This window comes from Mauremys mutica, chromosome 1, assembly GCF_020497125.1.
Source record: "Mauremys mutica isolate MM-2020 ecotype Southern chromosome 1, ASM2049712v1, whole genome shotgun sequence".
In the NCBI taxonomy this organism is placed as follows: domain Eukaryota; kingdom Metazoa; phylum Chordata; order Testudines; family Geoemydidae; genus Mauremys; species Mauremys mutica.
The window spans coordinates 137,385,036-137,454,752 of NC_059072.1; the positions used below are offsets into that span (position 1 = coordinate 137,385,036).

Sequence of the window (69,717 nt, forward strand, 5' to 3'; positions counted from 1 at the left end):
GGGAAGAGGGGGGCAGCTGAAATCGTGCTATTTCTGGATGTCATCCACTCATCTGCAGCTAATTTTAGACTTCAGTAGTAAGGGGAGCAGGGCTGGGGCTTTTTTCCCCTCCAATTGCTTTTGCTGCTGTAATCACGTAGGCTTAATGGGACTCCTCCCACTCCTCTGCCCCTACCTCTCCCCCCCAAAACTCCCACCTCCTCTCCTCTCCCTGCAGCTGCTGCAAAAGGCAATGGGATCCAGGCCAGGCAGCTGGGAGCAGAACATGTCAATAGGCATGTCTGCACAGGCATGCCTTTGTGAATGTATAGCTGTAAGTGTTTCTGAGTCTGTATATATTTATGTATGTGTGAGAGTAATTTCCAGCTCACTAGAGTTGCTTGCCACCATCCTGTGTCTTGCTGTGCCCATGCCCCCTGCACCTACGAGAAAGAGCTCCTTTAGTGCCTTTTAAGACAGACACGTGATTTCTAGCCACATAGGAAACCACAGGCTCATTCGTTTTCCTTCCCAAAAATATATTTTTCTAGTGAATTTCTGACTAACTTGTAGAGGAGAGAGAAGTCACATATTGCACGTTCCCAGTGATGAGCTGCCAAAATATTAACAACCGGTTCCCTCCTCCCCCCCCCAGGGGGGGGGTCGTGCCCCATCCAACCCCTCATGTTCCTTGACACACACACCCCGGGACCCCTGACCCCCCCCTTCCCTGTCCCCTGACTGCCCCTTGCCGCCCCACCCAACCCCTCCTCTCATTCTCGATGGCCCCCCAGGACCCCTACCCCATCCAGGCTCTATCCAAGATGCCCTCCCTGCTCCCCTTACCTTGCTGCCTGGAGATGGGGGCCCAGCTGGGCTGGGGCCCGGACGCCGGGGCAGGAGCCGAGCCCCCGCTGCGCCCCGCCGCCCCGGCCGGACCCCGGACCAGCAGGAGCCCCCGCCTCGCTGCGCCGCACCCCGCCGCGCCGCCCGGACCGGCAGGAGGCCCTGCCCTGCCCCGCCGCGCGCTGCCCGGACCCCGGACCCCGCGGCGGCAGGAGGCCCCGCCCCGCCGCGCTGCGCTGCCCGGACCCCAGACCCCGGGGCGGCAGGAGCCCCCCACCGCGGAGCCCGGGGCAGGAGCCGAGCCGTGGAGCCGCACTTCCCCTCCCCAGCTTACCTGCCTGCCTGCCTGCCGCTTGTTCAGGCTTCCCGCGAACATCTGATTCGCGGGAAGCAGGGCAGGGGGAGGAGAAACGGGGCGGAGCAGGAGAGCTTGGAGCTTTTGTTAAATTTAGCAGCCCTTATAGAACTGGTTGTCCTGGAACAACCGGTTCTAAAATGGCTGCTAAATTTAACAACCGGATCGCGCGAACCGGCTCAAGCTCACCACTGCACGTTCCCCACTGGCACCCGGCCTTGTGCTGGAGTGCCCGACCTTCAGGGCAGTCAGAGGAGAATTCACTTCTTATGGACCTGGACTCCGGGCCTCTTCTCTGCTCTCCTCCCCACAGCTCCCCTATTGGAACCCCTGGAATTGGTATCTTTGTATTGCAGTGAAGCCCCAGTCCAGATCAGGAACCCGGAGAAACAGTCCCTTATTAAAAGTTATTCCCTAGTATTGATCATTCTCTCTGTGGCTCCACTGCTTTTTTAAATGAACATAATTTGCCAGGTTGTTATCATCCAATGTCCAAGGAGAGAAGAAACAACTGATGTGTAAGCATAAACCCCCACCACAAACAGCTCTCCCAACGCCCCTCCCTTGTGCCCTGCAGTCCCCATGCTATTCCAAACATAGATTCCACACACAGCTTCACCAAAGCCCCTCAATCCTTTCCAGCAGTTCCCCTGCTACTCTTATCCTGAGGACTGAATTATGGAGTGCAATCCCTGCCATGAGTTACCTATTGCCTATGCCTGTCATAACATATCACGCTCATCTCTGTGATACCCTCTCATGCCACCTTTTATACTGCTGATTTCCCCTTCCTCAGATGCGTTATCTGCAGCTCTCCCTTTCCATCAGCCACTCTGTGCAACTCATATGCCTTTCACTGCCTGTCACCAACTGGAATTTAGCCTGATCAGCAGACCCATAACTAGGCATTTTAGAGCCTGGGACAAGCAAGCCTATTTGTGCCGATTACCGTTTTTTTTTCTGTTGTTTTTTACAGAAACCATATGTTTTTTACAGAAACCATATTTCTGTAAAGTGGATATGTGGTGACGGACCCAGAGGCCCGCAGGGAATCTAGGGACTTGTGGGAGACCTCAACGCTCAAGCCGGTAGGAAGCGACCTGAGGGGTGTGTGACAGACTGGTACCTTGCCCCCGGCAAGACTCAGCGTGTTGCAGTGGGACCCCCCCCGCTGAGCCAGAGGCAAGGTCCTATGCCTCGGTTAGGGCCACTAGGCTGTATTGCCCTGCAACCCGGAGCGATTCTATGGACTCTGGCCACTACGCCATATTACCCGGTAACCAGAGACACCAACCCTCACACACCCCTTACCACCATCAAACAAATGGCCTAGTGGAGAAGTTTAATGGAACTTTGGGGGCCATGATACATCAATTCATGAATGACCAACTCCAATGATTGGGACCTAGTGTTGCAGCAGTTGCTCTTTGCCTACAGGGTTGTACCACATCCCAGTTTGGGATTTTCACCCTTTGAACTCGTTTATGGCCACAAAGTTAAGGGGCCATTACAGTTGGTGAAACAGCAATGGGAGGGGGTTATATCTTCTCCAGGAACTAACATTTTGAACTTTGTAACCAACCTGCAAAACACCCTCAAAGACTCTCTAGCCCTTGCTCAAGAAAACCTATAGGATGCTCAACAAGAGCAAAAGGCCTGGTATGACAAACGTGCCAAAGAGTGTTCCTTCAGAGTAGGGGACCAGGTCGTGGTCTTGAAGGTGCTCCAGGCCCATAAGATGGAAGCATCATGGGAAGGGCCATTTATGGTCCAAGAGCACCTGGGAGCTGTTAACTATCTCATAGCATCCCAAACCTCAAACCTAAAGCCTAAAGTGTACCATGTTAATTCTCTAAAGCCCTTCTACTCCAGAGAGTTAAAGGTTCTTCAGTTTACAGCCCAGGGAGAAGATGACGCTGAGTGGCTGAAGGTGTCTACTATAAAGAAAAATGTAACGGTGGCACGGAAGAGGTGAACCTCTCCATGACCCTTGGACGTATGCAGTGACAGCAGATCAAGAAGCTGTGCACTAGTTTTGCACCAATATTCTCAGCCATCCCAGGACGGACCGAACAGGCACACCACTCCATTAACACAGGTAATGCTCGCCCAATTAGAGCCCAACCTTACTGGGTAGCTCCTCAAGCCAAAACTGCTATAAAATGGGAGATCCAGGACATGTACAGATGCGTGTAATCTGGCCCTCTGAAAGTGCATGGGCATCTCCAGTGGTTCTAGTTCCCAAACCAGATGGGGAAATACGCTTTTGTATGGACTACCATAAGCTAAATGCTGTAACTCACCCAGACAACTATCCAAGGCCATGCACAGATGAGCTATTGAAGAAACTGGGATATGCCCAGTTCATCTCTACCTTAGACTTAACCAAGAGGAACTGGCAAGTACTGCTAGATGAATCCGCCAAGGAAAGGTCAGTCTTCATCACCCATAAGGTGCTGTATGAATGTAATGTGCTCCCTTTACCCACCACCTTTCAGAAACTTGTAGCTGGATTGGGAGAATCTGCAGTCGCCTATCTTGACAATGTGATTCATGGGCAGAACACCTAGGGTATCTCTGGAAAGTCTTCAAGCACATAAGGGAGGCAGGACTAACTGTTAAGGCTAAAAAATGTCAAATAGGCCTAAACAGAGTGACGTACCTTGGAAACCAGGTGGGTCAAGGAACTATCAACCCCCTACAGGCCAAAGTAAATGCTATCCAAAAGTGGCCTGTCCCAAGGTCAAAGAAACAGGTCCAATCCTTCTTAGGCTTGGCTGGATATTACAGGCGATTTGTACTGCACTACAGCCAAATCGCTGCCCCACTGACAGACCTGACCAGAAAGACACAGCCAAATGCAGTTCAGTGGACTGATGAGTGTCAGAAGGCCTTTAAACAGCTTAAAGAGACACTCATGTCTGACCTTGTGCTAAGGGCCCCAGACTTTGACAAACTTTTCCTAGTAACCACAGATGTGTCCGAGCATGGTGTGAGAGCAGTCTTAATGCAGGAAGGACCAGATCAAAAATTCCATCCTGTCATGTTTCTCAGGAAAAAACTGTCTGAGAGAGAAAGCCACTGGTCAATCACCAAAAAGGAATGTTACGCCATTGTGTATGCTCTGGAAAAGCTACGCCCATACGTTTGGGAACGGCGTTTCCACCTGCCAACTGACCATGCCGCCTTAAAGTGGCTTCATACCGTCAAAAAAAAACAAAACAAAAAAACCCCCAAAAAAACCCCTTCTTCGGTGGAGTTTAGCTCTCCAAAATTTTAATTTTAAAATACAACACATTTCAGGGGCTTCTAACAAAGTGGCTGAGGCTCTCTCCCATGAAAGTTTCACAGAATCAGCTGATTAAAATTGTCCTTGAAATATAAAAAAATCTTGTTAATTTTTATATAATCAGTAGTATGTCTAGAGGTGCAGGTATCTTATTAACTCTGTTTTCCAAAAAGAAATCACAGTCGGTGTGGAACAGGCTGTCCAGCGCCGTCTGTGATTTGGGGTGTGTGTCATAAATATATACAGGGCAGCTATACTGAATTGCCTTACCTGTAAGAGGTTAATCAGTTCAGTTAACCTAGCTGGCACCTGACCAGAAGGACCAGTGGGGAAAGAAGATACTTTCAAATCTGGGGGAGCGGAGGTTTTGTTTGTGCTCTCTTTGTTTGTTCCCTCTCTGGATGGAGAGAGGGATCAGGCAGGAAAAACATCTCCTGAAAACATACCTGAAATGGGCATCTAAGATTACAAACATTGTAAGTAAGGCAAGAAAATGCATTAGATCATTTTTTGTTTTAGCTTGTAAATTTTCCCTATGCTAAGAGGTAATTTCATTCCTGTTTTGTAACTGGGAAGCAGAGTCAGAGGGGAATCCTTTGTGTTTTAAATCTTCTTATTTACCCTGTAAAGTTACCTTCCATCCTGATTTTGCAGGTGTAATTCTTTTACTTTTTTTTTTTTAATAAAATTCTTCTTTTAGGAACCTAATTAATTTTCAGTGTCCTAAAAACTAAGGGGTTTGGTCTGTGCTCACATTGTAACCAATTGGTTAGTATATTATTCTCAAGCCTCCCCAGAAAAGGGGGTGAAGAGGGTTGGAGGAATATTTTGGGGAAACAGGGACCCTTTTTCCTGAATTTTTGTCTAAATCACTTGGTGGTGGCAGCAATACCATCCAAGGACAAGGAAAGGATTTGTGCCTTGGGGAAGTTTTGACCTAAGCTGGTAAAAATAAGCATAGGGTGTCTTTCATGCAGGTCCCCACATCTGTACCCCAGAGTTCAGAGTTGGGAGGGAACCCTGACAGTGGTTTTAGTCCAAAAAATGGTTCTCTGTGGGGGAGGCTCCACATTTATCCTCACACACAATTTCCAGCTCACACTGATATATTGTACAAGACTCAAGTCTTTTCTCCTAACTCACCAGCATCACAAAGCTCACCTTAGATTTGAAAACCTGTGCCATGAGCACTGGGAATAATGAGAGTGGGGCCACAACCAAACACTCTATAGTTTGGAGATGCTCTACACAACTCCAAATTTCACAGCTAACCCCTATCTCCATATTGGGCTGATCACAATCCCAAGATCTCCATATCTTCATGTTCTGCCATACCCTGCCTCCCTCCTCCCACCCACTCCCATGTAAGTGCTGGGAAATCCACAATCTAAACCTAGATTTAGATAGAAAATCTGCATCTTCAAACCCAGCTCTACCAGTAAAAATATTTCTGCCATAGGAACTTAACTGGCAAGTCCATCAGTCCATGAGGCAGAATCAGTTCTGGCTTGCAAATCCCATTTCTTAATGGGCTCTTCAGGGCAAACAGGAGTAATAATTAGACATAAGCCTAAAATACAAAGTGGGAATCCACAATCCCCAAAGACATGTGGAAAGCAGACTCACCATTTTGATTAGGGAGTCGGGGCAAAATTATGATCCAGATCCAAATACCTCTACAAGTCAGACGTGTTTGGACCTGCAGTTTGGGTATGAGCCTAAGTGACATCACTACACTGGCAAGAAATTTTTAGGCCTAAGAGACACAGGGAGTTAGGGTTATAGATATAGGGAATAAGGATGGAAAAGGCACTTTTCTATGTCCGCACTACTACATGTAGTGGGCAATAGATCTATCTGTCAATCTGTTCTCATCACTCTGTTATCTAAGCCCCTTGCATATATTATACATCCATTTCTGCATTACTGTCACATTTCCAATTCAGTAGGTGCTACCCCATATGATGAAGCTGTCTCTGCAATCTCTCTCCTTCCTCACCTCCATGTTACTCAGAAAATCTCTTCCTCCCTCAGCTCATTTCCTAGAATTTGAGTAAAACCTTTCTCACGTTTCTATTTTGTCTGAAGAACAAATTCTTCAGTGAGTTGGACAGGGACAAATGAGATGGTTATGTGGCACATTTGCCTCAGGCTATGATTTTGTGCCTTAATTTTGTTCAGGTCAACAACAGAGCATTGTGAGAGAAAGAGAGTGTGCGCAGGGGTCTCCGCTTTCCCTGCAAAATATAGTAACTTCCATTGTTGAGGGAGGACACGGAAAGAGTGGAAAAGGGGAAGAAGGACAATAGAATGACACAACATGAGGAGAGGGGAAAGATCCTGGTATCCAGACAACATGTTGATTAGAGACAGAGAGAGTGACAGAGCAGAGAAGCAGAAGAGAAGGGGAAGAGAGAATAATAGGTAAAAGGAAGAAAGAACAAAGGAAGGGAAGGACAGAGAATGTGGAAGAAAGATAAGGAAAAAACAAAAATAAGAGAGTGAGCAGGAGGCAGCGGAGGAAAAGGACAAACAAAGGAGGATTGGAGGTGGAATTGGAGAGGAGTGGAGGAGTGATAATAGAGGAGAGAAAGACATGCAGAGAAAGAAGATGGAAGTGAAAGAAGAATGAGAGTGAAAAGGATGCAGATAGAGTGAAACAGAGGGAGAGAGCTCCTCAGTTTACAGATGAAGGGAGTCAGCAGGATCCCTAACTCCAAAGAGGATTACCACTGCACTGATGCAGCATGTTCCTGTGATGAAGTAAGGGAGCACCCAGCAACATGTCAACAGGCATGAGGTCTGCAGAGCCAATGCACAGGGCTGGCCAGGAAACCGCAGTCAAAGTGAGGCCGTTCTCAGAATGATGATGCTGGCTGCTTTCTGAATGCCACTCCCTGCTACGAGAGAGACGTGACATTGCCCAGAAGGTCATCTGAGGTCCTTCCTCTCCCCCTTCAATTCTTTAGGCCTCTTCTTCTTTGATTGCCCTAATTGGAAAAGGCTCCTTCTCAACATCTAGGGCACAAGCCTAATTTTTCCTGATTGATGTTGTCAGGGCAACCAGGCCTAGTAGCAAAAAGAGAAGGGGAGGCCTGGAAGCAGCAACCATGTGTTACAGACTGATCTCTCTCTCTCTCTCTCTCTGTCTCTCTCTCTCCTGCTTCAAACCCTCTCTCTCCCTCCCGCCCCATTTATTTGCCTCCAGCAATCCATCTATCTAATCTAGCTATCTATCACTCATAAAAAGTACTGCAGCATGCTCCAGGATTGGTCCACACCACTCCATCTCCCAATAGCAATGCTGTAATGTTTGGTTGTGATTACTGGAGAATACTGTCGTGTTATTTATATGAGGGATCCCTCTCTCTGGTATAGGTGTGTGTTTTTTGCTCTATTTCTGCTATAGCCTCTCTTTGCTTCTTTCCATATCCTTTTCTATTTGTCCCTGCCTCTTTCTTTCCCTCTTTTAATTTAAAGCGATAAGTGAAGCCCCTGTGAGTTGAAGGTGCTGATCAGCAGGGCAGTAACCAGGGCGAGGCGAGCAGGGCAGCCTTCCCAAGGCACAGAGCCACAGGGGTGGAAAAACAGGGCGAGCAGTGACGCCAGGTGGGGCTGGCCCAAGTGGCCTGGCATCACTGCTTACCCAATGTCACATTTTCACCACATATCCACAGCTACTTGCTGAAGTGGAACCTCAATTATGGGGAGTGGCTGGAGAGGGGCTTTGACCTGGTCTTGGAGTTTTCCCACTCTTTGGCACACCTTACAAGACCGGACATAGATAGAAACATCCTTGTCCATTCCCTCCCAGTGGAATGACCTCCCCAAACGGTCTTTGGTTCCGTGAACCCCAGCATGGCCACTAGGATGATCGTGGGATAAGCTTAAGAGATTTACCCAGTACTTAGTTGAACTAACAGTTGTCTTTGAGAATGTCAGTCCTTCTGGTGCCCACCAGAAAGAGTTTCCTTGTATAAAAGTCCTTTTTCTACAACAAACCGGGATCGATTTAAAGAGTTGAGAGGCGGTGGGTTGCTCCGTGCTACCATCCAAGCTCCCTGGAGGCTTTTATCTGCTCCTGCTCTGCTTGGAACTGTTCCCTTGATGCTGGAGGCATCAGTTCCTCACTGGATTTTGGACTTGGGCTTGGTCCCTCTGGAAATGATGTAGGCGATGGGGTTGTTTCCATTGTCTGTGAACTGCTTTCCACGGGTGCACTAGGTTGTATTTCAGGCTATGGCTGAGCCTCTTGCGCATGTTTAGCTGCTGCTGCCAGTATAGGCTCGGTGGTGCCCTCTGATGTTGGAGTTGCAGAGGGGGTTCCAAGTGCTGGATTCAATGCTGGCAATGGTTTTGGTGTTCGTTGCTTTGCCAGTTCCAGTTCTGGGACTGGTTCTGTCTGGGTCTCTGAGATGGGATCCACTATGGCTGTTGCATGGGGTCCGGTCCACTACCTCAGTCTGGGTCTCTGGTAACACAGACAGGGCCCTTGTAGAAAGCTCAGTAACAGGGATAGATGTTGCTTAGCCTGGCTGCGGGTGACCATTCCCACCCTCTTGGCTAGCTTCACATGGTTGGCTAAGTCTTCTCCCAGCAGCATGGGAATGGGATAACCATCATAGACTGCACAAATCCACATTCCTGACCAGCCATTGTACTGGACAGGCAACTTGGCTGTAGGAAAGTCAAAAGAGTTTGACTTGAAGGGTTGAATCGTCACTTGGGCCTCTGGGTTGGTGAATCTGGGGTCCATTAAGGATTGGTGGATAGCTGACACCTGTGCTCCAGTGTCCCTTCACGCTATAACCTTCTTCCCGCCCACACTCAGAGTTTCCCTTTGCTCTGACGGTATCTGGGAGGCATCTGGGCCTGAGGACCTTTGGTGTGACCCCGGTGCAATGAGCTCTAATCTGTTGGGGTTCTTGGGGCAGTTGGTCTTTACATGCCACAGCTCATTACATTTAAAACATCGCCCAGACGACTGGTCCCTGGGGCAAGGTAAGTTGTTGGAGAATGGTGCGGTGGGACAATAAGGTGTCTGGGATTTTCCTTGGGGTGTAGGTGGGGCCTTGGGCTGCCCCCAGTTGTATGGTGTGGTCCCTTCTGGTATCTGCCCAAACGGCAACCAGGGTTGTTCCTCTCTGCTACCTCCATCCATTTTGTTCCAATTTGCCCCACCTCTCTGATGGTCTGGGACTGCTCATACTGATCAGCATAAGAAGCAAGACTTTCTGCTGACAGGGGCGGCTCCAGGCACCAGCGTGCCTGGGGCGGCAAGCCTCGGGGGGTGCTCTGCTGGTCGCCGCGAGGGCAGCAGGCAGGTTGCCTTCGGCGGCATGCCTGCGGAGGGTCCGCTGGTCCCACGGCTTCGGCGGACCTCCTGCAGGCGCGCCGCTGAATCTGCAGGACCGGGGACCTCCCGCAGGCAAGCCGCTGAAGGCAGCCTCCCTGCTGTGCTTGGAGCGGCAAAATACCTAGAGCCGCCCCTGTCTGCTGAGTCCATTTTCTTATTCCATAAACACTGTTTTACATCATCATTGGTCATAGTCAGGAATTGCTTCTGTACAACCAAATCACACATTCCTTTAGAGCTAGTTACATCCCTTCCTTTGACCTATTTATCTAACAGATCCTTCGTCTGGTTTACATAAGCCACATTATTTAGTCCAGCCCCTCTCTTAAGGGCTCTAAATTTTACTCTGTAAGTTTCAGGTGTAATTTGAATTTTTTTCAAAAACAAATTTACCATAGTCAGAAGCATCCTCAATAGACATCTTGTTGAATATGTGCAGAGCTCTTCCAGTCAATTTTGCTACCAATATGGTCATCTTTTGGTCTTCAGGAATTGCATGGAGGGTGCACAGTCTCTCAAAGGTAATGAAATATTCAGCAATATCACTGGATTTATCATACTGTGGACATAGTCATTCCCGGTTTTGGATTTTTGGGGAAGCGGAGCCAGCTGCTGAAGAGTTCCATCTTTGCAACTCCATAACAGCCAGTTCATGCTTCTGGGCTGCAATTTGGGCCTCAATCTGGGCCTGTATTTCTTTGTCTTTTAACTCCAAGGCTCTTTTATGCGCAGCCTCCTCCCTGGCTGCCTCTGCCTCCATAGCTCTCTTGTGGGCAGCCTCCTCCCTGGCTGTTTCTGCCTCCATAGCCCTTCTGTGTGACGTTGCCTCTGCTTCTTTGAGATTCAACTGAAATTCCCAGTTCTTTGCCTTCTCTTCTGCTTCTAGTCTGGCCAGTTCTAGTTTGGTAGCTGCCTCACTGGTGGTCATATTTGCTAACCTTCCTGTCCTTACTGCAGCCTAGCCCAAGAGCTAGGGGGAAAAAAACAGTTTGTGAATTCCCCTGCTGTAACTTAACTACTCTGCCCTCGGGCAAAAGAAAAAAACCTCCAGCTGCTCTCAGCTAAAAAGTGTCCTAAGGGGGAAAAAAAACAACCAACCAAACAAACAAACAAAAAAACCCACCTCCCTGGTTTTCAAGCAGCCAAAAGGAAAAACTGTGCCCTTTAAAAATCCTGAGGTCTGTGCTACTAGTTCAAAATGATCCCACTGTGCCGCACCATGTCAGGGTCCCCCCTCCATTCTGAACTCTGGGGTACAGATGTGGGGACCTGCATGAAAGACCCCCTAAGCTTATTTTTACCAGCTTAGATTAAAACTTCCCCAAGGCACAAATCCTTTCCTTGTCCTTTGACGGTATTGCTGCCTCTACCAAGTGATTTAGACAAAAATTCAGGAAAAAGGGCCACTTGGAATCCCTGTTTCCCCCAAATATTCCCCCAAGTCCCTTCACCCCCTTTCCTGGGGAGGCTTGAGAATAATATACTAACCAATTGGTTACAATGTGAGCACAGACCAAACCCCTTAGTTTTTAGGACACTGAAAATTAATTAGGTTCCTAAAAGAAGAATTTTATTAAAAAAAAAAGTAAAGATTCACACCTGCAAAGTCATAACTTTACAGGGTAAATAAAAAGATTTAAAACACAGAGGATTCCCCTCTGACTCTGCTTCCCAGTTACAAAACAGGAATGAAATTACCTCTTAGCATAGGGAAAATTTACAAGCTAAAACAAAAGATAATCTAACGCATTTCCTTGCCTTACTTACAATTTTTGTAATCTTAGATGCTCATTTCAGGTATGTTTTCAGGAGATGTTTTTCCTGCCTGATCCCTCTCTCCATCCAGAGAGGGCACAAACAAAGAGCACAAAGAAAACTCTCTGCCTCCCCAGGTTTGAAAGTATCTTCTTTCCCCACTGGTCCTTCTGGTCAGGTGCCAACTAGGTTAATTGAGCTGATTAACCCCTTACCGGTAACGCAATTCAGTACAGCTGCCCTGTGTATATTTATGACAACCAAATTCTAAATCCAACGTATACACACTAGAGATGGGCCGCAAGCAAACCCCAGATTTGAACACACCAGAACTATGGGAAAGTTCAAATTCTGATCCAAACTTTGCATTGTGGACCTGTATTTCATCCACAGAGACTTTGATGCATTAACTGCATCGACACCTGTGCTAGTGACCATGGCAAGAGAGTTACTTAAATGGAATTAAAACTGAATCATTTAAAATCAGATAGGAAAAAGCAATGGAAAACCATTAAACAACCTTTCTGGCAATGAGGAAATAAGTCATGGGCTACTGTTCTGCCTCCCCAACTCTGAATGTTTGCTACATTCTCAAATTGAAACATTTGAAGGTTCTGAACTAGATAGTGAACTTTATTGGTTTTCGGTGTTTTTGTTACATAGAATCATAGAAGATTAGGTTTAGAAGAGACTTCAGGAGGTCATCTAGTCCAACCCTCTGCTCAAAGTAAGACCAACACCAACTAAATCATCCCAGCCAGGGCTTTGTCAAGCTGGGTCTTAAAAACCTCTAAGGATGGAGATTCCACCACCGCCCTAGGTAACGCATTCCAGTGCTTCACCACCCTCCTAGTGAAATAGTGTTTCCTAATATCCAACCTAGACCTCACCCACTGCAACTTGAGACCATTGCTTCTTGTTTTGTCATCTGCCACCACTGAGAACAGCCCAGCTCCATCTTCTTTGGAACCCCCCTTCAGGTAGTTGAAGGCTGCTATCAAATCCCCCCTTGCTCTTCTCTTCTGCAGACTAAAAAAGACAAGTTCCTTCAGCCTCTCCTCATAAGTCATCTGCCCCAGCCCCCTGATCATTTTTGTTTCCCCCTGCTGGACTCTCTCCAATTTGTCCATATTCTTTCTGAAGAGGGGGGCCCCAACTGGACACAATACTCCAGATGTGGCCTCACCAGTGCCAAATAGTGGGGAATAATCACTTCCCTCAATCTGCTGGCAATGCTCCTACTAATGCAGCCCAATATGCCGTTAGCCTTCTTGGCAACAAGGGCACACTGCTGACTCATATCCAGCTTCTCATTCACTGTAATCCCCAGGTCCTTTTCTGCAGAACTGCTGCTTAGCCCAGGGGTCAGCAACCTTTCAGAAGTGGTGTACCGAGTCTTCATTTATTCATTCTAATTTAAGGTTTCACTTGCCAGTAATACATTTTAATGTTTTTAGAAGATCTCTTTCTATAAGTCTATAATATATAACTAAACTATTGTATGTAAAGTAAATGAGATTTTTTAAAATGCTTAAGAAGCTTCATTTAAAATTAAATTAAAATGCAGAGCCCCCCGAACTGGTGGCCAGGATCCGGGCAATGAGAGTGCCACTGAAAATCAGCTTGCGTGCTGCCTTCAGCACACGTGCCATAAGTTGCCTATCCTTGGCTTAGCCAGTCAGTCCCCAGCCTGTAGTTGTTCATGGGATTCTTCCTTCCTAACTGCAGGACTCTGCACTTGTCCTTGTTGAACCTCATCAGATTTCTTTTGGCTCCATCCTCGAATTTGTCTAGGTCACTCTGGACCCTATCTCTACCTTCCAGTGTATCTACCTCTCCCCCCAGCTTAGTGTTATCTGCGAACTTTCTGAGGGTGCAATCTATTCCAATGTCCAGATCATTAATAAAGATGTTGAACATATTTTATTCTGGCTGAGATTGAAAGCCTACGTCTCCATCACTCTCCAATGAAAGCATGGCAGCCATTTTGTTATAGTTTGGTTTATGGAGGGGCTGCCAGAAGCATGGAGGGAAAGCCTCTCTGCATGGTTGGAAGGGCCGGAATTGTAACTAGTCATTTTAGTGCCCAGGGTAAGTAAGCATATTTGCATCCCCTAGAAGCAATGTTTGGGGGCACACAACACCTCCCCCAGATTTCTGTCTTTCATTAAGCTAGGGTTACCAACTTTCTAATTGCAAAAACCTGAACATCTTTGCCCTGCCACTTCCCCGAGGCCCCTCCCTTGCCCACCACTTCTCTGAGGCCCCGCCCCCACCCACACAAGCCCCCCTCCCTCCGTTGCTTGCTCTCCCCCACCATCACTCACTTTCACTGGGCTGGGGCAGGGGGTTGGAGTGGAGGAGGAGGTGAGGGCTCCAGGGTGGGGCCAGAAATGAGGGATTCAGGGTGTAGGAGGGGGCTCTGGGCTGGGGCAGGGAGTTGGGGTGTGGGAGGAGGTGAGGGATGGGGATGTGGGCTCTGGGGTGGGCCTGGGGTTGAGGGGTTTGGGGTATGGGAGGGGGCTCAGGGCTGGGGCAGGGAGTTGGGGTGTGGGAGGAGGTGAGGGCTGGGGATGTGGGCTCTGGGGTGGGCCTGGGGTTGAGGGGTTTGGGGTATGGGAGGGGGCTCAGGGCTGGGGCAGGGGGTTGGAGTGTGGGAGGGGGTGCAGGGTGCGGGATCCGGGAGGTGGCTCAGGGCTGGGACAGGGGGTTGGGTGTGGATGCGGGATCTGGGAGGGAGTTAGGGTATGGGGGGGGGGGGTTCTGACCTGGGGCGGGGGGTTGAGGTGCAGGCTCCGGCCAGGTGGCTCTTACCTGAGGCAGCTCTCGGTCGTCGGTGCAGTGGGGCTAAGGCAGGCTTCCTGCCTGCCCTGGCTCTGCATATGCTCCCATGCTCTCAAGTGGCTGCCATGTCTGGCCCCTAGGTGGACTCATGGCCAGGTGGCTCTGTACAATATGCGCTATCCGTGCCCACAGGTGCCGTCCCTGCACCTCCCATTGGCCATGGTTCCCGGCCAATGGGAGCTGTGGAGCTGATGCTGGAGGCGGGGGGCAGTGCACGGAGCTTCTCTGACTGTCCTTGCACCTAGAGGCTGCAGGGATATGCCATCCGCTTCTGGGAGACGCGTGGAGCCAGGGCAGGCAGGAAGCCTGCCTGAGCCCCACTGAGCCACTGACCGGACTTTTAATGGCCCAGTCAGCAGTGCTGACTGGAGCTGTCAGGGTCCCTTTTCGACCGGGTGTTCTGGTCGAAAACTGGACGCTTGGCAACCATACATTAAGCACAGAGGTTTTAGGGCACACCCCAAAGTTTGAAAACTGTCACCTCCTGCTAGAAGCCAGTGGATCAGAAGCTCGTGAGAGCCACCCAGGCCACTCAGGCACCTGACTCTCTATGCGATGGGAGCCAGGAAGCCCAGCTGCCATGAGATGCTCCCCATGGCACTCATTCCCTGCTATGGAGCAGCAGCAGAGCCAGGAGCACCAGGGCAATGCCATTCCTATTGCAGATCCTCAGTTTATACAGCAGAATCAGGCCTCAGCCTCTGCCCACAGGGTCTCTGGCTTCAGATGGAGAGTGGGGTGTTGCGTCAAAAAAAACCACTCTCCAAATCCTATGCAGCTTTTGGGGTCTGTGTTTCCCTTCCACATGTCTTGATGGGGGAAGGTCCATAGGGCCACAGTTACTGAGCACCTCTCTCTTATATTCTATCTATCTATCTATCTATCTATCTATCTATCTATCTATCTATCTATCTATCTATCTGCCAGCTCTGAACACAGTACACATTAATTATATAGAGAGTCTTTTACACAAATCGTTATTATTTTATTGCTATATATTTGCATAGCAACAATAGCCTGGTACATACCCATCTCCATAATCATGTCCTTTCCAAAATGCTGTCTGGAATTAAACAATACAAGCCATCAGAATTGGAACGGATGGGAAACCCCATTAGAAGCCCTCCTGAGTGATGTTTTCAGGGTTTGTAGTATCTGTGAAACATAAAAAGGGCTCTGCTCAGACTCACACACAAGAAATGCCTTTTAAGGGGAGAAGGAAAATGCCTTATCTAAATTTCCAGTGATGAAACATTGAAGTCACAAAACTGTGCAGGGTCACAAGACTGTTTTTTTTTCTTATTACGGGACCTGGGCGGGGTCTTGTCTTGCTCAGTCCCTCCGTAATATCCGCACCTCCCAGCAGAAGCCATAAATAGATTGCTCTAAGGCAGCTCCTCAGCAGAGAGATACCACAAATTGCACAGAGCAAAATATTACAGAAACAGTTCCAGATATTCTGTTGCGTGGGAAGTAAATACACGACATCTGAGAAATCTTCAACGACTTCATTAAGAAGGGGGCAGTGGGTGTGCAGTGTCTTGACATTCTGAGGCATTTGCCAAGGACCATGGAGAGCAAAAAGGTAACTACAGCAGATCTTTTTCTCCTTGCCTTTATATTTTTAGTCTGCTTAGAAATGGTTTTGTTGTTCAGTGCGTGCCTTGGTTTGAACATGGCTGCGTGGGTTCATCCAGCATTTATACATTCTGGGTTAGCGCTACCCAATTTATCTGACTTGTGAAACCCTTGGCCTGGCTTGCTGAAAATGTTTTGAATCGTTGGGCATCCCTTGGCAGGAGGTGTCTTTATAGATAACATCACGGTGTTTGATTATTTTTACCATCTCTTTTACTATTTTATTGTGCCTTTTGAGCAGATGAAAGCTCTGTAATCAAACACTGAATGTGCATGAGGGTGAGCCTTTGCTATAATTATTTAAGAATGACTCTGAGAAAGTGGCAGCCACAGGGGATGCACAGTAGTGGGAGGGGAAGATGTTTATGTAGGGTTGTTGCAAGTCATGGCATTTGTTTGGGTACATTTTTGTGGTGGTGGTTTTTCAAAATATTGCTTTCCTTGTCATGTTTTATTTGGCATGAGATCTATTGTGCTGGATGAATGAGAGCCATTTGTCTTTAGGTTGACCAAAATGACAATGAGTTCATGATAAGAAAAGGACAATTCCTCTTAAAGGTTTTTGAAGGCCACTTTTAAAGGAAAAATTAGTAGACTTCAGATTTCAATCAAGAGAAATGGCAGGTTCACTCCCCCTCACGACACTCAGCTACAGAGCCATTGTGGGCAGCATTTTTGATGGGCATCCATGTGTGTTGTGTGCATTAATCTGTGAACTAATTAATTGCGTGTGTTTGAGAGCATCAAGGATAAAAGGCGGGCAATGGTGGCTGGGGAAGAGACAGTGAGGGAGGGAGAGGGGCAGCATATAACTGACTGATGCTGGCGCTCATTGAAGGATATCTGGGGGTTACTGCTCTCGTAGGGATATTCAAGTAGCCATCAGTTTATAAAACCAAGCCTTTCTTTCCCTTTTTTCTGGGAGAAGAGTAAAGTGTGAGGGCGTGAGGGAGGGAGCTCCGAACAAGCATCCCAGTCAAGGTCATTTAGAGGAGAGTAAAGAAGCTGCCCCAGATGAGATCAATGAGTGCTACTGTTCTGGGTTTCCATCCAGTGAAAAGAGAGAAAACTGGTCTCTCCTGATAATATACATTCGGTCAGATACCATTGTCACCCATTGTGAGTGGGGAGGGGGTATGGGTGGTGTTTTGAATTCCCTGCCAGCATCTAAGTTTCAACCCTGTCAGTGTGGTTTGTGTAGATCCCACCTTGGTATTTCTGAGCTCCGTGGATATGCTGCTGGTTGGAGAGAATATACATTAGATCATAGTCCTACTCACTGCAAGGTTGGATGGTTGGATGGGGTGAGACCATGTCATGTATACTTGAGTGTGAGACTGGCTGTGTAATACAAAGAAATAGATTAGAAAAGGCAGGAAGAATGGAACGTGGTATAGAACATATGTATACCATATATACTATGTGTGTGTGTATACTATGTAAGCAAAGTATGCCTATGTTCTATCATGCCCTAGTGGGTCCTGTGGAGCTGGAGACCAGGCCTGGACATTGAGTAAGCCATGGCAATACAGGATGCTCTTTTGGTTAAGGCACTGAACTGAAAAATGGGAGATCTGGGTTTTGTTTCCAGACGCATTGTGACCTGGGGCACTTAGTCTCTCTGTACCTCAGTTTCTCATCTTCAACGTGGAGGGAATAATAATCATTCTTACCTCATAGAGAAGTTGTGAGGATAAATCCATCAATATCTGTGAGATATTTGGGTGCTAGCCTGTGCCACTTGAAAGCCTCTGCATGCAACAAACTTCTAGGTGGCACTAATCTAGGCCTTTTCAGAACTCATTGACCCCAAGGGAATGAGAGAGCAGAGCTAAATCTGAGTCTTCTACATGACAGCACAGAGGGAACCAGGTCTGACCTTGTAGCACTCCCAGTCTCTGCTGGCCCCAGGCGAGGGTATTAGAAATTGGGAAACTGGTCTCCACAGTATTCCCAGTCCTCACTGGCCTTAGAGAGTGAAAACTAGGGCTGGGAATGCACATTGTTAACACCTTTGGAAGAGCTCCCAGCCCCTAGTGAATGAGAAACCAGGATAATAGGGTATTAAGGATGGAACTTCTGAAGTGTTGCCAATTCAAAGCATTCAAAAATTATGAGACCGCATCCCAAAATTGTGAGATTTTAAAACTATGATAAATGTTGCACACTTTTTATTTGGCTTTTGGTTTCTGAGCCCTTAGAGTTCAAATGGGTCATATTTTCCAGCTTTGGTCATCAGCCAGGGCTAGAAACATATTTTTTACTTTAATGAAAACTGAGATTCTGATATAATCACTTGACTCCAGGAGCTGGGGCCTTAAGAAATACATGAAATATTGAGAGCCTTGCAAAAAAAATCACAAGAGTTGGCAGTACTGCCTTCTACCCTACCATACAGAGTTCTAACACCATCTGCCTTTGGTTCAGGAAGTAAAATCTCAGGATGGGGAAAGAAATCCAGGTCTCCTGTATGGCAGTGCAGAGAGCTAATCCCTCAAGGCACTAGATCTGGCCTCCGCTGTAATAAAGGTATTAATGCTAGGAGTACTGAGACATGTTTATTTAGTGGCCCCAGCCACATGACATGGGAAATGTTTACAAAACATGCCAGGGGTCAGAATCTACTTCTAAATGAAGCATATCAAAAATAACAGCCACTAGCTAGTACAGCCAATTAAGAAATGCAAATAGAAGATGGAGACCAGGGTGTATAACTGGAACCTCTGACAGGCGAGATAACCATCCTGCCCCTAATTCAATATCTGTCAATAACTGTGAACCTCAGTGGGTCTCTGAACTTCTTGTTCTCAGAACAGTTCCTCCTGCAATGGCTTGTTGAGCTGCTGATGTGGCTCCACCACTTCATGTTTGCTGCACCTGTTTTCCATTGTCAATGACTGGGTGAGCATAGGACCATTCTCAGTGGCATTCTGGGTATCCTCAAAACATGCAGCACCAGTGTCCTGCTTGGATTTGTTGAGATGTTTTCTGTTCCTACAGTAGGACTGGTTCTTGAAATGTCTGTGCCATATGATCCTTTTGTGAATAGTTTGCCGTTACCTTGGCAGGTTCCTAGCCAATTTTATTTTATTTCTGACCCCATGCAATCAGGGTGTGATACACATGGGTGCCCTGTCACATGACAGGGCTGAGTATACGTGTGCTCCCATGATTAGCATTATATCCAGTATTCCCGGCTCATGTTGGCCCAGGGGAATGAAAGATTGAGACTGGGGATGGAACCCTATTTTCCTGAGTGACGCATAGGGGGCACTAGAACTGGCTTCTGAGGAGCTCTTAGCTGGGATTGTTTGTGTTAAACAGAAAAACAATTTGTGTGGAAAATGTGAAAAAAATTATTTAAATGAATGCTTTTTCCCTCTCTCTCTCTTCAGAAAATTACTTGTCCCCTTCTCAGTGCCGTTTCCATTGCGGCCATTGGATCGCTCCAGTTTGGGTACAACACAGGTGTCATCAATGCACCTGAGAAGGTGAGAGAGAGCCCTCTGGGTTTCAAGGTATCTGGGTGGTCTCATCTCTTCCATAGAGCTCATTCTGCCTCAGAAGATGGTGCTGAGGATCAGCTTAGGGGCAGGGGGAGAGGGAAGGTGATTGAGGAGCTAGTGCATGAATGATGTCTCTCCTATTTGAAGTGCAAAGGAGGAGAGGGGACCATCCTTTTATTGCAGGGGAAGAGGGTCACCTTTACATTGTGGTGAGGAGAGATGGAGTAAAGAGGGTCATTGTTCCACTTCAGGTACAGGGGGGATAAAGAGAGAGGGGTCAGTTTGCCATTTCAGGCAGGTAGGGAGTGATGTGGTCCAACCATTTATGAGGTACTGTGGAAGTGGGAGTGTGGATGGGGTCTCTGTCCCACCTAGATATCCAGAGGGAGAATTATGAAGGGACGCCATCTTGTTTGGGGCAGTTGGAAGCCTTGTCCCTGCATGATTTGGATGTAAATAGAGGGAAGGCATGAAAGTGGGGTATCCCTGTCTTCCAAAGTACACAGGAATATGGGAGTGAAGTTGCTCCCTTCATTTTGGGGGTGCAGAGGGAGGCAGGAGTGGAGTTTGTGCCTCCATTGTGCAGTAAAGGGGAAAGGAGAGGAAAGCCAAACTGGAACATTGGCATAGAGGAGACATTAGAACCAGGAAAGGGGAGGGCCCTGGAGAGTTTGGGGAGAATCTATAACCCTCCTGCCAATCTAGTTTTCTATGCAGATTCCACCCCTTTAAAAGAATTTACTTTGGGGAATATCCCCACCAAAATGATGTGTCCCTGCTGCCAGTCTGCCATCCTCCAAACCACAGACACCTTCTCAGCCTCCCTTATAAATTGGGATGAAGCACACTGGCAAGAGTGGGGGCTGTTCTGAGTCACAGAACAGCCCTTTCAGGGGTTGGAGGGGACAGCCAAGAGCTGAGAGAGGGCTGCATGGGATTATAGTTTCCCCTGTTGATTCTGGGATTCATCTCTCAGGCTTTCATCTATCTATCTATCTATCTACCTATCTATCTATCTATCTATCTATCTATCTATCTATCTCCATACACCACATCTATCTATCTATCTAATCAAGTTTCATATTAAGCTCAAAGTGGGGGCTTAGTGGGGAATGTCACTGTCTGGGGAAATTCCGACCAAGTAATCTGCAAATTACACCACCAAGAAAAAAAAAATGAAAAATGTAGGTTTTTTTTTCTTGTAAACCAGATGAGCTAAATCCCATGCAAAAAAGTGAGTCATGTCTACCACATCCACCCTGTCTCCCGGAATACTGAAGTCATAACCAGAAAAGGGAGGGGAGAAGTGGGTGTGTGGTCAAACTAGCGCCTTGCTGCCACCTGCTGGGAGTACAGGATGTGAAACTCGGGCCCTGCAACACTTTGTAATCAGACAGGGTATCTATCTGAAAATTAGCAACCGGAAAAGTTCTCTTGCCTCCCATCTCATCCATCTTAGAAAGCAACGCAGGATAGTTCCCTGCAGTGCTTCAGGATTTTATTCAGTCCCTTGGGGAAACTATTTCACAGTCTCATATACCCCTCACCGCTGGGGAATGTTTCCTGATACCAGAAATGTTCTGATTTGTGAGAGAACTTTTCCCTTTGCTCATTTTAGTCCCATTGCTGCTATTTCTCCTCACTCAGACCTACTGTCCCTCTGAAGCACTCTCCTTGCTGTCTACATCCTTCCGCTACTTACAGAGAGTTAGCCTTATCTCCTTAATCATCTCTTGCCCAATCTCATCAGACTAAGTAAATCAGTCTCTCCATCCTCTTAATCATGTCCTACTGCTCTTCTCTGAGCTTCTCTCCCTCTGAAACATTGGGTTCCTCTTCAGTTCTCCTGACCCACTTTAGCTTCTCTACTTCCAAATGTCTGAGGTCTCTCCCCACCCCCCTGACTTTGTGACAAAAGAACCTCCTGATCTCATACAGAGCTCCCCCTCTCCCACAGTACATTATATTTGATTGTAACCCCTCTCTCCTCCCATTTCTGGGGGATGTTTTCTCCCATGCAGATTATTCAGGCATTCTTCAATCAAACATTGGAGTTGCGGAGAGGAATCCCAACCTCCTCTGAGCTTCTGACCTCGCTGTGGTCCCTCTCCGTCGCCATCTTCTCCGTGGGAGGGATGATCGGCTCCTTCTCTGTTGGACTTTTCGTCAACCGATTTGGAAGGTACATTGGGAAGGGGGTCTAAGCCACCATGGAGTTTGTCTCTCAATTATGGGATATTGGAAGGATTAGGAGAAATTATTTCTCTCCAAAAAATTGGACCAATGGAACAGAGGAGGAGGGTAGGCTGGGGAGAAGGGACTGATTCCTGCAAGGGCAAGACAGTGGGAGAGAGAGAGGAAAAGAAGCAGACAAAGGGAGTGAGGCACAAAGGGAAGGCTGAGTGGGGAAGCGTGCCCCAGGGAAGGGGGATCTGGCTGGGCATATTACTTCTGCAAGTTCCTCCCTATCACAGCCCATCAATAACCCCTGGCTTATGCTAATGTCTCTCTCCTGGGCAGGCGGAACTCCATGCTACTGGTGAACATCCTGGCGGTTGTGGGTGGCATCCTGATGGGCTTCTCCAAGATGGCAAAAGCAGTAGAGATGCTGATCCTTGGCCGCTTTATCATTGGCCTCTTTTGTGGCCTCAGCACTGGCTTTGTGCCCATGTACATTAGCGAGATCTCACCCACCGCCCTGCGTGGCGCCTTTGGCACCCTCAACCAGTTGGGCATCGTTGTGGGCATCTTGGTGGCACAGGTAAGCCTGATACTGACTTTCTCAATGGCTGGTGGGGAGGGCACTGAAGGTTTTAGGGGCTAACAGGCTGCTCCACGGGTATCGTTAGAGGGGGATGAGGCCTCATGGACCATTCTGTAGTCACCATGGGGAGGAATGGGTGGGTTGAATAGCTAGCTGACCATACTACTGTAATTCTTGAGGGGGAGAAAGGGTAAAGACTTAATTTTCAACACAGGGGAATATCTCGTAATATTTCTTTCTCTTCCTGTTCGCTGGATTAGATTTTCGGCTTGAAGGAAATCATGGGGAGTGAGAGCCTCTGGCCACTGCTTTTGGGGTTCACTGTCATCCCAGCCATCCTACAGTGTGCTGCTCTGCCCTTCTGCCCTGAGAGTCCCCGTTTCCTGCTGATCAACAAGATGGAGGAAGAGAAAGCACAAGCAGGTGCATGGACACTTCTAAATGACATCACAGGACAGCTACTGGCCAGCCCAGTCACCACAGTCCTTCCAGCGTGCACTGAATATAGGGGAATGGAAGACTAGGAGTGATATGAGAACCTGGATCTCCTGCATGATAGTGTAGACAGCTGATCCCCAGAGGTCACCAGACCTGCCCTCCACAGTACCTCCAGCCTGCAACAGGTCCAGGCTGTGTGAGAGACTGTAACTGATCCAGGATCTCCTGCATGGCAATACAAAATCACAGAATCATAGAAATGTAAGAGTGGAAGGGACCTAGAGACATTATCAAGTCCACCCATCTGTGCTGCGGCAGGGCCAAATATACCTAGACCATCCCTGACAGGTGTTATCCCAACTTGTTTTTAAAAACCTCCAGTGATGAGGATTCCACAACCTCCCCTGGAAGCATATTCCAGGGCTTAACTACCCTTATAGTTAGAAAGATTTTCCTAATAGTTAACCTATAGCTCCCTTGCTGCAGATTAAGCCCATTACTTCTTGTCCTACCTTCTTACTTAGTCCCTATGAGGCATCAGGCTTGCCCTTCAGGGTGTTCCCAGCACATTCCTGATAAGAGTAAGAAGCCCAGAATTAACATGACCTAGTGCAGAATGATAAGGGCCTAGGACAACAGGTTTGGCCTCTGCAACCCTATCAGCCCCTCCCAATCTTTGGAAAATAAAGTGATTGAGACTAGGAAAAGAGGTCTTCCTCATGATATACTGGACTCAGCCTCTGCTGTGCTCCTAAGTAGCCCCAAGGGATAGCTCAGTGGTTTGAGCATTGGCCTGCTAAACCCAGGGTTGTGAGTTCAATCCTTGAGGCAGCCACTTAGGGATCTGGGGCAAAAATTGGTCCTGCTAGTGAAGGCAGGGGGCTGGACTCAATGACCTTTCAAGGTCCCTTCCAGCTCTAGGAGATTGGTATATCTCCAATTATTACCTTTAACAGGAGCAGGAATCAACTATAGGTCTCCAGCTCAGAGGCACAGATCACTAGGCCTGACATCTACTGTGCTTTTAACACATTTAGCTCCAGGTTGAATAGGAGGCCAGGACCAGGAATAGAGCCTCAGTCAGTCCCACATAGCCAGGCAGAATACTAACGTCTAGGGGGTCCAGTCTTCACAGCATTCGCTCCCCCCACGGAGAGTTGGAGACTAGGGCTGGGAGTGGAACTCAAGCCTCTCGTTGGCTGGGGCATGTAAATTGATGACATCTCATGTATTCTATGTGTGGTTCCCCCCTGTAGTTCTCCAGAAGCTCCGTGGTACACAGGATGTGGCCCAAGACATCCAAGAGATGAAAGAGGAAAGCACCAAGATGTCCCTGGAGAAGAAAGCAACAGTGCCGGAGCTCTTCCGCTCACCTAATTACCGCCAGGCCATCATCATTGCCATTGTACTCCAGCTCTCCCAGCAGCTCTCGGGCATCAATGCTGTAAGTCAGCTTCCTGTTTCACTTCTTGGGCTCAATTCTCTTGCTGCTTTGTATGAGTGTCTCCTATTGACTTCAGTGAGAGTCAGCCAGATACAACAGCAAGTGGAGCTCCTGGGCTCCACTTCCTGTCTTCAGTTGAGGTCAATTTTTGTGATACTCCCTGCCAAAAAGAGCCCCCTGAAATATTCAGCCACCTTATGACCTCATCAGGCACTGAAGGCATGTTATAGCTCACCCCTGGAAGCAGGTCACTTGGAGTCAAGGGAGATCCATAAAACCTTCAGTGACCGCAGGAACTCACCAGGATCCGATTGTGTTTTGTAGCCCAGCTCTAGAAAGGGGCTGCTCAGCACATCAAAGGAGATGTGTAGCTAGGAATTAGCATGACCACCTCCATTTCAAGGATAACTATATGAACAACAGGGAACAAAGATTATTTCAAAGGGACACTTCCCTACAGTGTTTGTTTTTCCCAGGGAAAATTGTTATACCTGTGTATGACGATATATGGTCCTTGCATGATCATGGATTGAAATATATACCTTTTTGTCCGAGCTCTTATTGGACACATGGAGAGATAGGCATGAAAATAAGGGGCATCCCTTCAGGTGCAGGAACTTGTAACCATATCCAATTGCTTCTTCTGCTCCCAGGTGTTTTATTACTCCACGGGGATTTTCGAAAAAGCTGGTGTCAAGCAGCCTGTCTATGCCACCATTGGTGCTGGTGTGGTTAACACAGTCTTCACTGTTGTATCGGTAAGTAGCGTTGCGGAGAGCGGTTGGTGAGATGATGGCTAGTGTTGATCTGCATGGAGGGAGATTTTGGGGGAAAATAGTTGAAATTAGTTATCCTGGAGCCATTTTTTTTCTCTTCAGCCAAATTGTGGCTGAGATTTGCAGAAAGGAGAGGGGAGGCACAAAGGGAAGTGTGAAAGAGCAGGAGAGGAGAGCAAGGGAGAAGAAGGGAACGTGAGCATACTAGAAGAAGGAAAGAGGGAGAGAGGGTGAGATAGAAGGGTGTAGAAGAGATGTGGACCAGGGTAAAAAAGTCAGAGGAAGAACTGGGTGAAAGGGTAGGTAGAGACATAGTATCCTATGTCCCCATCCATTTAGGCTGCCACTGACCACATGAGCACTGGAGAGGTGGAGGTATACAGCAGATAAACCCCTTGGGGATGGGGGTGCAGAGCTTGTCATGATGTGGAGCCAGCACCTTTGGCTGTTACTTTCTAATCTAATGTTTTTCTCTCCTGCCACTTTTGCAGCTGTTCCTGGTGGAGCGTGCAGGGCGCAGGACCCTTCATTTGGTCGGCTTGGGAGGCATGGCTCTCTGTGCTGTTCTCATGACCATAGCTTTGACACTTAAGGTGAGTTGACAGCAATCCAACTGCCCATTCTTGTAGAGTTGAGATGTCATTAGGGACGCAGAGGGAAACTGAGGGGACCCAAAGGTAAAGGAAAGGGCATCTTCAGAGGGATTGGGGTGAGTATGGAGACAGGGAACTCTTGAGTATAAAGAAAGGAGAATCTATAGTGGGGGTACAGCTGGGATCGGGGGAATATACATTCCCATACAGCAGGAACTATATACCACGACTAAGGACATAGAGATGTTGGAGCACGTGTTCTGTTATCCCATATTTGCTTGTCAAATTACAGCTATTCATGTTTCCCTCCCTTGCAGGATGTCTTGAGCTGGATTAGCTATATCAGCATCGTTGCCATCTTTGGCTTTGTGGCCTTTTTTGAAATTGGCCCCGGTCCTATTCCTTGGTTCATTGTGGCTGAACTCTTCAGTCAAGGTCCCCGTCCTGCAGCTGTGGCAGTGGCTGGTTGCTCCAATTGGACCTCCAATTTCTTGGTGGGAATGCTCTTCCCCTATGCAGAGGTAAGGACACAATCTGGAAAGCATTGTGTTGATCTAATCATTAGCTACTAATAAAAGAGTATTGCAGTTTAAACAACATCCCCACTCCTTTGCTTTCACTTAATGTTTATAATCCACAAATAGCTGGATACTTAGTCAACATAGCCAGTCAACATAGCCCCCTTTGAGAGACACAATTTTTGTCAGTCATACTAGCATTCAAAGTTCAGACTCAAACTTTAAGAAACCCTTAAATGGCCTGGGGTGTTCCTTTAAAAATGCTACATTAAACGTAAGTAAGTCCATATTTTGGGGAGGGTGTTGTGATTCTGAGCTTAGGAGATAATGATTGTACCTTGATTTTAGGCCTATGCACTTTTCAAATTATAACCTTTCCCTTCTTTCCCCTCTGTAGAAATTGTGTGGTCCCTATGTCTTCATCATCTTCATTGTTTTCCTGGTCATCTTCTTTGTCTTCACCTTCTTCAAAGTCCCAGAGACCAGGGGCAGGACTTTTGAAGACATCTCCAGGGGCTTTGAAGGACAAGCAGAAGGAAGTGACACCATTGCAGCAGCGATGGCACTGAAGGGCGTAGGGTCTGCTAATGATGTTACCTCAAATATTTAATGCCCCCCTTCTTGACCCTTTTTCATTGTTAAAGAAATAAGCGCAGAATCTTTCAAGGACTGGGCAGAGATACACGTCAGGAGAAAATCTAGGACAATTTAAAAATTGCTGCTATTTTATTCTTCCCCTCGCACCACTCCCTTTCACATTTCTGCCAAGCCCTGCCAGTGTTAAGATGATCTGAAGTGGGGAGGTCTCATCTGCTTTCAACACTTGAGGTCATCAGGAGCTACAGCAAAAATAACCTCATCTCCACCTACTATGCACTTGAGGAGGAGACCATATGGGCAATATTTTTGCTGCTCTCACCTTTAATTGCTCCTAGGGATTAAAGTATTTTTGTGCATAGCAACCTCTTATGATTTTTAAAGTTATTATTTTTGTAAGTGAGCTAAAGCAACCAAACAACTCCGCAGTGCCGCCTCTTCCCACTTTTAATTCAGTTCCACCATGTGTGTGCACTATTACGCTGGAATTTAATGTAATTACCAAAATGCAAAAAGCCATCATGTCATATTTACTGTCAGGAGAAGGGGACCAAGTTACAGAGAGGGTTTTTTTTTCCCCTTTTCTTTTTGTACAGCTAGTTTGAAAGCTCAGTTTTACATTGGTTTATTTATTTGTGTGTCAGTTTAATTGTAAATATTTATTTTTTTAAGAATGTAAAAATATGTACAAATAATGAAGAAGAAGATGTTTATGATATATAGTTATTCTAAGAGATGATACTGTAGGTCTGAGGTGCAATAAAACTGTAAAGCAGAAATGTGGTACTAAAGAGAAAAAAGGGTGCTCTGATTGGCACATGAAATGGAACTGATTATGCACAGCTCCATTAAAGGACATTTCTGTCCTCCAGACACAAATTAAAAAAAAAAAGAGTACTAGAGAGAATAAGCATGTGACGGTATTTGTGAAGTTCTTATGTTCTTCAGGACTTTTTGGTGGCTATGTTAAATAACAGTCACAAGGATTACTTGAAGATTGAAGTATTACAGCAAAAGGGCATTGTTACTTGACACTATTTTCAGTAACTATTAGTTCTTGTGGAGGCTGGGTAATGATTTCAGGCCAGATGCTGACTCATTCAACCCTCTTTTCTTGAAAATTAGCTTCTCTGTTCCTCTTTTCTAACAGTAAAGGAAGTCTGAAAGAGACAGACTGTAGTTTAAAGAAACATGAGTATAAAAAAAATTCCAAAACTGTATATTCTTATCAATTGTTCCTATAGTTAAACTTTAGACAAAGGCACGTAGCATGAACCTCCTGGATACAGGACTAGTCATCCAAGATACGTAGGACTCTGTAAAGGTAGAAATGCAGGAATAGAGACCAAAGCTCCTGAAACCTGATAGGCAGACAGAAAGATGTTTAGTCCATGGCTATAGGGTAAATTTTTGCTACAGGTGCTGGGCTATCCATTCTGGAGGCTCCAGGGAATACTGTAATGTATTTTGTGTGTGTGTGTGTGTGTGTGTGTGTGTGTGCGCGCGCACTACTGCCCTCTACTGGATGGGGTATGTCAGACACATTCACTTAATAATGGTCCCTCCTCTCGTCTCTTAGTTGCCAGAGGACTGAAAAGTTGCTTTAGCTTAGCAGAGCAAGACTTAGCGCATATAGTACATTTGAATCTGACGGTTGAGAGCTGTTTCACTGAATGGAATACTCAGTAGGGAGAAAGAAGGAGAGTCCAGTGTGGTTAGGCCCATTGACACTCCATCAACATCTGTGTAGGAAGTCCAAACTCAAACTCCTGCACTGGGCACCTCTGCATTTTTGGATTGAAACGAACTCTGGATCTGAATTAATAGCTTGGATCCATTTACACCAAAGCTAGAATCACATGTCTGGACTTCATACAACACTCAGCAGGGAAGTTAGTATGCCTGACCTCATCATCCCATACCTGACTAAAGAAAGCAAAACTACAACAATACTCCCCAAATCATCTGAGGGCACATCTTGTCTATTGCTCCCAAGAACCACACCCAAGGTTCCTTACCATGTATTCTCCAGAGTTTGCTCTCGTCTGAGTTTTAAATGACTCAAGTGATGGAGCCTCCACCCCTTCCCTTGTGGACAATGATTACAAAGTTCAGTAAATTTTGCTACTGGGAAATATTTCCTGTGATTTAACAAGAACATTTCCCTCCTTGCTCAATTTCATCAACTTACTCCTAGTTCTTCCACCCACCCCCACCCTCCTCGGACTTCCTCTCCCTCCTTGCTGTTTACGTCTTTCAGAGTTTATAGATGGTTATATTCCCCTCTTTCATCATTTGGCTACGTTATACAGATTTCATTCCTTTGATTCTCCTCATAACTCTGATCGCTTAATCGTTTGTGGAAGATACAGCTTTCTGGTTGTGTCTGTATCTAAGGAAAGGAAATTCCCCTCCAGCTGGGCATTAGAGCATTCCATACAGCACATCAGGGTGTTCGTATGATGCCTTGGACTCTCATTCTATCTTAGTCTGTCTCTTTCTCTCTCTCTTTCTCTATGTCTACATTATGAGTATTTCTGAAGGGTTTTATATGCTTATTATTAATTTGTGATTGTGTTACATGTTTCTAAAATAAAAACGGTGGATGTAAATATTACAGATCTGCTTCTGGGTTTGTTACCTCCCTTCATTCCAAACCAGTAACAGCACCAGTCTTTGGACCACACACAGCTCTGCCAATGCCCCTCAGACCTGCCCTGCAGCCCCCTGCTATTTCAGTGCTGGGCTCCCCACACAGCTCTGCCAATGCCCCTCAGTCCTGCCCTGCAGCCCCCTGTTATTCCAGTGCTGGGCTCTCCACCCAACTCTGCCAATGCCCCTTAATCCTGCCTGTGGATCCCCTGCTATTCCAGTGCTGGGCTTCCTACATCACTGTGGTGCTGACTGACCAATGGTAATGTTTCTTTCAGCCCCTGTGTGTATGTCCTCTAGAAATTCACCTCTCTACACTTCTCTGTAGGAAGATGTTAAAAAGGGGGTTTCCCTGCGCTGGTCTGTCCAGTACCTCTGCAGGTATCTTCTAGAGAGTCTTCCCCTCTGAGGCCTAGTCTAGACTGGTTAGGTTGATGCAAGGCAGCTTATGTTGACTTAATGATGTCAGTGTAAACACTACAGCCTTGTCCCACCGATGTAAGTGCCCTACTACACTGACATCATAACTCCACCTCCATGAGAGGCATAGCACTTATGTCAGTGTAGTTAGGGTGACCCAGCGTCTGTGTAGACACTACGTCCTTTACATTGGCGGCTTTGTCAGTTTCATGGCTCCATGAAAGCCGGGCAGCTAGAACCCAGCTTCCCCCTGGCTTCCCACACTCCAAGCCGGGCTGCTGCCCAGAGGCTCCATGCTTAGGGAGCTGAGAAGCTGGGGTGGCTGGCCCCTGCTCCCAGCTGGAGTGGAGAGACAAGAAGCCCAGGGGACAGCTGGGCTTCTGGTGGGGAGCTGCGTGGAGCTAAGAGCACTGCCTGTCAGCCCCCGCACTGCCTCTCTTCAGTCAGTGGAAGCGCTCCTGGTGAGGACACGCACCACTGAAAGAAGGAGGGTAGTGTGGACATGCATCACTGCAGTGATTACTGCGGTGGCTGTAAGTTGGCCTAACGTAGGCCGATTTAGGGCTGTGGTGTAGACATGCCCTGAGTCTCACTCACTTGTAGTGTACAGAGGGAGCAAGGCATGGGCTTTAGGGTGGTAAGGAGGAAACCCCATTGGATGGAGAAGTCACTATTTATCCTTATTCCTGGGGCAGCAATGGCATTTCTGACATACGCGAGTTGGTGCAGAATGCCACGTTCCCCCCACCAGCCCCTCCGCTGAATGTGAAGAGCAGATGTAAGATAATGCAACCCCCTCACACATGCAGCACTCGACACCTTGCCACTCCTCTTCCCCCAATCTCTGTGCACTCCTTGCCTCATAACCCCATCCTGGGATCATGTACCTGCCTGAGAACTTCAGCCGGACTCTGTGTGTGTGTGTTTCTGTCAGGAAGAAAACAAGAGAAGGGCAGATCAAGAAGCTTAGAGGGAGAAAGTCACTCAGAGGGAAAGAGGGCTGGGGAGAGAGACAAGGAAATTCAAGATACCATAGGGGAAGAATTGGATTAATTAAAACCAAAATAAACAGACTGCACAACAAGAACCATCTGGAGCAGCTGAGAACCAGATAAATCTTTTTCTGTCTCAACAGGCCCAGGGTAATACCAATTTCTTTCCAGAATGGGCCTTCCAAAACCTCCTGGTTTTGAGTGCTGTGGTTTTCCAGCTGATGTTTGTTTTTGCGGTTGCGAGCATGTACTTAGCAAGGGCATGGTTTCGGGGTCCGAGAATCAGCTAAAGAGCACTCACCGGGCAGAAAGCCCAGTTGAAATCCCAGCAGAGTTGTCTTGGCCCTCTTCAGAGACAGATCATTAGCGTTCCATGCTGTGTGAAAGTGTCTCAGATGCAACCTTAAAAACTGAGCTAATACCCTTGAATATTAAGTGTCTCTCATAATATATTGTAAGAGCCAGGGTTAGCAGTGGGGATGGCTTTTTACAGCCAGACTATCCTTCATTCCCTGTTGTGCAGCATAGTGAGCTCTGGCTGCTTGCTGCCTTCCACCAGAGCTGGTTGCATGTCAGTATTGGTAGAGCACACAGTGCTTTGGGATGAACAAAATCAGAGCAGCATTACAGGGTGTTACCGGGGAGAGAGGAAGGAAGGATGAACATCCTCCCCAGCCTCCTGTGTTGTGGAACCTTGAGGTTATCAGGGCCTTTTGTGATGTCATAGGGCAGGTGGCGGTAGAGTCATGAGAGCACAGGGCCAGCCTTGAAGCCAATCCCATCCCACCTGCTGGCTGATGGGCAGTGATGATACTACACACAAACAAATCCCATGTTGCCCAGAAAACTGGGACCTGCTTTCTCTCCCAGAAGGCCCTAGGGTGTGGCTGAGTGAGCTGACCATTTGAGAATCCTTGAAAATATCCAGAGAGAAATCCCCTGCCAGGGATTGACAGGGTCACACACAACCCCACTGCCCCACACATTGGCCAGGACTGAGGGTGCCGGCACCATTGTATGGGTTGGAACAAGGTAAATACAATCCAGATTTGCTTTGTGGTAAAGGTATCCTTACATCAGACAAGAAAAGTAGTTCCTTTTATGTGAGACTGAATGTGAGACTGGTTTGTACTGGGGCTAAATGCCCTTCTTTCCACCTTCTGGAGACTGGGGATATCACAGGAAATTAACAGCATTCTTCGGGGGAGTAGAGGTGTGAGGGGGCAGAGTCCCAGGCAGGGCTAGATTAAGGCAATTCTAGGCCATAGTAGGCATACCCTTCAGTGGGGCCCTCAAGGCCCCACGCTGCTTGGGGTAGTAGTGGCAGGAGCTACCCAAATGAGAGCCATATTCCGGAACACCACCATTCCCTGTGTTCAGGTGGGCTTCTGCAGTCCATCCCAGGAGGGGAGAGGGCTCAAACCCACCCACACAAGCAGAAGGCACTGTGTGGGGATCTCTGTTGACAATACCCCAGCAGAGCTGTGATGGGGAGGCAGCTGTAAGGGCTTCCCACTACAGCATCCTCTACTGGGGTAGAGTGAGTGAGTAGGGTCCCCACCTGTAGCTGATTTCAGACTTAACACCCAATTGAGATGCATGGAGCAGCTCAAACCTCTCTGAATATTGTTTCAGGCTCTCCTGAATGTTACCACTGCATTGATAACATTCAGCTCACACTTTCAAAGTTTTCATTCGCAACCAGCAGTGCTAGAAACAAAACAGCTGAAATTCTGACTTGAAGAGCTGGGATGCTAGGCACAGGCCTGTAATGCCTATGCTTTAATCTGTCCCTGCCCCCAGAGACAGGTATTATAAGAAGGGTGGAAGCACCCTGCAAAGGGTGATGCTTTAAGGTAGCAGAGCTTGGAGATGGGGGATGTCTGGCATTGTCTAGACTGGAAAAATAAATTGTATTTTAAAAACACATTTGAATTAAGTCCTGGTTATAAACATGTTAGTATCTAGTGTAGACAGGACTTAACACCTTTAAAAGACATCAGCTGGTCATGGCTGACCCTATGTGTTCACTATCTACACAACAGTACATTGAGATATGTTCAGTGGTATATTTAAAACCCCATGCTTTCTCCTGAATGTCTGATAGACACATGACTGAAATGCTGAGCTCCTGTTTACTGACCATGTTGTGCAATTATTTTCTTGTTTAGCAAACAGTCACTCGGCCCCTGGTACAGTCAGTGATGGCCTCGGTGCTGGGATCGTTGCAAATTGGTTACCACACAGGAAACATCAATGCCCTACAGATGGTAAATGCCCAGGAGAAGGAAATGGCCTCATCTCAGGCCTCATCTCAGGCCCACCTTGTGAAAGGTGGGCGCTAGCACACTCTGAAAAGCAGGCAAGAGTTCACTTAATTTCTTGCATTATAATGAAACATTTATTTAATGTTCACCGTTGCAGGAAAGGACATAGATCTGCTCTGAGCAGAGGTTCTCCACAGAACTTCTCACTTAACAGGACATTCTCTCTGTAGTACTTCCCATTGCCATATTTATCTGAGCGCCTCACAATATTTAATGTCTTTATCCTCACCACCTTCCCTGTGAGGCAGGGCAGTGCTATTATCTCCATTTTACAAATGGTGACCTGAGGCAAAGGGAGACTAAGGGACTTGACCAAGGTCACAGAGGAAAACCAGGGACATGAATATAGGTCTTTAAAAATCCCAGGTTAGTGTCCTAACTCTTGGACAATCCTTCCTCTTCATTACAAGATATTTTCTTCACTGACGGTGAACTTAGGCCATCAGCTTTAAAAAGCACAGTGTTAATTTATCTTAACATTGTTATCTAGAACAGTACAGCCCACCCCCATCCACCAGGACAGGGTGGTTCCCTACAGTTGTTCTCCAGAGCTTTGTCCAGTCCTTGTTTTAACTATCCCAAGCAATGGGGCTTCCATCTCTTCCCTTGGGGAGACTCTAGTCTCACAAACCCCTCACGGTCGGGAAATGTTTCCTGATGATCCAGTCTGAAATCTTCACACTTGGCTCAGTTTCATCCCATTTGCTTCCTTTGCGTCACCCGTCCCTGAACAATTTCTCTGCCTCCTTGGTGTCAACACTTTTTAGTCACTGAAAGCTGAGGGGGAGTAAAGGGTGGGGGCTGATGTGGAGGAAGATGGAGGGTGAGGGGGGTGAAGGCTGAAGGGAATTGAAGGAAGATGGAAGGAGATGGTGAGGAGTAAGAAGGTATGATGAGATGATCACTGAGAGGGAGCTGCGGAAGGATGAGGAGGAGTGATGAAGATTGAGTGAAGGAGGGATGGGATGAAGGATGAGGAGAGGAGAATTAAGGCTGATGGAAAGATGAAGACATTGATAAAGTCTGAGGAGAAAGGAAGGTGACTGAGAGAGAAGGATGGAGTTGTAGGGGGAAGGAGCTGAAAGGAAGGAGGGATAAAGGTGGAGGGAACAGGAAGAAGGAGGATGAAGAGAGAGGGAAAAGATTGGTAAGAAATATGGGATTGTCCTGAGATGAAGGGAAGGAGACTGGAGGTTGGAGGAAATGAGGAGTGATGGGAATGGAACGAAGGCTGAGCAGAGCTGCATGCAGTGATGACAATGGCAGATGGCAGCTCGAGTCCCAGCCTGCCTGAGATACTATCATTGAACTGATCAATGAGGAAGTGAGTGGTTTCACCAGCAAAGCGGCATGCACATTGGGCATAATGTAGGTGCAGGAAAGACTGCTGAGAAGAAGTTGGCATTAATTGTTTCTCTCCTACACAGGTGATTGAGGAGTTCTTCAACCAGACCTGGAAGGAGCGGTTCCAGGAGCCCATGTCTCTCCATGCACTCACCATGCTTTGGTCCTTCACTGTCAGCACCTTGGCTTTGAGGGCCACTGTTTCAGTGCTCACTGTGTGCATAGTGGCTGATCATTATGGAAGGTACATGCAGTAGGACTGTGTTTAATCACCACACAACGGCAGAGAAAGTGCAGAGTCAATACTAGAGAGGCACAGGGTATTCCCAGAGCAAGTACCAGAATAGTACCAAGTATTTACAGGGGCCATGTCAAAGAGAAGCTGTGTATTTTCAGGGCCTGGGCCAGGGAGAATACTGGGCATGCTCAGGGTCAGAGCCAGTGTCTTTGTGCCAGACTTTAATGTATTCCTTTCCTCCATAACCCGCCCTGCTATCTCTTTGCTGTCTCAGGCGCAATTCCATCCTGATTGCTAACTCCCTCTCCCTCATGGCCGTGGCATTCATGGGCGTCTCCAAAATTGCAGGCTCCCTGGAGGCACTGATTGTGGGGCGCTTCCTCATTGGGCTCTTCTGTGGACTCAACATGACCCCGATTCCCCTTTATATCCAGGAGATATCCCCAACCAGGGTCCGTGGGGCCTTCTCCACCATGAACCAGCTGTCTCAGACAGTGGGCATCTTCGTTGGGCAGGTAAATAGCTGGCCCTGGACAAGGATTACAACTATAATTTCCACCTAGAATTTCACAGCAAAACTCAGATCCTTCTGCAACAGAGACCAGGCCCCAAGAGAAATAATGGAATTTTTGTTAGCTCCAGCAATGTGAGGGTTTATGGCTCATAGGCCTGAGCCCATCAGAACATGAGGTGGGGGAGCAGGGAGGGAGCATGAGGAAGGATATATCCCTCTATAGGACACACTGAATGCCTTTGCAAACCTATGCATCTGAAACAGAGCACTGTTGGTACAGAGGCCTGGCGCACCTAGCAGCGTGACTCTCATCTCTTGGTCCAGAAAGGTGCTGGGTTTGGGTCCCTCATCCTCAGGGTTTATGACACAGGGCAATGTTGGTGGGACAGAGAAGGCTACTGCCTCCCCCTACTGGGCATGAGACTTTCTCTGGAAAGTTTCTTTCTGTCTCTTGGTTTCAGATCATGAGCCTGGAGAACGTCTTGGGCACTAGCCGATGGTGGCCACTCATGCTGTCCTTGTCTGCCATACCTGCCATCCTCCAGTACCTCACCCTCCCTTTTTGCCCCGAGAGCCCCCGTTACTTTATCATCAGTTGCCACGAAGATGAACTGGCTGCCAGAGGTCAGGCACAAAATGCCCACTAAACCCCCAAAACTGCAGGACTGTGAAACCTAGATCCACAGGCATCAGAGAGATGGGATGTGTTGTGTATTTGGTTGTCATGGTTTTGTTGCTATGGCAACTGAGTTAGATTATTATGGGTTAGCTCAACCGGTTTCAACCGGCGGAGGAGCTCTCTGTATATATGTAAATAAAATGGAGGTTTTGGTTAGCTGCCTGCTCTCTGGCCTCAAGTGATTGCTTCCTACACCGGCTGCCCCAAGGATATAACACTTCCTTACAGCATATTCTTCAAGCTGTTACCTATTCCCATACATCAGGGCATAACTGATTTCCAGCTTGCTGGAGAGTCAGGAATAAATGCCTTCTCAGAGGACAATATTGCACAATGAGGGAGGGCTTTGTCTTCTTCTGAAGCATCTGGCATGGGCCACAATCAAAGACAGTTTGTGGGACTTAGGGTGACCAGACAGCAAGTGTGAAAAATTGGGACGGGGGTGTGGGGTAATAGAAGCCTACATAAGAAAAAGACCCCAAAATCAGGACTGTCCCTATAAAATCAGGACATCTGGTCACCCTAGAGGGACTAGACAGAACAATGCTGTGTTCCTGAATGGCCATGGTTGTATTTTTATGGGTCATTTGGAACCAGGGGGAGTTTCAAAGGTGATCCATGAAAGGTTCAGAGAGCTCATTAACTCATTTGGCACTGCAGATCAGTTGTGGAACTGTCACACTCAGAGCCAGGGAAGATTCCAGGGACACTGTCTAGTTGTTCTTCCGGTTCTCTGGTGCCTTACAGAACTCCAGAGGCTCAGAGGTACCCAGGACGTCTTGGAAGAGATTGAGGAGATGAAGGAAGAAGCAGCCAACCTTAAGGGAACAGAGGATGTCACCACGCTGAGACTATTCATTGTCCCCGGCTACAAGCAGCCCATCCTGATTACTCTCATTCTTAATACCAGCACCCAGCTGTCAGGGTTCAATGCTGTAGGTGGCCACAGAGCGACCAGAACTTCCAGGGGCAAAGAGAGAGAACAATGATTAAGGATTCTGTACAGTGTGTGCGTGTGTGGGGGGGGGACTGAATGCAAATAAAGGGGAATCTCTAGGTGTGGTACAGCTGGCATTCAGGGTGAGCTTTGAGGGTGAGACCCTACAGCTGATTTAAAAGGGGAGGAGCATTTTCTCATCATGTTGCTTTGTGTCTTTTTCTCCCAGATAATCAAGTATTCCACAAAAATATTCCGGCTAGCTGGTGTTGCCCATCCCACACACACCACCATGGGAATTGGGGCCATTAACATCCTCTTCACAATATTCTCTGTAAGTGAGCTTCAGACAGGGCTTTAATTCTCATTTCTGGCTGTTTGGCTGATAGGCAGTCAGTCTGTCCTGTGCCAGCCAGTGCACAGGGGGCAATCAGAACATAGGACTTGCTCACCGTATAGAAACAAAACAATGGTCTGTTCCTTTTGATATCCCACCTCCTGCCAGGTGGGAACAGACCAATAGTCTAGCTAGTCTGAAATACTGCCTCCTGCTATACCAGATCCACACTGCACCTATCCCGTCTAGTATGCTACATTCTGCCCTACCATATCAGATCCTCTGGTTCATCTGGTCTCACCTCTTTCTAGTATCTCACCTCCTTCTAGTCCTGTATTCTACATCCTACCACTCTGAAACATACCAGTTAGCCTGTCTGATCTGTTATCCACCCTCTTTCCATATCAAAACATATTACTCATCCATCTGTTCCAACGGTCCCGCCTGCCACAGTGACTAGACCAATGGGCTATTCAATTGGGTGGTATCCAGTATCCGAACGAGTCTAATGTTGTGTACTTCATTAGAACGAATAAAACCCTGTAACAATTTTGCATCACTACATCAGAGTATTGGAGTTGGGGAGGGGGTGAGAAATGTCTTCCTGGACCACTGCTGGTGAGCAGGCCATGCCCTGAAGCATGTGGGCTGACACCACTAGTAATTTTCACTCATTTGCATCAACATATTTTATGCATTTTTCTAAAGTATTTTCTTCAATAATATCCTGGCGAGGCAAGCGCCACAGGTTAATTATAATGTATATCCAAAAGTATTTGCTTGTATCCATTTGAAATCTGCTGTCTTTTAGTGCCCTCTTCTTCTTGCATTAAGGAGAAAGGGTATATTGGAACACTCATATAACCTTCTCTCTACCATTCATTATTTATAGTCCTCCATTATATACTGTCTCACTTTTACCTCTTTCTATAGCTGATCTATAAGGCAAGGTCAAGGTCTGATGAGCAAATGGAATCTTTCATGGTTCTCCACTGAAATTTACCCTGGTTCTGAATGACCCATTTCCCTGGTTCATCTTTAACACATCATTGGTGCCTGCAAGGTTCATGGTGCTGTTCAATGTTTCATCGAGAACATGGGTTAGATCAGTGGTTCCCAAACTGAGCGTGGCAACCCTAAATGGGGTCATGCCAACAGCAGATGGGGTTGCGGTGATCTCTAGTGTCTGGAAGACACCATTTTGCTCCACACCGCATGAATTTACATTAGGGTTGCCCGTTTTGGTTGGATGTATTCCTGGAGGTCTCATCACATGACATAATCTTTAATTAAAGATTAATCTTTCATTCCTGGAGACTCCAGGACAATCCTTGAGGACTGGCAACTCTACTTCACATGCATGGTGCATGCGAGGTCATGATGCATGGAGGATGCCATTTTGAAGAGCAAAATGTCTGGGGTCCTGGGAACAAATAATTAATTAAAATGCGGCCATGTCAGTAAAAAGTTTGGAACCCCTGGGTTAGATGCTTAGTACAATTGTGCAAGGGCTAAAATAAAAGAGCAGAAAGAACCTCAGGACTGTATGAAGAATCTTCTCTTTCCTTTCCAGGTCTTCCTTGTAGAGAGACTGGGCCAGAGGAGCCTGCTCATGTTTGGCCAGTTTGTTATGGCTTTATGCAATATGCTGCTCACTCTTTCCATTGCTACACTGGTAAGTCGGTACCCTTGCATTCTTCTGGGTTTAAACAAATGGAGCCATGGTCCACCTTCCATCACCACAGCATAGTGTCGAGGGTGCTGTGCTACTGGGGATGCTGCTCTTCATTTTCTTAAAATAAAAGCATGGTGTTAGGAGCTAATCACACTACTGGAGGTGGTGTCTTTCCTATCCTACTTGGACTTGCTCCATTCTCAGGACTACAGCATGGAATTAGGAGGAGCTAATTTGCTGGAGGTGCCATTCTTCATAGTCTCCAGCTGCCAGTGTCCCAGCATGGAGTGTAGTGGTTTGTTGTGCTGCTGGAACATTCTTCCTTAATAACCAGGCAATTCTGAATCCCCTAGCACCTTAACATGGCAGCAGGGATGTATGATGCTGCTAGAAGTGCTGTCCTTCATATACTAGCTATGCACACTCTCACAATTCCACCCCCCACACACACACCACACACACACAGCAGTAGGGGATGCTGTCCTCCTGCCCTTCATAACCTATGGCATAGTCCATCTCCCCAAACCTACCAGGGTATTAGGGGCCCAAAGTGCTGCAGAGGTGGTGTCCCTTGTATTCTTGACAAGCTCTGTCTCCCAGCATTCCTGCCTGGTGGCTGCATTTCAGTGGGTGGGTGACTGGTTCCTAGAGCTGCAAACTGTGGATCTCTGGGATACTTCAGGGTGAACAGTGCTCGGGAACCACCGATGCGTCTATCTCCCTGTCATTGATGTGCTTGAATGTGGATGAAGTGGAGAGCATCCCACTCTGAGGGGCAGAGCAGTCTAAAAGCTACCGGGTCTCAACAGCAGTCTAAAGTGTAGAGCAAGTACAGGAAGGTAGTGCAGTAAAATGACTGGTGCAGGGGAGTGGAAAGCAATGTAACCTATTGACTGGAGCATGGAACTGGGTGGGTGGCAGTGTGTGTAGTGGGTACAGAAGGGAATTGGCAGGCGGTGTCTAATGGACAGAAGGGGGCAGTCAGGGACTGCTGTACAGTGAACACGGTAAGTGTGTGAGAGGTAGTGTAGTGCAGTGACTGGCACAAGAGACAGCCAGGTACTGAGTGTAGTGGTTAGCGCAGGTGACAGGGAAGGAGTGTTGGCTAGTGGTCAGGGCAACAGCTGACAGGCAAGGTTGTCTAGTTATTAGTGCACAGGACAGACGTGCGTGTCTAGTGGTTAGAGCAGGAGACAAGAGGAAGTTCTATGTGGTAGAGAAGAGAGACAAGAAGGAAGTATGTGGTGACAAGAGGTAACTGAGAGGCCTTGGCCTCAAGTGCGAACTGTAGTAGAGAGAGACTGTAACAGAAGAGACATGTGGTTGTGATGACAGCGAGGCAGCCAGGCAATGTGACTATTAGTTAGAGAGGGCACCGGGGAGACTGTGCTTTTCAGCCCCATCTCTCAGTCTTGGGATCATGACTTTAAGGTGGGCTGTGAGAGGCTGGCTGTGGGGTAAGAGGCATCCTGCCCTCACCCTACTCCTGCTCTGTCCCCGTGATTAGGGGGTGGGCACTGGGAAACGGGGTGTATAAGCCGGAAGGAGAAAGTTGCTTCCTCCTCCTCCTGCTGCTGCTGCTGCCCCACTCTGCAACTTTCTTCCTAGCCTTTGCTCTGACCAGAAAAGTGCCATTGAAAGGTGGCCTGGTGCTTAGGTGCCTCATCACTGTAATGAAAGGGCCCCTTCCCTGGAGCTTAGCAGAGAACATGTGGGGAGGAGGCAGGAGGTACTGGGGTCAGCCCTGCCTGCTAGCCTCACCTCGTGTCTCACCCTTCAGCACCCCCACCAAAACCAGCCAGGGCTTCTTGCCAGGGTCCCAATCCCACAATCCTCAATGGCCACAAATGATTATGAGACATGTATGACTGCTAAGGATTGTGGGACACCAGTCATGGCAAGAGACCACAGGGATTTGGTGCAGAAGGGCTGAAACGTCATGTTTTAGTGGCTAGATCAGGAAACTGGTAGCCTCTGTGTACTTGGGGGCAAGCAAACAGTGTCCTCTCAAGGTTAGAGGATGGGTCCATAGGGCTCTGACCTAGTGGTTACAGCAGGATGCAGAAGGATACAGACAATATGTCTAGTGGCTAGAGCGAGGGAAATGGGTGGTGCTCATCTAATTGTTAGAGCCTGGGTTAAGGAATGAACATGGCTACTGATTAGGGCAGGGCACAAAAAGGAAGTGCTGGGGAAAGGCAGTTAGTGCCGAAGGAAATGGGAGGTATTTGTCTGGTAGGAGAAGGGGCAGGTCGGGAGCATGTTCAGGGGTTAGAGAAGAGAACAAGACAGTTCATCCAGTGCTCAGCTAGGGAGAGGGAAGCTGTGACATCTAATGGTCAGAGTAAAGGACGTGGAGGCACTGTGTGTAGAGCTAAGAGCCTAAGACAGGGCAGGAGTAGGCTGAGGGCAGGATGTGCTACTTAGAGCAGGAAAAAGGATGGAGTGTTGTCTGTTGAATAAAGCAGGGATTGGGAACCAGCTCTGCCACAGATTTGCTGAGTGAACTTCGCTTCAGTTTCCCCATCTATAACTGGGGAGAATGAGTCTGTCCTGGGGAAGGCTGTAAGACTAACTCCATGAATGTCTATATAACACCCTCAGCTCTTCAGATCCAAGGGACAAAGCAATACAATGAATGGTAATTTGCACGGTGGGGCAGGACACTGGTGTATTTCAGTCCTTCCCATCTCTCTGCATTTGTGCACACAGGGTGAAGTGCCATGGACAAACTACTTTCTCATCTTGGCCCTTTTCACCATGGTGGTATTCTATGAGATTGGTCCTGGTCCCATATCTTGGTACATCACAGCAGAGCTCTTCAGCCAATCAGCGCGTCCTGTCACCATGGGGCTCACCAGTAGTTGGAACTGGTTTCATAAATTCATCGTAGCCATGTTCTATCAGCCGCTCCTGGTAAGGGATATGGATATAAGGATCGCCGGGGTGACCTTTGCTGGTTTCCAGTGAGAACTCCAGAGACAGCAAACTACGTTTGCACCACAAAGCACTCAAACAGTGTCCTCAAACTTGTTATATGCAGCCCTCTCATGGGCTTGAATCTCTTTGCACAGGATATGATAACTCCCATTGGCTTCTGAGGGAGTTACTCGTTTCCTGCAGTCAAAGAGAAGGCCCCCTGGTTGTCTGTCAAATAGAAGCTTCTTAAAGGACCCACAACAGATATCTAATAAGCACACACTGCCTTCACACACCTCCATACCCAAGCCTCATCAGCCTTAACCTCCAGAATCAGGGCATGCATGATATTGCTCACAAATGAAAAACACTCAGAACACTACACCAAACCTTGAAGACTGTAAATGCTGCTGACTGGGAAGAACAGATCAGCATACAAAACACAAGAAACTCAAAGTATAAATCCCTGCACAGAAGCAGATTACCTAACTAGAGAAAGATGTGCAAAACACAGGCAGACTCTTACCACATGCAGAGGGTCTGTCTTCTCTAAAGCTGTGTCTACACTGCCACTTTCAGCGCTAAAACTTTAGTTGTTCAGGGGTGTGAAAAAACCCTCAGAGCAACAAAAATTTTAGCGCTGAAAAGCACCAGTTTTAGCGCTGAAAAGCCGCACTCCTGGCAGTAAAGCTAGCACTCCTCATCTGGGGTGGTTATTTTTTATGGCCAGGGGACATCTCCCTCGGCAATAAAGCGTGACTACACTGCCCACGTCATTAAGATAAAAGGTGAATTCTTAATTTGAGTAAGCTAACCCAAGGTAAAATCCTCCTGAACAGAGCTGTATGAAACATTTTTAATGGAACAAATTTCCATTGGAAAATTCAGTTTCATCTAAATCAAAATGTTTTGTTGGAAAATACAGACACAAGGTGGATGAGGTCATATTTTTTATTGAACTAACAACTTCTTCTGGTGAAAGAGAAGCTTTTGAGTTACGCAGAGCTCTTCTCCAGGAGACCAACACAATTACAACACTGCAAACAACAATTCTCAGAAATTCTCAATTTCAGCAATATTTTGGAGGGGAAACTGTCGAAACAAGTAATTTTAAAATTTTTGTTTGATTTAGATAATGCTGAAATGCTCTTTTTAATAATGTCGAAACATTTCCTTTCAACAAGGTATTTATCATTTCATTTCAACTTTCATATTATATTGTATTACTAATTTTAATATTATAATGCTTAGATGTTATTGAAACAAAATGGTTTAACATTATCAAAATGAAACTTTTTGATGTTTCTGAATTGAATTTTTTGAGAATTTCCATTCTGCAACAAATTTCAAAATTTCAATTTTTTTCTTCCGATTTGGAACAAAAACCAATTTCAAAATGTTATAATTTCCCCTGGGACAGAAATTCCATCTCCCAACCAGTTCTGCCAGTGAAGACAAGACAGTCTGTAGAGTAACACTAATTAGCAAGTCAAGGTAAACCTTAGGGTCCCCTGTAGTCTTTAACTCAACCTGCTGACTCACGTGAAAACTACAATCTGCCTTGTCTTCACTAGGATTTTTCCTCATGTTAGCTAACTGGAGTTCAGAATGCATCCTTTTTCTTCATTAAGACAAAGCCAAAAGCAATTATTACAAATTAGAGCTAGAGAGTGGGGAGATGCAAGACCCAGGGGAATCCTGAGGAAGACTGACTGCGATCACTGTGATGGGAGAAACTGAGACATTTCCTGCATCTTTAAATGTCAAGTGCCAGAAAGCTGCTTCCTTGAGCTCTGAGAAGCAGGGACAGACTTTCCACTCAGAAGAGAGGCAGGAAAGCACTGTAAAAAAAATGAATGCGAGGGCAGGAAAAGGATCACAGTATGGCCAGCTGCCACTGAATCAGAGCTGGATGCTGTAAAATCACATTAGCACAGAAAAGGATACCACATACACAGGATACCTGATGTATTAACTGTCTTTGGCAGCGCTTAGATGCATGCTCATGCCAATAAAACTATCAACATTTACAGAAGGAGAAGCTTTGGGTCTGACTCAGTACTGCCCTGCCCCTTGTGTTGTCCTTTACCCCAGTGCAATGTGGGTGTGAAATGGGAGCAGACCGGTAGCGTTTTACACCCACTTTGCACTGATATAAATGACGGCACAAGGTGCAGAGTGATTGACAAAGCAGGCCCTATATTGCTCGTGGCTAATGGAGAGTCTCTGTTAGTCCATGTACTCAGACATGGAGCTCTTGGAACAGGAGAGTCTGAGATCCGTCCTGGAGTGGAACAGTGACGACCACCAAGTTCTAAGGTGGCCAGAGGTATGTTATGGTGTACAACCCATTACCACTGTGAAACTGGTATGGAGTGGGGGGGCTCATCATTCCCTTGGGAGCGTAAAGTGCACAGGGAGAAAGATCTGCCCCAAATGTGCACTGCAACAAAGTAGGGCAAGTTGTACCCAATCATGCCCCACAGTCATGGGGCCTGCCAGCAGGGGGACTGTGGCACTGTCTGGTTCCTCAGATAGTGCCACAGTCCCCCTGCTGGCAGGCTTGTTGCAGGCCAGGCACTGATCGCAGTCTGGGACACATCCACAGGAGCACTGTGCCCTGGGGGTGTGGTCAGCTGGCATGGGATGCTGATGGGCCTGGCCAATATAGGAGAAGGAAGTGAGTCCCTCCCAGATACTTCTGAATGGGCTGGTATAGCACAGGGCCATGCCCCTGTCCTGCCAGCCACCTTCTCCTTGCAACTGGGGTGTGGATCCCAGCAGCCTGTGGACCCTGCTTGGTGAGTGAAGCAAGTCCTGAGCACAGACATACCCAGCAGCCATACCTTGATAGGCTTCTAGGCCAGGGGGGTCACTGGCCTGAGGGCCCCATTGCTCATTATTTCTAAAGCACTTGTGACCTGCCGTAATGTGTGTAATGCAATGCCCCAGGGCAGGGTGTCAGCAGCAGGGACTGAACCTGGGTCTCTGGATCATAGTAAGTGAGCTTCTATTGCTTGATCTAAACGAGCTGACGCAGTACAGTATAGGCAGCTCATTCACTTCAGCCTGAGGCCCAGTCACCACTAGAGAGAGACAGAGAGCCACACTGAATGGGTTACATACAGCTTCCTCCCCCTGGAGACGTATGCTGGGGCTGGGGCTGGGGCTGGGTGTGCAGTCCTTTCCCTACGTACTCCCCAGGCTTGGAGAGCCAGATCGACCCTGGTTTTTGAAATGCCTGTCCCTACACTCCATAGGAGCCAGCAGTGCTCCTGCAAAGATGATAGGGCCCCTGATGTACTGTGCCTACTTTTGAAGCACTTGTAACCCTTGCCCTCCCGGTGCTAATAGAGGTACTGGCACAGAGAAAAAAGTGACGCGGGGAGGGGAGAAGGAATAGAAAATAAAGCAATGGAGAGTTAGTAGACTACAGCACCCTCTTCCTCCCTTCCCTTCCTTTCATGTGCCAGGGGCCTGGGGATGTAGGGTACCTTGCTAACCTGCTTTCCTCCCTTCCCTTCCCAGCACCTGGTGGGCCCCTATATCTTCCTGCTCTTCACAGGCGTCCTTCTGGTGGCCGTTCTCTACACCTACTTCCGAGTGCCGGAGACCAGGGGCCGCACCTTTGAAGAGGTGGACGCCGAGTTCCGCCAGGCTGACGCCATCTTCACTAGCTGCTTTTAGAGCAGGGCCGGCTCTACAGTTTTCCCCGCCCCAAGCAGCGCACGGAATTGCGGCGGGGTGGGGGGGTTGCGCGTTTCCGCAGCAGCAGCAGCAATTCTGCAGCAGCTTCTATATTTAGCTGAAGCTGCCACGGACAGCTAAACATAGAAGCTGCTGCTGCCAAATTGCCGCCACCGGAAATGCACCTGCCGCCCTATGGGCACATGGACTGCCCCACCCCCTCACCAGCAGCAGCAATTCGGCGCTGCTTGGGAGCAAAACAGGGACTGCCGCCCCTTGCAGACTGCCGCCCCAAGCACCAGCTTGGATGCTGGTGCCTGGAGCTGGCCCTGTTTTAGAGGGTGGGATGGATGGACCAAGAAGGCCCAGGCCATTTTGAAGAGCCTGGCAGACATGGCCTCTGCAGCCTCACTCCTGTCCTATCCCCCCAGTCCCAGTCCTTTCTGCAGCCCCCCGCTGCAGGTTTCCACATTTTTACCCTCCGCCAGTAACTCCTTCACACCTCCCTCTGCCACCTCCCTGGGGCAGCTTTACATACACACAGTACAAGGAGCCCTGGTGCTAGTGCAGTGGCTCCTTACCAGGCCCCCAGCTTCCTTAAAGCATTGGGAACAGGATGGGGGGCAAGAGGGAATTCACATCCCAGCTCCCCATCTGCCACTCTAGTGTGGAGTGGTCCCTGCTCATTCCACCCCTGGACCTCCTCCCATTTCTTCCCCTTCTCTCACTCCTACCTGCTCCACAAATTCCCTCCCCCAGCCTCTCCCCCTACCCTGCCGAACACCTCTCCCAACCTCTCTGGAGCTCCCAACTCCTACATTCACCCCATGCTCTTGGGGTTCCCCTTTCCCGTCTCCATATCACCCCACCACCAACCACTATTTCCTCTCCCCGTCCCTGAGCTCCAACCCACTTCTCTTGCCCAGTCCCTGCCTTCTTGATAACCCACTTCTATCCTTTTCTGATCTCCTTTATTCCCATTCCCTTTCCCCAGACTCAGTTTCTCTTCAGGCCTAGGAAGTGGCTGGGTGGAAAATGCCAGGGGGAGGCTGTGTGCGAACAGCTCAGGGGTTTCAGAATGCACAGTGGCATGACATTGACACTGTGTGGGTTACCGGGGAATGGCGTGAATCCTATTTCTCCCCTCCCCTTTTCCCCCAAATTGTGTCCATGGATTCCTCTGTCCTAGGGGCAGGGGCGGCTCCAGGCCCCAGCACGCCAAGCGCGTGCTTGGGGCGGCATGCCGCGGGGGGTGCTCTGCCAGTGCTGCGAGGCCGGCAGGCAGGCTGCCTTCGGCGGCTTGCCTGTGGAAGGTCCACTGGTCTCGTGGCTTCGGAGGACCTCCCGCAGGCACCACGGGATCAGCGGACCATCCACAGGCAAGCTGCGGAAGGCAGCCTGCCTGCCGTGCTTGGGGCGGCAAAATTCCTAGAGCTGCCCCTGCCTAGGGGAGGTCGTGGAGGGCAAGAGTGTGTCCCCGTGTAGCCTATGCCAAGCCCTGTGCAGCTGGGTGACTACAACAGAGAGGATCCTCTCACTTTAATCCCCTCATGCTTAGAGTGCCCTGGGCTCACTGGAGACAGTGGGTATGGTGGCCTCGCCGTTGTATTTACTGTACTATGTTAAATGGGGAAATGAGCTGATGTTAAAGATTGTTTTAGTCTGTGTATGAAGCAGTGTGCTGGGGTGGCACCTGGAGGTCAGAGAGGTGCATTACATCGGTGTGGCCCCTGTGCAAAACTCCAGGCTGTTCCCTATTTTGAAAAGATGCAGTGAGTGGTGAATGGTGATGTGACTGCCAGGGGAGTGTTCTCCATAAAGACCCCCAGGTGCTGACTTGTGTTTACAGGTGAGGAGAATTCCAGGGCTGTGTTTGCTCTGGAGATCCCAGCTGATATACCACTAGTGCAGATCCACACACAGATATGCTTATTCTTCAACAAACAAAATGGTATTTCTTCATTTTTGTTCAAATGCATGTATACTTCTTGAAATCTTTGACTTGTTGTTCCTCCACCTTGAGAGCTTTGCAAACTCCTAGCATGGTCCATGTTAGCAGGCTCTTAGCCAAAGTCAGCACAATTAGTCTCTCCTCATAAATAATTCCCTTTTGGGCTCTGGATCAGTTTTGTTGCTCTTCTCTGAACTCTCTCCGGTTTGTCTGCTAAGGGGGTGCTGGGAGCTGAACACCACACTCCAGAGGCACTAAAACCAGAGCTATATAGAGCGGGGCTTAGCCCCTCCACTGCACTGGCCTCTGTGCATGCCACCCAAACCTGCACTGGCATATCCCACTCAAAGCACATCTAATTTGCTCACTACTCTCGCCTTTCAGCATCCTGGCTTCCTAGGTTTCTCCCTCCCATTGAGTATGTTGTAGGTGAGTATCATATCCCACAGCCTTCTCTGCCTTAGTTTGGCCCAGTTACAGATATTTAGCTCTTAATTTTTTTTCTCTCTCACAGATCTTGAATCCATCCCCTCAAAGTGCAGTGCTACACCGAAAAGTGACTATGTACACCTGGCCCTAAATTCAGCAGCTCTGCTCCCTGTGTGTATTCAGCCTGAGAACTACTGGCTCTAGTGACAAGTGTATTTTTGGACAGCTTTCTGGTGCCTGTTTGCCCTGCAGAGCCAACACAGCTCAGGGAGAGGAAGCTGTGGGACATTAACAGAATTGTTTACGAGGTTCCAGTCTGTGACACCCGTTCACACCCATTGCCCACATGGAGTTTCACAAGTATCACAGAGGCCATTGATTGCCCTGCAGAATCCTTGTTACTGGTGATGACATGGGAGAAGGCTAGAGGCTAGTTTGACTTTCAGGCCAGGTCTACGCTTTGCCAGTACAGCCCTGTTGGTCGGGGTGTGATCCCTGATCAAGACAGCTGTGCTAGCAAAAGCCACTAGTGTACCAGCAAATGTGTTCTCTTACTGGTATAGCTTGTTTCACAGGTGGGGGTGGTTTTGCAATACCAGTACTAAGCTATAGCTACCTCCAGACTAGGAGCACTTTGTGGCTGTAGTGTACTGGTCTTCCTATACTGGTGAAGCACTCCTAGCATAGACACAGCCTCAGGCTTGTCTATGTTACAAAACTATACTGCATTTGAACAAGGTTATGAAGAACCTGAATTAGCTACAGTGATGCTGAAACCAATTTACCATGATCTGAACTGATTACAAACTGGTGGTTAGCACAGTGTCAGCTGACTTGATTATCTCTTCCTGGATTCTCATGTGATTTTGTAGTGTGGGCAAACCCTCAGAGCCCAGGCTGAGTGTGCAGGGCTGGTGGTAAGAAAAATCCCCCTTTAATTGTAAATGTAGCACTAGATACAAACACCACTGAAAGACCATAGACACGGGATCCTATTATTCTGTTTTTACTGAACTGCCCTCTAATCATGTTTGTTAATCTTTTCTGAGCACCTTTATTCAAGCAATGCCCAGAAAATTGAACACAGTACTCTGTGTGACCTCACCACAGCTGTGCATAATCTCACCCCTTTGCTCTGAGATGGCCTCCTTCTGCCTATGTAACCTAACATTTTTTCCTAACTGTACATGCAGCACTTACTGTATAACCCTGGGCAAGTCATTTAGCCTCTGTATGCCTCAACTTCCTTCAATCTGTAAAATTGGGATAATTATGTTTATTTTTGTAAAGTACTTTAAGATCTATTGATGACAGCTGTATAAGTGTAAAGTATTATTATTATTTCTTTAATTAGATTCATAATTATCATTTGCACACACACATCTATTTTGCTGCCTATGCTCGGTCTCTTTCACCATCACTGCTTTCTAGAGGTCTCCCTCCCATTGAGCAGCTGTGTTTGGGATTATGTTTCCCCAGATGCATTAGCTGTTGTTTTTCCCAGATGAATCTGGTGTTATTTTCAGCCACATCCCTTGTCTTTCTGCCTCCCTTTTTCTATTATTTCTTTGTGCTGCCTGGTATTTGCAACGCCCTCCTACTTTAGTAGCATCTGTGAATTACACAGCTCTGGGATTGTGATTCCTCTGTGTATACAGCACCCCAGAATCACATGGGCTTCTGTGCTGTTGTTGTTGCCAGTTGAACGTGACACGCGGAAGGAGAGAGAGGCTGGGAAAAATGCTCTGATGATTTGACCCTGGGGCACTGAGATTTGCTCCTTTGATATCAGATCAGAGCCCTGCTATGAGAGCAGGAGACATAATTCCTAGCACATTTGGTCTAGGGGACTCCCAGATACCAGAGTTGGAGACTGAAACAGGGGAGGGAGCCTAGCACACCACATTCTTCTCTCACTCTTAAATATGTGAAGGTGTTGGGGGGATTTGATCCTCCAGGGGTTGTTAACCCTCAGGATACACTTGTCTGCAACACACTGAATGGAGGATCTGTAGGCTGGTCTCAGATCCCCCCCCCCCCCCGCTTCTCTTCCTGCCCTGCCAAGATACCCCCTTATCTTATCACTCCAGAAGTGCCTCGGCATGGCTTCCCTGCTCCCTCACTCTGATTTCCAGTTCCTGACTGAACTGCGTGCCAGATCTTTCTTAACCCCACCCCTCCCCATTCTCTGCACTAGCAGCCAGGTGCCCCTCTCTGACATGCACCCCTTGCCAGCTGGTCTGGAGGCAGAAGTGGGGAGCATGGTGGGTGTCCAATAACAGGGAGGTGAAACATGTGGGGAGCATATTCTGGTGCTTAGCTACCATGGGCAGAAGCCAGATGAGTTGGTTAAAGCAGTCAGGGAGGTAGCCAGAAGGTGAATGCCATGGAGAGCATATGTAGGGATCTTGTGTTTGAAGGGCCAGTTGAGGTTTTCAGAAATAGAGAAGTGGGTTATTTAGGAAGTGCACAGAGACCAGGGAGGGTGGAACAAGTGGATAACAAGAGGGAGAGCTGGGAAGGGTTCAAGCCTCGGTGTGTGCATGCTGCCATTTGAGAGGGTTTCCAAAACAGCAGAGAAATTAGTCATCCCAGGATCAGGGCGGGTCTCCAGCTGTGGAAAGAATCTGATGGGTGGAGAACATAAAGTGACTGACTCGCCCTTTAGCTAATGGCCACCATTCCCAATCCACTAATGTCCCCTCCCCAAACAACCTGCCAAACCCCTAATCACAGCCCATTTGCAGGTTCCACTGAGCTGTGCATTTCCCACAGAGCTGAGTTCGGAGGTTCCCTGGGTCTTTCACATCTTCTCCATGGCAGTTTTCTCTTAATGAAGAAGAAAAGTGGTTGGTTGAGGTTTGGCAATAAGAACACTTCACAGGTACCCTGCCCTGTCCTTCTTCAAAGACCTTTCAAAACATCACACTCCACCCCACCCAACCCCCTCCTCCCTTCCCAAGGAGAAAGACACCAGATTCTTTTCACTGTGGGAACTGATCCCAGTGTGATTCATGCAGAAGGTGCAGTCTTGGTTTAGGCCAAACTATTAACTCTTAGCTGACACAAAGATTTCAAATCACTTAACCAAGGAGGAGCATATGATCCTCCCCATATTACAAATAGGGAAACTGAGGCACAAGGAAGGGCTGTGGCTTGCTGAGGTCACATGGTGTGTCAGTAGTACGGCTGAGAACAGAACCCAGGTATCCTGACTCAGCTGCAGCTACATGAGGGATTTTTCTGAATTTCTCCCATTACTGGTGTAAGGCCTTGTCTATGCTAGGAAATAGCACTGAACTGGCGCTGACCAGGAATTACCTTTAAATCAGGCTTCAGCTAAACCAGCTGCTGGCAACTAATTGCTGAAGGGGTGCTGCTATGTCTGGGGTTAGACAGGGCCCTGAACTGGAGCAGCTTCCCTGGGGCTAACTGCAGTGGGAATACGTGGGTAGACAGCTTCCGGCGTTTTTAACCACTGTACTGTCTCACCCTGCCTTGCTGACACTAGGCTTGTCAAACAAGCACTTATGCTAACATCACACCTTTTATCCTAGTCTAGGCAAGGCCAGAGGGGCCAGCTATGAATTTATGGATCTGAGCTTTCTCAAAGGCTGGGCATGTGCTTGGCCCTTTCTCTACCCTGTTCCTTTACTACGCGAGGATTTTCAGCAAAGCCAGGAAGAAAGAACAGCAATGGACAAGCAAAGCAGCTTGAAATGTGATCTACTAGTTGTTTTATTTTAAAGGCACAGCTGCTGCAAGGAAGAGTGAGAAGAATGCTCAATAAATGCCAAACAGTGACCCAGCATGATTAGACAGAGATGGTGAAAAGAAAAGAAAATCACCACTACAATACATACAGTGACACTGAAAAGTGCCCTCAGAATGGTAAAGCTTTACAAGGCAATGGTGGGAGCTTTCTGTTTTGGACTGTTGGGTTTCTGCATAGTCCAAATGGTTCCGATCCCTTTGTTTCTCTTCAGGAACTCCACACAAGAGGTTTGCTGGGGTCCTCAGTTTGTGCCCAAACATGAGGAGTTCTGGGGTGCACTTTGTACTCTCATTAAGTGCTGTTCTATAAGCCATGGAAAGAAATGGGATATACTGGTCCCAGGACCTTTCATGCTGTTCTACAATGGTAGCCAGGCCAACCTCCAGAGCCTATTGATGATTCGGTAGTTAGGATACTAATCTAGGCCTTAAAAGTCCTAGGTTCAATTCCTAGCTCTGCTTCAGACTTCCTCTGTGAATCATAGAATATCAGGGACCTCAGGAGGTCATCTAGTCCAACCCCCTGCTCAAAGCAGGACCAATGCCCAGACAGATTTTTGCCCCAGATCCCTAAATGGCCCCCTCAAGAATTGAGCTTACAACCCTGGGTTTAGCAGGCCATTGCTCAAACCACTAGAGATATCCTCCCCCCCGCAACTACTGGCAACTCACTTAGCCTCTCTGTGCCTCAGTTCCCCATCTGTACAAAGGGGATAATAGCCCTGCCCTGCCTCACAGAGGCATTGTGAGGATACAGACATTAAATGTTATGAAGCACTTTGAGATCTACTGATGAAAAAGCACCATAGAAGAGCTAAGCATTAGTATTCCATATACTACTGCTAATGAAGGGATCTCAAAGCACTTTAGAAACAGCTCAGTCTCAGGTCCCCTATTCTACAGATGGGGAACATGAGGTGTAGGGAGGTGAATTCAAACTGACACAGCAAGAGTCAGACCCTGACCCCCAGGCTGCTCTGTAACCATTAGACATTGCTGCCTCACAACTTTCAAAAAGGAACTACAGACTTGAAATGGCTTCCCAGCCCTTTGCTAGGAATGCTTTATTTGTTCAGTTCAATACAAACATAAGTAAATGGGTTTACAAAGTTCCCAAATGATGTGGTTAAAGTACATTCCAAGGCTTTGGGCCTGCATTGGTGTTGAGGCCCAAACTGCTATTGTCATCAACAGGAGTGGCCCCTTTACATGTATTAGACAGGGACAGTGCATGTTTTTTCAGCCTCACCCAGCTCACGAATGGCTGAAGAGATTTTGTTCAATCCTTCAAAAAACCTCCTGTCTGAAAGCAAGCCCAGAAATGTCAAGCCCCCCAAAAGAATGTTACTGGACAGCTGTGAGCATCTGAAAGGAGTAGAAAGGGTTTTGCAGCCACAGAGTAATTAGCCATAACATATAGCCCCTGTCCGGCACCCACCCCAGCAATGAAAAGCCTTCTGCCAATGACTCTGTGACTTTAACCCCTCTGTGCTTCAGTTTCTCTACCTATAAGTCTGGGATAATACTTCCAACCATATGAACCTTGGCAGTTTTGAGTCAGAGAGATATTCATATGAATATTTGCTTCAGTTAGGTCCCTTCCCTTTCCTGAATTTCATGTTGAGTTTGGGGGTTTGAGGTAAACCTGAAATTCAAAGTAAAACTCGACTACCAGGGAAACTAACTCTGGACTATCCTGATTGAAATGCAGCATTAAATATTAATAATGTTCATGTGCAGTAATAAAAGTATGTCACCACTGCCCTCCGAGGCATAGAATTCGAGCTGCTCATTGCTCTGTGTTATAGGACCTGCACTGCTCGTGGAGATTCTCCTTTAGCTGAAGTGTTCGGAGCCTCTGTTTTTGTAGGAGGAGCTGAGTTCTGTTCCCTCTGTCTCTGTGAAGTTCTGCCCGATGATGACAGCATGCAGCACCGTGACAAGGAGTCCTAGGTGGCTTGGATATAGCAGTTCACACTTACACATCACCTTTCACTCAAGGATCCCAAAGCACGTTCTGAGCATTAACTCAATTAGCTCTCTCAGCCCAGCTGGCAAGTAGGTCTGTATAATTAGACCAGGGTGTCATTTTTGTTACACCCCCTGAAACTGGTCTGGCTTGCTTCATAATAATAATAATAATAATTAATAATTAATAATAACAATAGTACTTTGTGTGTCTAGAGTATTTTTTCACTTCAAACTGCTTTACAAACAATAGCTAATCTGCTCGATTCAGTTACAAACGTCACAGTTTAGAGCGAATCTTGGCTCAGTTTAGAGCTAGCCCTCGCCTGGCTGCAGTGATTTCGAGCTCAGTGAGCTCTGGCTGAGTCTCAGACAAGCCAAAGGCCTGCATCACACAAATCAAAACCCAAAGCCTAGTGAACCTGGCCTAACTTGGAGCAAACTCAACCCCAGATAAGTGACCCTAGGCCCACCGGGGACCAATCCTGGGCTCAATATCTAGCAAACCTGGGCATGGTTCAGATCAAACCCAGGCCTGGTTCAGAACAAAGTTTGGCCCATTCTGAGCTGAACTTGTGCCCAGTTTGGAGTTAACATGAACCCAGGCCTAGTGTTCAGCAAGCCAAAGTGTAGTGAAGTGAAACTGGTTCCAGCTTGGTGAGATACTAGACTTGGATTTGTGGTTTTGCATTGAAACCATGGGTGGCGTGGGGGGGAGAGGGCCTATTGTGTTACTGCCCCTTTGCCATTTGGTCCCCTTCTCCCTCCCTCCCCCACTGAGCTAACTCATTCTCTGCTCTGCTGGACTTTCTGCCTGTCCTGGCAGTTCCAGTTCCACTGGTGGCTCTAGTCCCAAGGGCAGCTCCTGTTTCCTCTCCCTTCTTACGTATCCATAGTTTCTAGTACAGGCTGCTAGGCTGGTTTTCTACTGGCCTCTAGGCACTTTGCACTGAAGAACTTGGGCATCTGGAAACACGGAGAGCCAGCACCAATGCCCAGATCCTCAAAGGTATTTAGGCTCCTAATTGGAAGGATCTGGGCACAACTGACCATCCAGCTCAACTCAGACCACCAGAAAGTGTTCTGAGGCTACAGATCCCACAGCTCTGGAGCCAGTGTCTCTGGGTTTTGTCTAGTCTTACTGTGGGTTCAAATGAGTCCATTAATAAGGCTTCTAATACTTTCTTGGGGATATTGTCTCACAGTCTGCTATATGTTTTTTTCTTCCTTACCATACCGACAGTCAGTGTAACATTAACACCTAAATATTTCAGTGGCTAGTAGGTGTGTGTATGACTACAGACCATTGCCCTCAACTGGATGGAATCAGAACTGCTCAGCTGTGTGACATAGGCCCTATACTTCTCAGAGAAAATTGGAGATTCTCCTCTAGCTCAAGTGGTCTAGGCCTGAGGCTTGTTTTGTTTATATTTTGGGGTATTTTTGTGTGGGGGGGCAGTGGATCTGGAGGATCTGAATTCTACCTCTCAGAACTGTGTGAAGTTATTCTGGAGTGCAGCACCATGACAATCATGATGTTAACCTCAAGGTGGATGTAGAGCTGTTAAATTATGTTCAGTAGAGCTGTGTTCTGATCACAGTATTTTGAATTTCATCACTTTGTGCATTTAAAAAGTCAAGTTAAAAACTGTACCCAACATTTTTATGTGCAATGCACTTTTTTTTCCAGGATACTTAATTTTAAGATTGCATTTATGTATTGCACTAATTTAAGATTACATTTACTTATTGCATTTATTGTATTGGTTTATTTTACGACTTACACAATGCATCTGAAACAACATTTCAAACCACACATGCAATTTAATACCTGTCAGAGTAAACAAACTACAACCCAACCATTAGTTTTTTACACTCACTGATGGCCCTTAGACTATGCCCTGGGGGGATCAGACTCAGGCTGCAATGAAGCAGTAGAGGATGAAAATTCCACACTTAATGAAAATCCTGGCTGTCAGGCCTCAGATATTCATGGCTTCATTTTCAAAGGCACTGAGCACCCTTTACTTCCATGCTTGGCCCCACTGAAAATTTGCTCACTAGGGACTGTCAGTTCTAGTGTCTCCGGTGATTTCAATTATCTTGGAAGCAGTTGGGCAGAGATCTGGAGCTGTCATCAGGGAGCCAGAACCCAAAGTTTAAAGATGCAAAACCTGCAAATTGCATAGGAAGCTAGCAGAGTCTGTGGAGACTTGGAATAATGTGCTTTCTTCAATCAATGCTTCTAAACAAGCAGGCACGTGTATTCTTCTCCAGCTGTCATTCCCAAGAGGTCTTCCAAGCATCATGTAAGAATCAGCGCTGGAGGTGACAAAGGCCTGGACGACAGTGGCAAGATGGATGACAGAGGAAAGGCCTAAGACACCTCACCAAGTACAGATGAAAAGAGGTGCTTCTTATTTCCAGTGCCACCTGGGAAGTCAGGAGCACCTGGTGATCCAGCAGCACTCTAAGCCTCCTTGACAAATGGGGGGCCAACCCGCTCCCTCTGGGGCAGGTATTGTTGCTGCTACCTTTCAGCATCATACCTAACTTGTCTGGACTGAGCGGCCTCAGCGAAAGTGTTCTCACCCACATCCCAGTTTCAGCCAGACTTTGGGAAAAGAAAGCAACTGCACCACCCAGCTCTGATGAAGAGATGAACTTTGTATTGATGGCACCCCAGCTCTCACCATCCCACACCCTCCCCCATCTCCATGTGGCACAATAGAGGTAAGGGAAGACAGCCCATGGAGACCTGATGAGCAGTTACCCCACACAGACAATAATAGCGCTTTGCTCTTACAGAAGGCTTTTCATAGAGAGACCTTGCAGCACATTACAAGAAGTAGTGTTGTCCCCATTTTATAGATGGGGAAACTGAGGCTGAATGATTTACCCTCAGGGCACACAGCAAGTCAATGGTAGAGCAGTGATTAAAACCTTGGGCTTCTGACCTCCAGCCATCTATGGGTCCTCCGTCTTTGAAACATGACAATGCTTTGACTCACTCACTCACTAATGCTTGTAAAATGCTTTGAGATCCTCAGAAGATCAAGAGGATCGCAATACACTTTACAAACATTAGTGGCAGCTTCCCAATGCCCCTGTGGCTTAGGTTAGTAGCATTATACCTTCCTACTCCTGGGGAAGACCAAAACCCAGAGAGGTGAAGTGACCTGAACAAGCTCCCAGAGCAAATCACTGGCAGAACCACGGAAAGTAAGAAGGTCTCCCAACTTGCAGGTCTGTGGCTGAACTACGGGACTGTCTTACCTGTGATTATTTCATGAATGCTTTTGTAGGTGCTCATCCCCTTAGCCTCTGGGCATGCAATATACTAGTAAATGAAATGCCACAATGCATTACATGAAGCTGGCCATAAGAGAGGACACAAACTGCCCCATCCTTGGATCACCTCATCCAACCCTTAAATAGTCCAGCAACAGTTTGCAGCCAAGAAAATGCTTAGCTACACAGAAGTGCCTCTGAAGGAGAAGTGACTACTACAGCCAGTGATCCCCTCCTTGCCCCTACAGCCCCCCCATCCTGCCCCTCTCCCCGACACGTTGTATCTCTAGCTCCCAGCAGAATGATACAGCAAACATGCCTCATTCATACATATACAAGCAGAGAGCCTATGTGTATAGTCCTGCTCTGCAAAATTGGATCTGGGGCCTGACGTGAACTTCCCCTAAGTTTAGGGCTTCAGTTTGGGCCCTTCCTGGCCCTTCTCAGCTGGCCCCATCAAATTCCTATCAAATTGGAAATTTGATTGGAGGGAAGAAAAAAAAACAACTCAATGGGTTCCAGCCACTTGGGCCTGATTCACTGTTGTCCTGCTGCCTGCGTCATCACTTCCCCCAGCGCAGAGGGGATCAAGGGCCACCATTGTGCCTTGGTAGCATTTTATCCTGCGCTGGTGTCATTGTGTCTACAAACTGCAGGGCAGCCGGGAATCAAGCCCTCTGCTTGCAAAACCCCTTTGGAATGGGCTTCAGTGTGCCCCCTTGGAGAGCTATGGGCCAGGTATGAAGTTCAGCTCCAGAACCGAATGCCTCAGGAGTTTGGAAGTAGGGAGGACGGTTGGCTGGGGCTATGAGCATTTCTGATTTTTATGCACCTAGGGCTTGAGCCAGAGCCCAGTGGAGTCAGTGGGAGGCTTTACCTTGACTTCCCTGGGCTATGGACCCATGCAAGGGTGGACTGGAGAATGCCAGGAATTCAGGGGGACATTTTTTAATCCTGATGCCACCCTGTGTCACTTTCCTCCCCCACCCCCCTCCTTCTCTCACACCGTTCCCTCCCCACCAATCAACCCTCTTTAACATGACAATGTGCACTGAAGACTGGGCTGATGCAGGATATTGTACTCCTTAGAAGGGAACTGCTAGCTATAAAGGTAACTCCCTGTAGACATTCTAGGGCACCCTCATCCTGGGTGGTGAGCTCTAGCCCTTGAGTGAGGTGCTGTCTATTGGGAGGTGGGGGAGGAGCACCCCTTCAAACCAAACCCACATGAGTGCTCACTTGGCTGGGCCCCCTTACCAGCCTTACCCAAGTGGGACTGGCATGGGCTACGGGGAGTTTTACTGGAACTCAGCAGGGGGTACAGAACATGCTCTGTCATGCCCAGGAAGGGGAGCAGAAGCAGCTGGTGATGCTCAGTTTCCGGTGGAGGAAAGCCAGAACTCAGGTAAGCCATCAAAGTTAAGTGATAGGACTGGGATTCAGGACACCTAGATCTGTCATTGACTCAGTGGGTGACCTTGGGCAAATCACTTCCACTCTTTGTGACTCTTTCCCCTTTATAAAATGTGGATATGAGCCTAATGCATTCAGACTTGCAAAGCACTTTGAGAGCCTCAGGTATAAGCACTGTAGAGGCAAAGTATTCTTGTCAGTCTTTATTCCTGGTGCCACATCTGTAAGATCCCTTGGGAACACCTTATCCTGGCAGGCTAATGGCCAAGGGGGGTAGGGGATGGGCAGGCCTCACTTCAACCGGAGCTGTCATATTTATGGAGAGAGGTGAAATCCATGTTTGGTCCATGGGCTGGAGCATGCCTTTAGGATTTCGCACACCCATCACCCACAGCACAGCTCCCAGTGCTGGCAAGGGGGGCATTGCAGAGATGACAGCCTTTACCCAGTGACTAAATGTTTAGTTATCATGGTTTTCGTTGTTCAAGTCTCATGCAGTATCACAGGGGGAGGATAGGGAATCCTGTTAGGCTCCACTACTGTTTCTGCCCTCAGTTTCTCTCCTTTTCCCATCCTCCTTCCTCTGCTTGTCTCCCTCTTCCCTGGCTCTGTCTGTTTTTTCCTGTCTTCTCTCTCCATTTCCTTCACAGCAGCAGCTCCCAATTCCCACCCCATGGGCTTCACTCCCACCCCCTTCCCATCCCATCTGCTCAAATGTTCATCAGTGAAATAGTTAATGCAGACAGGTCTTTGCCTAGTGCTATCCTTAGGCTCTAGAGTCAATGCCCCAATGAGATTAATGGGAATTCACAAATGGACGTTAACTCTCCCCTCTCCCTATGGGGGGTGGGGGGGGAGAAGGACATGAAGGGGTTAAAATGGAGTGAGATCAGGGAGCAGACTGGTGAGAAGGTGGGGGGCTCAGGGAGAGGGAAGGAATTGTCCCAGGGCCTTTGGCCAGGCTTGCAAACCAATACACCCCTCCTGGCCCCCAGTGCTGGCCACATCCACACGTGCCAGACACCTAGGGGAGAGCTATCTGTGTAATCTCACTTGTTAACATTTTCCTATTCATGCTGCCTCAATGGATTTGCATGTTGGCCGCTTTTGTCTGGACTAACAGCCCAGATTGCTTAGGAAGCTTTTTCTTTAGATCTCAATCTTGGCTTTGTCCTTCAGGCAGAGACACCCTTAGGAGATCTCCCAGGACAAGCTGGCAGGGTCTTTGCAGGTTCCTCTAGCCTCTTGAATACCGTCCCTGGAGTGAGTTGAGCAGAGCCCCAGCTCCCCAACCTGTCTCTGTGTCCTCTGTCTGTGCCTTTTCTCCTCCTGTAAACTCTCATCCGCACAATATTCGATTCTAGTTCTCACATGCTTCACAAGGGGTCGTGGCAGCCTAGTGGCTAGAGCAATGGGCCGCGAGGCCGGCAACCTGCGTTCTTGTCCTGACTGTGGCTCACTGAGTTGTTCTGGTTGTCACCTTACACTGGTGGTGATAATACCTCCCTCCTGCCCAGCAGTGGGATGGGGAGGGTTCATTTGCCAGTGTTTGTGCAGTGCACTGAAGCCTTGGGTGGAAGGAGTGGAAAGTCACACTACTGTTGAGAGAGTTTGTTCCAGTGGCTGGCACACAGGACTAAGGGATCAAAGCCTAAACGTTCACTTGTGACTGGTCATTCTGGGTGCCCAACCTGAGACCTCTTCAAGGGGCCGGATTTTCAGAGAGTGCTGAGCACACCTGGGCTCTGAGCACCAGGCCCCTTTAAGGTGTCTCAGATTGGGGACCACAGATCAAGCCTCAGAAATGACTAGACCTAAGCCCAAGAGTCCAGTGCACAGATTCAGTGTGTGCCCACGGGTGAGTCATTTACCTCTGCACCCCAGCTTGTCCATCTGTCACAGGGATATAATTACCCTTGTCCTGAGCAGAACTGCGCCTCTATGTGACAGACGCCCTGTACCACTAACAGCAAACAGAGATTCTCCTTTATTTAGCTCAAGCGCTGAGGGTCTGCTCTGCTGAAGCAAAAGGATTTGATAGCGATCCCGGCTGCCAGTGTCAAGTTAGTGGCCAGATTAAGCTGCATAGTGACAGCCTTAACAGATGTAATTATGGTGCTTTTCATCCCTAGGTCTCAAAGTGCTCTGCAGCAGGACAAGCTGTAGAGGATTTTGAATTGTAGGGCTGAACCTCCCACCTAGGGTGTCACTGTACGGCTTAATCTGGCCACTCATAACTTGACACTGGCATCAGGGATACATATCAGATTCTTTTGCTGCAAAGGTGCAGGTCATCAGAGCTTGTGCTAAAGGAGAATCTCCTTTGCTGCTAGCAGTATATGGCCTGTGTCACACTGAGAAGCAGTTCTCATCTCACCCAGCAGAGGACTCTGTGTGTGTGTGTGTGTGTGTGTGTACACACACACACACACACATATGTGGGCTCATTACATATCCCCTTTGTCTTTAGATCTCTCCCCTGCTTCCTCCAGCTCTGGGAATTTCAGCCACTTCACACCAGATTCGGCCACCAGCCCCCAAACAGAATCCTCGTCCCCCCAGCCTGCGTCCAAGCCTCAGAAGAATGGGAAGGAAAGTGAGGGAGGGATGAAGAAGGCCAAGATCCGGACAGCCTTCTCCAAGGAGCAGCTGCAAACCCTGCACCAGCGGTTCCAGAGCCAGAAATACCTTAGCCCCCAGCAGATCCGGGAGCTGGCTGCAGTTCTGGGGCTCACTTACAAGCAGGTGAATGGCGAGAGCATAGAGTGTTTGCCTTGTAATGGCTGGGCTGCACCTGAATGTCACTTACTGCAAGAGGCGCAGTGGAATAAAGGTGGGGGGTGATTAGCACAGAACAGGGGCAAAGATGTAGATTACAATACTTGTATTTATGTCCTATAGTTATCCTCAGAGTAACTATAGGACATTGCTGTGACAGAGCAAGCTCCATACACACATATATAACTGTCCCCTTCCCCCTCCCAAATGTGCCTCAGTCCTGCCCCAGAAAAACCCTTCTTGGAAGGGAGGGGGAATTTCAGCAGGGGGACAGTATTGCCTAGTGGATATAACACTGGACTCGCCCTCAAAGAGGCCAGGGTTCTATTTTCAGCTGTACCATTGGCCTGCTGGGTGACCTTGAGCAAGTCACGTCGCCTCCCTCTGCCTCAGTTTCCCCATCTGTAAAATGGGGATAATGACACATCCATGGATGGAATGTGCTAAAACCCAGCCAGTCCTTGGCACCTCTGTTGAGACTCACGATGAGGGAGCCAGCTAATGCTGGTGTTGCCAACTCCTGAGATTTTACTGTGAATCTGCCAAAATTTGCTGATTCTCCTAAAGAACTTGAGTCATATGAAAACATGAGAAGCTCCACTTTCATTTAAAAAACAAACATTTCTAGCCCTCCTGGTTTCAGAGAAAAGCTTGAAAATAGCTAACATCAGGAGGCAAAGCAAGCCAGCGAGTGAGCGAGAGATCTTTTGTTAAAATCTGGCTTAAAAAAAATCACAACTCTCATGATTTTCAGGGCCCGATTCGTGATTTTTGAATGCCAGGAGTTGGCAGTGCCGTGACGCCATGGTCTGTGGTGTGGTTGTGCAGTAAGTGGGTTACCATAGTTACCTGCACTTTGTGCTCTGCAGCAGTTCCCAGCCCTCTGCTGGATGCAGTTCTGGGCACTGGTGAATTGCCCCATAAGGCTCTGAGTGGCCTGGTATGGATTAGTTCACAAATCATTTCCTCCCCACCCCCTCCCCAATGCTCCCGTGCAGCATTTGCAATAAGCTGGGGTGCTGCTGTGAGCTCTCCCCGAGGCTGGACTCCTCCCTCCGACCTGTCTGCCCGCACCAATGCAATGATCTGCTGCTTGGAATAGCTTGACACAAGGCATCATGCAGGTGCTGCAAGCGCCACACACAACCACCATCCCTGCAGATTTATGAGCATCACTTGTGCCACCGCTGCAATGCCTGAGATGAAATCGCTAGCCCAGGCCCAGCTGAACTGGTGCTGTCTATAGTGGTCTCTCCCTAGTGTGGATGAGAATTCGCAAGCATTGTAGCTGCCGTGGTTCAGCCATTCTTCCTAATCCTATCCCACAATGCAGTGCATTTGGATATTATCCAAAAGAAAGAGCTGGGCACTCTGGGCTTGGTGTCCCAGGTATCCCAGGATGCACTGGGACAACAAACACAAACACATGCCCTACCTACCCACCCCCAAACCGGTTTTGTCAGAAACAGGACAAGTGAGACAACCAGCTATTTGCTGCAATCAACATCCTTGCAGCGCTCCCTATTAGTGCAGACACAGCCCTGGGGGAGTTTGCTTTGGAATTTGCCCCCATCAGGGATCTTGATTTTGGGGACTGATAGAATGCAGGGCAGGCCTTCTGCCCTCCCTACACCCCCACAAACACACATTTCCTTAATTTTGGTCTGTAATCAGGAGGGATTTCATCCATTCTATGGGTGGGACCGTAAAGACTGCATTGGGTTTGATTTGTGCCAGTTGTTGGCCACACTCATTCATTTTTCACAATTGTAATGCACCTACATGTCACAATGATGGGCACAATATGGACAATGTAGGCATTGGGGACAGAGATCCACCAACACAATTTGCATAGGCCACTAAACAGGCATCTGATGTTGAACTGGGGCCAGATTGTAACCAGCAACCACTCAGATGCTTTATAATCCACTCCCTGATTCCCTGAGCCCTCCAGTCACCCCACCCCCGACCCAAGAGGCTTATTGTAATCAGTGAGTCAGAGGTGAAAAATGTCTTAGCCCATTCCCTATTCCCCCCTGACTATCCATTCCCCCCCCGGGAACCTTCTGACCCCTCACTGCAGGTGAAGACCTGGTTCCAGAACAGAAGGATGAAGTTGAAGAGATGCCAGAAGTACAACCTGTGGTCGGAGCGGGCTCAGTGCCTCACACAGGTAAGGCCATTCCACAGAAAGGGGACCAAGACCATTGGTCTAGAAAGCCCACTGTCCTGCCTTCTCTCATAGCCCAGTGGTATATTCCCTCTGCTATCCCATTTCCTGCTGTACTGGATCAGTACCATGGTCCCGCTAGTTTGGTAACCTGCCTCTGCCATACCCAGTCATGCTGAAGATCCATCCTGCCTGCCTTCTGCTGTTCTGGTCTATTTAGTCCACTGCTGTGCCTCCTGCCCTACTGCACAAATGGTAGCTAGTTTGGTGTCCCCCAGCCAACCAGGGCCAGCTAGCGTTAGTAGCTCTCCTCCTGTTCTACCGGATCAGGCCAATGGTGAGTCTGGCCTCATGCCCCAGTTGTGAGAGTGGCCTCATATCAGACCTATGAAGTACATTTCTTCTTGTCCCTCCCCACCTCCTCCTGCCTCATGGATACGCCTGGAAGCAAAAGGACTGATAGCCCTTATACAGTGAGTGCCAGTAGAGATGCAATTGGTTTTGATTCCTGTTCTCTCTTTCAGACTGGGTTCCAGCCCAGCGGGTACCTGGAAGTGCACCCCAAATTCCACCAGAGCTATCCGATCAGCGCAGCTGGAAACATCCAAGCTGTGGGCAACCCCCGTCAGAACTACTCAGCAGGGCAGACCCCATACGCATTCATAGCCAATGAGGAGGGGGGGGTCTTCGGCAAAGGTGGGGCCACCTGTAGCGTCCAACAGACAGTGGGATTCATTGCCCAGCACAAAGTAGACTTTTATCATGGCTTTCCTGGGACCATGGAATACACTGGCGCAAAGACAGGAGATGGCTATAGCTTCCACCATGCCTCAGCCACTGTGGCACCTTTTCCGGGCACTGCTGGCCACCATCTGTACCACCCCTAAGCAGGGTTAATGCAGAGGGCCCAAAGCAATCGTTACTGAATGTCTTCCTTTCCCTGCATCTCTCACGCTGTCTCCTACTTGGGGTAATTACACAACTCTGTCTCTATCTTACATTCAGACATATGGGCTCACTCACACCCACCCAAACTTTCATGTAGTCACTAACAAAACACACACACACACACATCCCCGCACACACATATTGGTGTACCCACACATTTACCCTACAGTGAAATGGAGTATCTTGGCTCAATCACAAGATATGTGCTTGCTACAAGAATCACTAGGTGAAATTCTCTGGCCTGTGGTATGCAGGAGGTCAGATTAGCTGATCATATTAGTCCCTTCTAGCCTTTAAATCTATGACCCCTATTTAGGCTGTTTATACTAAACCTTGCTGTGTCTACTGTTGATGAAGTCTAGAGATCCAAATAAAATAAAAGGTGATTTTTTTTCCTCCCATAAAATATCTCTATATCTCTTTATTTAACACATTGGACAAACTGCAGGACACTGCAACATGTAAAAACACCGAAACACCATGTAAGAAATAGAAAAGCATGTCTAACATTGGATTATTGATTTGTATTACCATGGTGCTGTAAGGAGCTTCCCACCAATTCAGAAGTTTGCAATACTAGAACCCATGCTACTGGTGGCTGGCACCATTTTTGGGGCAGGCCTGCTCTGAGCAATATTAGATGACACTGGGGCCAGTTTAAGGAGCATGGTCACATGCCTAGAGTACCAGCTCCTGGCCATGTGACTTTCATCAGAATCTCATGGAGGGAGGGGTGGTTTTGGCCTCTTTATTTAAAAAACACAAAGCAATAGCTCTGAGAGGTGTGACCTGCCCTGTTCATCTCAGTGGGGTGTTAACTCCACTGGCCTGGGAGTTCTTGTTAGCACTACCACAGCAGAGGACTATTGAGGGACAAAAGGTGTATTGCTTAACTGTATTAGTTTATCATGATTGAAAAGCTCCATTAAGATGCAGATTAACATGTTTGAAGTTGGGTTACAAATTAAACTAACTCAATTGAGCTAACACCTTTAAAAAACAAACAAACAATAAACCCCAACATCTCCACTCCAAGCTGGGGATGAGGCTGCAAGTAAGAGTTGCCACCTGACCAGGTTTTCCAGCAATTGTCCTTTAATTTTAGTAGCTGCCTCAGAAAATCCATAAGGGTACTCAGTTCACACTGCTCTCTAGTTTTATAGGCTCAAGCTTTGTTGTGGATTCTAGAACACAACTGCCGTGTGACCTCAATTAAGGGTTTGTCTACACTAGAAATGCTGCAGCTGTGCCACTAGCATAGACACTACAGCAATGAAAGGCATTCTTCCGGTGCAATAGTAAATCCACCTCTCTTAGGTGGTAGCTAGGTCAACGGGAGAATTCTTCCATCAACCTAGTGCCTACATTGGGGCTTGGGCTGGTTTAACTGCATCACACAGGGCATGAAATTTTTTCCACAGCCCTGAGTGAGGTAGTTATGTCAACCTAACTCCAGGTTAGTGTAGATCAGGCCTTTGTCATTTTACCCCTCCCATGCCTTGGTTCCGTTTGGTGAAATGGAGAGAATGATGCTTATTTACCACACATATATTCTGAGGTACAATTCATCCATATTTGCAAAGCGCTTCGAGATCTTTGGCGAGAAAGGCAAAGCATGTAACTCTGCTAAACTCTTAATGGCTAACCCACAAAAAATCACCAAGGCACTAGTTATACTTAGTATTGGTATTTATAGCACTCATCAAGGGTGAAGACTCAGTTCCATTCTCATCCCAAGGGTAAGGCAAGTCATGGGTGAGGGCATGGGGATGGGCGAGGAGGGAAGCTTGCCCTGCTCGTATTGTATCTGAGGAGGAGCAGAGGATTTCAGTTTTCCTGGGCTGTCACCTATCTGGTACCTTTATGGACCAGCATTCAATTTGCGTAGGGAAATGAAAACACAAATTGCAGTTCTCTTGAAGGGTTGCCAAGCAACTGATTCTACATTCCACTTCTAGAGCCCACACTTTACAGTCGAGCTACAAGGCCTCTGTGTCTGCTGATGTCCACAGGAAAAGAGACAATGGTGGTACAGAGCAAGCAGGACAATTCTTGTAATGCTGCAGGGCTACTGTTGAGCCAGAGAAGATAAACCAGAGAGAGTGAAAGCACAGAACCTCCCCCCCATACCTCCACAGTGCATGTCTGAACTGGGGAGCAGAGCACAGGGGGAGTGGGAAAGCAGGGAAGCACATTCACCTGGAACTGAATAATGGGCACTATTCCCAGTTCTTTGTAGTATATTCAAAACTACAACTGTGATTTGTAAAAAGGGCTTCCTGGTCCTGCTTGCAGGCAAGGGGTTTCCGTAGGGAAGCATCTGGGACTTTCAGCGGCATCCTGCAGACAGTCAACAGTAAGGTGGGGTGGGTGAATGATGCCTGTTTTGGGGAACAGCCTGCTTTGTCTGTTTTTTGGGTTGTGTGTTAAAAGTCTGGAATTTAAGAATTAAAGTAGTGTGACTCTGCAACCTTCTTGAAAGATGTTATGTTCTTAATTATTTTTTTTATATCCCATGAGCATAACATTCAAGAGATTACCCAGTTTTGTTTTCATAAGTTTCTAGCGCTCATGGTTGCAGAAAAAAATCTGGAAAACAGGAAGTGAATTCAACCTAAAGGCTCAGAAGCCAGCAAAGAAAAACCACCCAAACATTTATTGTTTTTAAAATCCTCATGTGGTTTTTTTTTGGGGGGGGGGGGGCGCAACTCATGATATTTAAACTCTTGGGGTGGGCAAGACTCAATGCTTTTTCCTCATCTCTGTAGGTGAAGTTGTTCCCATAAAGCACTTTCCATCCTTCGGGATGAAAGAAAGTGAAGTTATTGCATCACTGAATTGACACCCCATTAAAATAAATCCAGTTTATTTTTCCATTCAAATATAAAACACGAGTTTATAAAAACATTAGGTAGAAACAAAAAAAAGTGATAAAACAGAGCGTAAAACACAAGTTAAATTTCATTGCAAGAAAAAAGTCTTTTTTTAAAAACATAAATGGGAAAAATAATATACCCAGAAATCCATGATAGTAAACATTTATCTGCTTTGCATTAAAAATGTAAGTAGGACAAAGTCCTTGTGCAGATGTTAAGATAGCATTGAGATAAAAATCATACATTAACAACAAAAACTACTACATAAACTACCAACACCACCTGCTATCAAACTAAACAAATCTTTAACATGTAATTCATTTTTCACTATTGATGCTGTTTGTTTACTTTTTGCACTTGGCTTGGGACCGTGGAACTAGTCCATTTCACTTCCTTTTTTGAGTCAGTTTTACAAGTTGCAAGTTGTGCATGACCTTAAGTTCCACAGCACTGCAGGGAACAATTGATTTTTTTAAAACCTGTTTTTATTGAAATTTAAAAGACATTATGAAAACAATTGTATTTATACCAAGTTGGGGTTTGGTTTTTTAATTCCCACCTCTCACCCCACACTCCCCCCCCCCATGCTTAAACACTGAGTCCAGGAGAAGCTGACACTGTCCCACTTTAAACAAAGAAATAGATAAGTAATCTAATTAGCCTGAGGCAATGTCTCCCCAAGGAAAGTGAGGGAAGCCCCATTAACAGAGTCACTTAAAACTAGAATTGGAGAAGAAACAGTAGGGAGCAATCCTGCACTGGCCCTGGGAGAATGGGATAGATAGGATCTAATGGGCTTATCCACCATCTCTAATTTCTAGGTTAAGTGATCTAAGCATCAGGTTTGAAATAACTGGACTATTTTTGCCTGGCTGCCACCCTCCGCCCCAGAGTGGCCTCATTCCAGGGGTGCCGTTTTTGTGTAATTTGTGAAGTGCTATGGGATCCTTCATGTACAGATACATGAGCTATTATTATTACTACTATAAGAGAATCAGACGGATACCTGAGGACATCAGTTGCTCTCACAGCGCTGATGACTTGCGATGCCATAGCCAGGGTCGTGTAGAGCTGGGAGCCTGCCAGCAGAGTAGAGCAGGGGAGATGTGGAGGGAGAGCAGTTAGAATGAAACGGACTGACACACATAAGGAAGTTAGCCACTTTGTAAACACTACAAGTAATTTTCTTGGATTAGGATATTAACCCAATCCACCACATTTGCTTACTTTGTACTTTCTCCATCTTTCTCCCTCTTCCATCCCTCCCCTTTTTCTTCCTCTACTCTTTCTCAATCTCCTTTCTCTCTTTTTCTTAATTAGACAATGAATTGAAATTAGAATCTGAATTCCATTCACCCCTGTGGTGGTCCAGATGCTTAGCTGGTGCAAATGGTGATGTCAATGAAGCTATGTTGATTTGCACCACCTGAGGGTTGGGCAGTCTCTTGTCACTGTTTGGTAGATATTCAGGTTCTAATTAAAAAGGAATTGCAGTTATTTACGATCATAGTAAATCTGAGATTTTTTAAGATTATAGATGATCAAATCTAGCTCCTGGTCAGGGTTGGAGAGAGTCCCCTGTTGAAGGATGTATTTACATGTTCAAATGTTATGAAGGTTGGCTGGTGGAGGGAGGGAACACAGAAAGGGGGGGAAATTTCAGGTTGCATAATCAGAAACATTTTCTAACAGTGAGGGGTCTGCTGAAGGGTGGAAGAATCTTACCCAGAGAAAACCCCATGCTTGGTTTTGTTTGTTTATTTTTTTTACAGTGCAAATATTTGTAATTAAAAATAATATTATGAAGTGAGCACTGTACACTTTGTATTCTGTGTTGTAATTGAAATCAGTTAATTTCAAACAAGGACTGGACCAAGCTCTGGAAAGGATCTACAGAGGGGATACAGCTGTACTAGGGACACTAGGGTAGGGAAAGGACTCACTGGTGTAGACTCTGTCGTCTCCAGTTCCAACATTCACACACTTCTTGCATGAACATGGCTTTCCACACACACACACAGAGAGCCTATTCCTGGAGCCAGCCAGGGTCAATACGAGGAAAGCCAACTTCAGAGCCATGCAGCACACCTCGAGTCAGACACAGACAGGCGCCTCTTAAAGAAGAGAAGGAGAGAGAGACCCCAACCATCCTGCAAGGTGCCAAGCCCCTCCACTGGAGTCAATGGGAGCTGGGGGACTCCACACATCTCAGGAGTCAGGATCAGAGCCCTAAAAAACAGAGGCTGGATAAGAGAAACGGAAGAAAGAGTGGGAGAGGGAAAGAAGGAGAGGCCTAAGAGTTATAGTTGCTTTGTGTCCCTTGAGGGTGCCATGCTGGCTGGTACTGCTGGCACCCAGCTGTACCCGGGAAGGACGGCGCATTGACAGAGGCACTCTGGAAGTGGTAGCCATCTTCTGTCTCCATGCTGGCATAATCCATGTTTGCCGGGAAGCCATGATAAAAGTTCATCTTTTGCTGGCTGAAGAAGCCCATTGCCTGCTGGGTGCTGCAGGCTCCCCCGGCTTTCCCAAAGAACCCCTCCTCCTCGATAGCCACGAAGGGATACAGGCTCTGGCCACTCCCATAGGTCTGGCTGCTACCATAGCTCTGATGCACATTGGTCACAGTCTGGATGTTCCTGCTGGCACTAACTGGACAACCCTGGTGATAACTGGGGTTGAAATCCAGGTAACCTGCCT

At 47.6% G+C, this 69,717-nt stretch overlaps 4 protein-coding genes and 1 long non-coding RNA gene across 7 annotated transcripts in view; 4 read left to right on the forward strand and 1 right to left on the reverse strand.

Moving 5' to 3' along the window:
• The first annotated feature begins 15,787 nt into the window (after window positions 1–15,787).
• LOC123355396 (solute carrier family 2, facilitated glucose transporter member 3-like) lies at window positions 15,788–29,315 on the forward strand. Its single transcript, XM_044997833.1, has 10 exons — window positions 15,788–16,009; window positions 19,458–19,553; window positions 21,590–21,750; window positions 22,089–22,329; window positions 22,593–22,755; window positions 24,027–24,214; window positions 24,868–24,972; window positions 25,482–25,583; window positions 25,901–26,104; window positions 26,499–29,315. Exons 1-10 carry the CDS (start codon window positions 15,995–15,997, stop codon window positions 26,709–26,711), a joined length of 1,488 nt encoding a protein of 495 aa, XP_044853768.1. The 5' UTR covers window positions 15,788–15,994; the 3' UTR covers window positions 26,712–29,315.
• Window positions 29,316–31,552: 2,237 nt separating this feature from the next.
• LOC123346155 (solute carrier family 2, facilitated glucose transporter member 1-like) lies at window positions 31,553–45,419 on the forward strand. The gene is made up of 10 exons (XM_044983426.1): window positions 31,553–31,794; window positions 32,934–33,096; window positions 34,517–34,677; window positions 34,946–35,186; window positions 35,647–35,809; window positions 36,612–36,799; window positions 37,031–37,135; window positions 38,712–38,813; window positions 41,526–41,729; window positions 45,261–45,419. The coding sequence occupies exons 3-10, from the start codon at window positions 34,568–34,570 to the stop codon at window positions 45,417–45,419; spliced, it is 1,272 nt and encodes a 423-aa protein (XP_044839361.1). The 5' UTR covers window positions 31,553–31,794; window positions 32,934–33,096; window positions 34,517–34,567.
• Window positions 45,420–47,206: 1,787 nt separating this feature from the next.
• On the forward strand, window positions 47,207–49,020 carry LOC123361729. The gene is made up of 3 exons (XR_006576208.1): window positions 47,207–47,370; window positions 47,755–47,799; window positions 47,885–49,020. It is a non-coding gene; the product is annotated as an uncharacterized LOC123361729 (long non-coding RNA).
• A 9,039-nt stretch (window positions 49,021–58,059) lies between these two features.
• LOC123367469 (homeobox protein NANOG-like) lies at window positions 58,060–64,165 on the forward strand. The gene is made up of 4 exons (XM_045011737.1): window positions 58,060–58,237; window positions 60,716–60,990; window positions 63,107–63,196; window positions 63,718–64,165. Exons 1-4 carry the CDS (start codon window positions 58,060–58,062, stop codon window positions 64,078–64,080), a joined length of 906 nt encoding a protein of 301 aa, XP_044867672.1. The 3' UTR covers window positions 64,081–64,165.
• Window positions 64,166–67,148: 2,983 nt separating this feature from the next.
• LOC123346115 (homeobox protein NANOG-like) overlaps window positions 67,149–69,717 on the reverse strand; it is a 6,678-nt gene continuing 4,109 nt past the window's right edge. The window contains exons 4-7 of one of the 3 annotated variants that reach the window (XM_044983350.1): window positions 69,382–69,715; window positions 68,374–68,490; window positions 68,024–68,096; window positions 67,149–67,467 (exon numbers count right to left, since the gene is read on the reverse strand). In XM_044983350.1, coding sequence (XP_044839285.1) covers window positions 67,404–67,467; window positions 68,024–68,096; window positions 68,374–68,490; window positions 69,382–69,715 — 588 coding nt within the window. In that variant the 3' untranslated portion in view covers window positions 67,149–67,403. Of the gene's footprint in view, window positions 67,497–67,598; window positions 68,097–68,373; window positions 68,491–69,381; window positions 69,716–69,717 lie in introns of those variants that run through there. The other 2 variants (XM_044983355.1, XM_044983343.1) reach the window with 2 other exon arrangements.

Bases quoted from the DNA above. Each gene is read 5' to 3' on its own strand.
- LOC123355396 (XM_044997833.1), top strand. The intron at 24,215-24,867 runs GTAAGTCAGCTT...TTCTGCTCCCAG, and splicing joins AGCTCTCGGGCATCAATGCT to GTGTTTTATTACTCCACGGG. The intron at 26,105-26,498 runs GTAAGGACACAA...TCCCCTCTGTAG, and splicing joins TGCTCTTCCCCTATGCAGAG to AAATTGTGTGGTCCCTATGT.
- LOC123346155 (XM_044983426.1), top strand. From the start codon at position 34,568: ATGTCTCTCCATGCACTCACCATGCTTTGGTCCTTCACTGTCAGCACC. The intron at 35,810-36,611 runs GTCAGGCACAAA...GGTGCCTTACAG, and splicing joins AGATGAACTGGCTGCCAGAG to AACTCCAGAGGCTCAGAGGT. The intron at 38,814-41,525 runs GTAAGTCGGTAC...TTGTGCACACAG, and splicing joins CTCTTTCCATTGCTACACTG to GGTGAAGTGCCATGGACAAA.
- LOC123367469 (XM_045011737.1), top strand. From the start codon at position 58,060: ATGAGTGCTCACTTGGCTGGGCCCCCTTACCAGCCTTACCCAAGTGGG. The intron at 58,238-60,715 runs GTAAGCCATCAA...CTTTGTCTTTAG, and splicing joins GGAGGAAAGCCAGAACTCAG to ATCTCTCCCCTGCTTCCTCC. The intron at 60,991-63,106 runs GTGAATGGCGAG...CCCTCACTGCAG, and splicing joins TGGGGCTCACTTACAAGCAG to GTGAAGACCTGGTTCCAGAA.